We start from the raw sequence: 72,089 nt of genomic DNA on the forward strand, positions 1-72,089 counted from the left end.
GATCGGAACATTCATGTCACGTGAAATAAGTTGCAAAGGACAACTATGCTATGTAGCATTCCACATCAAAAATTCAGTCTTTATCACTTCCCTACTCGAGGACGAGCAGGAGTTAAGCTTGGGGATTCTTGATACGTCTCCAACGTATCTATAATTTTTGATGATTTCGTGCTATTATCTTGTCAAACTTTGGATGTTTTGCATGCTTTATATATATATTTTGGGACTAACTTATTAACTCAGTGCCAAGTGCCAGTTCCTGTTTTTTCCATGTTTTTGACCCCTTTCAGAGGAGGATTTTGAACGTAGTCCAAACGGAATGAAACTGCCAAAAAGATTTTTTCCGAAACAGAAAAAGATCGGGAAGCCGGAGAATCAGGGCAGGGGGCCTGCAGTGACCCCACAAGCCCTCATGTCGTGGCCAGGGGGGCGCCCCCTGGCTTGTGGGTCTCTGGGCCACCTCTTCCCTAGGTTTTGCGTCTATATATTCCCTAAAATCCCATAAAAAATTAGGAGATCATCGAAAGTACTTTTCCGCCGCCGCAAGCTTCTGTCTCCACAAGATCCCATCTGGGGCACGTTCTGGTGCCCTGCCGGAGGGGCATTCGGATACGGAGGGCTTCTTCATCAACACCATGACTTCTCCTATGATGCGTGAGTAGTTCACCATAGACCTACGGGTCCATAGCTAGTAACTAGATGGCTTCTTCTCTCTCTTGGATCTTCAATACAAAGTTCTCCATGATCTTCATGGAGATCTATCCGATGTAATCTTCTTTTGCGTTGTGTTCGTCGAGATCCAATGAATTGTGTATTTATGATCAGATTATCTATGAATCTTATTTGAGTTTCTTCTGATCTCTCTTATGCATGATTTTATATCCTTGTAATTCTCTTCGAGTTGTGGGTTTTGTTTGGCCAACTAGATCTATGATTCTTGCAATGGGAGAAGTGCTTGGTTTAGGGTTCATACCGTGCGGTGACCTCACCCAGTGACAGAAGGTGTAGCGAGGCACGGATCATGTTGTTGCCATCAAGGGTAAAAAGATGGGGTTTTCATCATTGGTTTGAGATTATCCCTCTACATCATGTCATCTTGCTTAAGGTGTTACTTTGTTCATCATGAACTCAATACATAGATGCATGCTGGATAGCGGTCGATGTGTGGAGTAATAGTAGTAGATGCAGAAAGTATCGGTGTACTTGTCTCGAACGTGATGCCTATATGTATGATCATTGCCTTAGATATCGTCATGACTTTGCGCGGTTCTATCAATTGCTCGACAATAATTTGTTCACCCACCATGATATTTGCTATTTTGAGAGAAGCCTCTAGTGAACATTATGGCCCCGGGGTCTACTCCACACCATATTTTCAGCCTTACACTTTTTCTTCGTTGCACTTTCCGCCTTCAAATCTCAGTTTGCAATCAATCTTGAAGGGATTGACAACCCCATTATAGCGTTGGGTGCAAGCTCTTTTGTGTTTGCGCAGGTACTCTATACTTGACGAGATTCTCCTACTGGATTGATACCTTGGTTCTCAAACTGAGGGAAATACTTACTGCTCCTGTGCTGCATCACCCTTTCCTCTTCAAGGGAAAAACCGACACAAGCAAGAGAAGTAGCAAGAAGAATTCCTGGTGTTGTCGGGGAAGGACTTTTGTTGCTGTAGCAGTGCACAGTCGGGGAGAACACAATTTTATCTTCAAATTTTAGTGAGGGATCACCTTATAATGCTACCGTCGTTCTAAGCAAAATAAGGTGCATAAAAGGATTAACACCACATGCATATCATAAGTGACATGATATGGCCATGAACTTGTGCTTCTTGATGTCCATCGCTAAAGAACCGACATGATCCCCATCGTCACCGGTGCCGCACCATGATCTCCATCATCGTGCCGCCATCGAGGTTGTCGCGCTATCTATGCTATTACTACTAAAGCTACAACCTAGCGATATAGTAAAAGCATCTGCAAGCACAAACGTTTGTTCAAAGACAACCCTATGGCTCCTGCCGGTTGCCCTAGCATCGACGTGCAAGTCGGTATTTAACTATTACAACATGATCACTCATACATCCAATATATCATATCATGTCTTTGGCCATATCACATCACATGCATACCTTGCAAAAACAAGTTAGACGTCCTCTAACTTGTTGTTGCATGTTTTACGTGGCTAATATGGGTATCTAGTATGATCGCATCTTACTTACGCAAAGCCACAATGGTGATATGCAAATTTCCATTTAACCTTCTCCAAGAACTGCCTTGGTCAAATCCGATTCAACTAAAGTTGAAGAAACAGACACCCGCCAGTCATCTTTATGCATCAAGTTGCATGTGAGTCGATGAAACCGGTCTCTCGTAAGCGTACGACTAAAGTTGGTCTGGGCCGCTTCAATCCAACAATGCCGTTGAATAAATAAAAGACTAAGGAGGGCAGAAAATTGAACGTCAACACCCACAAACTCTTTTGTGTTCTACTCGAGATATCATCTACGCATGAACCTAGCTCATGATGCCACTGTTGGGGAACGTTGCATGGGAAACAAAAAATTCCCGCGCACAAGCCATACCTATCCATGGTGATGATCATCTACGAGAAGGGAGAGTGAATATACATACCCTTGTAGATCGCTAAGCGGAAGCGTATATAACGCGGTTGATGTAGTGGAACATCTTAACGATCCAAATCGTAGCCCGTCCCGTGCTCTCATCACGATCTGTCCGGCGATCCCATCACGATCCATCCCGATCTAGTGCCGAACGGACGACACCTCCGCGGTTAGCACACATACAACTCAATGACGGTCTCCGACTTCTTGATCCAGCAAGAGGGGCGGAGAGGTAGATGAGTTCTCCAGCATGGCGGCATGGCGGTGGTGGTGGTGGAGCTATTCTAGCACGGCTTCGCCTAAGCACCACTGAAACTAGACTAGAGGAGAAAGATATCTAGAGAGAGAGGGCAACACGTGACTGTTTTTCCGTGTCTCACAAACCCTCAATACCTCTAGTATATATAGGAGGGAGGGAAGGGAGGAGCCAGCCTCAAACCCTCAAGGTTTGGCCAAAACTGGAGGTGGAGGAGTTCTACTCCAATCCTACTAGGAGTAGCATTCCTCCTTTCCACTTGGAGACCCTTTCCACCTTTTCCACCTTTGGGTTTTTTGCCTCTCAAACCTCACTGGCCTTAGTGGGAGCTTATGTCAGCCCACTAGGGTCTGATTTGTATCCTCCCACAGCCCATAAGGCCCCTCGGGTCGTGACACCCCTCTCGATGGTCCCCAGTACCCTCCCAGCACTCCCGGTACACTACCGATGAGCCCGGAACTTTTCCGGTGACCAAAACAAGACTTCATATATATCAACATTTACCTACGAACCATTCCGGAGCTCCTCGTGAGTCATGTGGGACTCCGAACAACTTTCGGTTACCAACACATATAACTCAACTATACCGAAACGTCACCGAACCTTAAGTGTGCAAACCGTGCGGGTTCGAGAACTATGCAGACATGGCCTGAGACACTCCCCGATCAATAGCCAATAGCGGGACCTGGATGTCCATATTGCCTCCTACATATTCTATGAAGATCTCTATCGGTCGAACCTCTTATGTCAAGGATTTAGTTAATCCCGTATGTTGTTCCCTTTGTCCTTCGACATGTTACTTGCGTGAGATTCGATCATCGGTATCTCCATTCCTAGTTCAATCTAATTACCGGAAAGTCTCTTTACTCGTTCCGTAATACAAGATCTCATAACTAACTCCTTAGTTACATTGCTTGCAAGGCCTGTTCTGATGTTGTATTACCGAGTGGGCCCCGAGATACCTCTCTGTCACACAAAGTGACAAATCCCGGTCTTGATCCATGCCAACCCAACAGACACCTTAGGAGATACCTGTAGAGCACCTTTATAGTCACCCAGTAACGTTGCGATGTTTGATACACACAAGGTATTCCTCCGGTGTCCAGGAGTTGCATGATCTCATGGTCATAGGACCAGATACATTAACATGCAGAAAACAGTAGCAATAAACTGACACGATCATATGCTACGTTTATAGTTTGGTTCTTGTCCATCACATCATTCTCCTAATGATGTGATCCCGTTATCAAGTGACAACACTTGCCTATGGCCACGAAACCTTGAGCATCTTTCATCAACGAGCTAGTCAACTAGAGGATCACTAGGGACAGTGTGTTGTCTATGTATCCACTGTTGGAAATATGCCCTAGAGGCAATAATAAATTAGTTATTATTACATTTCTTAGTTCATGATAATCGTTTATTATCCATGCTATAATTGTATTGATTGGAAACACAATACTTGTGTGGATACATAGACAAAACACTGTCCCTAGTAAGCCTCTACTTGACTAGCTCGTTGATCAAAGATGGTCAAGGTTTCCTCGCCATAGGCAAATGTTGTCACTTGATAACGGGATCACATCATTAGGAGAATCATGTGATGGACTTGACCCAAACTAATAGACGTAGCATGTTGATCGTGTCATTTTGTTGCTACTGTTTTCTGCGTGTCAAGTATTTATTCCTATGACCATGAGATCATATAACTTACTAACACCGGAGGAATACTTTGTGTGTATCAAACGTCGCAACGTAACTGGGTGACTATAAAGATGCTCTACAGGTATATCCGAAGGTGTTCGTTAAGTTAGTATGGATCGAGACTGGGATTTGTCACTCCGTGTGACGGAGAGGTATCTCGGGGCCCACTCGGTAATACAACATCACACACATGCCTTGCAAGCAATGTGACTTAGTGTAAGTTACGGGATCTTGTATTATGGAACGAGTAAAGAGACTTGCCGGTAAACGAGATTGAAATAGGTATGCGGATACTGACGATCGAATCTCGGGCAAGTAACATACCGAAGGACAAAGGGAATGACATACGGGATTATATGAATCCTTGGCACTGAGGTTCAAACGATAAGATCTTCGTAGAATATGTAGGATCCAATATGGGCATCCAGGTCCCGCTATTGGATATTGACCGAGGAGTCTCTCGGGTCATGTCTACATAGTTCTCGAACCCGCAGGGTCTGCACACTTAAGGTTCGACGTTGTTTTATGCGTATTTGAGTTATATGGTTGGTTACCGAATGTTGTTCGGAGTCCCAGATGAGATCACGGATGTCACGAGGGTTTCCGGAATGGTCCAGAAACGAAGATTGATATATAGGATGACCTCATTTGATTACCGGAAGGTTTTCGGAATTACCGGGAATGTACCGAGAATGACGAATGGGTTCCGAGAGTTCACCGGGGGGGCAACCCACCCCGGGGAAGCCCATAGGCCTTGAGGGTGGCGCACCAGCCCTTAGTGGGCTGGTGGGACAGCCCAAAAGGGGCCTATGCGCATTGGGAACAAAATTAAAGAGAAAAAAAAGAAGGAGGTGGGAAGAAAAGGAAGGACTCCCACCCACCAAACCAAGTCCAACTCGGTTTGGGGGGGGGAGACCTTCCCCCCTTTGGTTCGGCCGACCCCTTGGGAGTCCTTGGACCCCAAGGCAAGGCTCCCCCTTCCTCCTCCTATATATAGTGGGGTTTTAGGGCTGATTTGAGACAACTTTTGCCACGGCAGCCCGACCACATATCTCCACGGTTTTACCTCTAGATCGCGTTTCTACGGAGCTCGGGCGGAGCCCTGCTGAGACAAGATCATCACCAACCTCCGGAGCGCCGTCACGCTAAAGGAGAACTCTTCTACCTCTCCGTCTCTCTTGCTGGATCAAGAAGGCCGAGATCATCGTCGAGCTGTACGTGTGCTGAACGCGGAGGTGTTGTCCGTTCGGCACTAGATCGTGGGACTGATCAAGGGACGGTTCGCGGGGTGGATCGAGGGACGTGAGGACGTTCCACTACATCAATCGCGTTCACTAACGCTTCTGATGTACGGTCTACAAGGGTACGTAGATCACACATCCCCTCTCGTAGATGGACATCACCATGATAGGTCTTCGTGCGCGTAGGAAATTTTTTGTTTCCCATGCGACGTTCCCCAACAGTGGCATCATGAGCTAGGTTCATGCGTAGATGTCTTCTCGAGTAGAACACAAAAGTTTTTGTGGGCGGTGATGTGCATTTTGCTGCCCTCCTTAGTCTTTTCTTGATTCCGCGGTATTGTTGGATCGAAGCGGCTCGGACCGACATTACTCGTACGCTTACGAGAGACTGGTTTCATTGCTACGAGTAACTCTGTTGCTCAAAGATGACTGGCGGGTGTCAGTTTCTCCAACTTTAGTTGAATCAGATTTGACCGAGGAGGTCCTTGGATGAGGTTAAATAGCAACTCATATATCTTCGTTCTGGTGTTTGCGTCAGTAAGATGCGATCCTACTAGATACCCATGGTCACCACGTAAAACATGCAACAAAAAAATTAGAGGACGTCTAACTTGTTTTTGCAGGGTATGCTTGTGATGTGATATGGCCAACGATGTGATGTGATATATTGGATGTATGAGATGATCATGTTGTAATAGATAATGTCGACTTGCACGTCGATGGTACGACAACCGGCAGGAGCCATAGGGTTGTCTTTATAACTAACGTTTGGGCTTGCAGATGCGTTTACTATTTTGCTAGGATGTAGCTTTAGTAGTAATAGCATGAGTAGCACGACAACCCCGATGGCGACACGTTGATGGAGATCATGGTGTGGCGCCGGTGACAAGAAGATCGTGTCGGTGCTTTGGTGATGGAGATCAAGGAGCACATGATGATGGACATATCATGTCACTTATGAATTGCATGTGATGTTAATCCTTTTATGCACCTTATTTTGCTTAGAACGACGGTAGCATTATAAGGTGATCTCTCACTAAAATTTCAAGACGAAATTGTGTTCTCCCCGACTGTGCACCGTTGCTACAGTTCGTCGTTTCGAGACACCACGTGATGATCGGGTGTGATAGACTCAACGTTCACATACAATGGGTGCAAAACAGTTGCGCACACGGAACACTCGGGTTAAGCTTGACGAGCCTAGCATGTGCAGACATGGCCTCGGAACACATGAGACCGAAAGGTCGAGCATGAATCGTATGGTTGATATGATTAGCATTGAGATGCTTACCACTGAAACTATTCTCGACTCACGTGATGATCGGACTTGAGATAGTGGATTTGGATCATGTACCACTCAAATGACTAGAGAGATGTACTTTTTGAGTGGGAGTTCTTAAGTAATATGATTAATTGAACTAATTGTCATGAACATAGTCTAATGATCTTTGCGAATTACGATGTAGCTTGCGCTATAGCTCTACTGTTTTTATATGTTCCTAGAGAAAATTTAGTTGAAAATTAATAGTAGCAAACTTTGGAGACTAAGTCTGTAAAACCGAGGATTGTCCTCGTTGCTACGCAGAAGGCTTATGTCCTTAATGCACCACTCGGTGTGCTGCACCTCGAGCGTCGTCTGTGGATGCTGTGAACATCCGACATACACGTTTCTGATGACTACACGATAGTTCAGTGCAAAATACTTAATGGCTTAGAAGCAAGGCGCCGAAAACGTTTTAAAACGTCACGGAACATAGGTGATGCTCTAAAGAGATGAAATTGTGATTTCATGCTTGTGCCCTTGTTAAGAGGTACGAGACCTCCAACAAGATTCTTTGTCCACAAAGTAAAGGAGAAAAGCTCAATCGTTGAGCGTGTGCTCAGATTGTCTGAGTACGACAATCAGTTGAATCAAGTGGGAGTTAATCTTCTAGATGAGATAGTGATGGTTCTCCAAAATCACTGCCACCAAGCTGTGAGAGCTTCGTGATGAACTATAACATATCAAGGATAGATACAATGATCCTTGGACGATTGGCGATGTTTGACACTGCGAAAGTAGAAATCAAGAAGGAGCATCAATAGTTGATGGTTAGTAAAACCACTAAGTTTCAAGAAAGGCAAGGGCTAGAAGGGATACTTCGTGAAACAGCAAAACAGTTGCTGCACTAATGAAGAGACCCAAGATTAAACCCAAACCCGAGACTAAGTGCTTCTGTAATAAGGGGAACAATCACTGAGGCGGAGCAACCCTAGATACTTGGTAGATAAGAAGGCTGGCAAAAGTCGAAAGAAGTATATTTGATATACATGATGTTGATGTGTACTTTACTAGTACTCCTAGTAGCATGAGGGTATTGGATACCGGTTCGGTTGCTGAGTGATTAGTAACACGAAATGAAAGCTATGACATAAACGGAGACTGGCTAAAAGCGAGGTGACGATACGTGTTGGAAGTATTTCCAAGGTTGATATGATCAAACGTCGCATGCTCCCTCTACCATCGGGATTGGTGTTAAACCTAAATAATTGTTATTTGGTGCTTGCGTTAAGCATGAACATGATTGGATCGTGTTTATTGCAATACGATTATTCATTTAAAGAGAATAATGGTTACTCTATTTGCTTGAATAATCACCTTCAAATGGTTTATTGAATCTCGATCGTAGTGTTACACATGTTCATGATATTGGTGCCAAAAGATACGAGGTAATGATGATAGTACCACTTACTTGTGGCACTGCCGATTGAGCCATGTTGGTATAAATTGCATGACGAGGCTCCATGCTGATGGATCTTTATACTCACTTGATTTTGAATCACTAGTGACATGCAAATCATACCACATGAGCAAGGCCTTGTTTTTCATTGAGATGAAATAAGATAGTAACTTGTTGGAAGTGATACATTTTGATGTATGCAGTCCAATGGGTGCTGAGGCACGCAGTGGATATCATTATGTTCTTACTTCAATAACGATTTGAGTAGATACTAGAGTATTTACTTAATGAATCACAAGTCTGAAATATTGAAAAGTTCAATTCTGTTTCGGAGTGAAGTTCGTCGTAACAAGAGGATAAACTGTTCTACGATATGATCATAGAAATGAATGTCTGAGTTATGAGTTTTGGTACGCAGTTAAGACAATGTGGAAATTGTTTCGTAGTTCATGCTACTGGGAACATCATAGTGTGATGATGTGTCTGAACGTCATAGCCACGCACTATTTGGTATGGTGCATGCTATGATGTCTCTTATCGAATTACCACTATCATTTATGGGTTATGCATTAGAGACAACCGCATTCACTTTAAATAGGGCACCGCGTATTTCCGTTTAGGTGACACAGTATAGACTGAGGTTTAGAGAAATCTAAACTGTCGTTTCTTGAAAGTTTGGGGATTCGACACTTATGTGAAAAAGTTTCAGTCAGATAAGCTCGAACCCAAAGCGGATAAATGCATCTTCATAGGATATCCAAAACAGTTGGGTACATCTCTATCTCAGATCCGAAAGAAAAGTGTTTGTTTCTAGAAATGGATCCTTTCTCGAGGAAAGGTTTCTCTCGAAAGAATTGAGTGGGAGAGTGGTAGAACTTGATGAGGTTATTGAACCATCACTTCAACCAGTGTGTAGCAGGGCGCAGGAAGTTGTTCCTGTGGCGCCTACACCAATTGAAGTGGAAGCTGATGATGGTGATCATCGAGCATCGGATCAAGTTACTACAAGCCTCGTAGGTTGACAAGGTCGCGTTCTACTGCAGAGTGGTACGGTAACCCTGTCTTGGAGGTCATGTTGTTGAGAAACAATGAACTTACGAGTTATGAAGAAAGCAAGGGTGGGTCCGGATTCCGACAAATGGCTGGAAGCCATGAAATCCGAGAGAGGATCCATGTATGAAAACAAAGTGTAGACTTTGGAAGAACTATTTGATTGTCAGAGGACTATTGAGTAAAGATGGATCTTTAAAAGGAAGACAGACGATGATGGTGATAAGTCACTATTAAGAAAAGCTCGACTTGTCGCAAAGATGTTTCCGACAAGATCAAACAGTTGACTATGATGAGATTTTCTCACTCGTAGCGATGCTAAAAGTCTGTTCGAATTATGTTAGTAGTTGCAGCATTATTTATGAAATATTGCACGTAGGATGACAAAACATTGTTTCCTCAACGGTTTCCTTGAGCAAACATTGTATGTGATACAACCAGGAGGTTTTGTCGATCCTGAAGATACTAGCAAGTATGCAAGCTCCAGTAATCCTTCAATGGACTGGTGCAAGCATCTCAGAGTTGGAATATACACTTTGATGAGATGATCAAAGATTTTGGGTTTGTACAAGGTTTATGAAAAACTTGTATTTCCAAAGAAGTGAGTGGGAGCACTATAGAATTTCTGATAAGTATATGTGGTTGACATATTGTGGATCAGAAGTAATGTAGAATTTCTATAAAGCATACAAGGTTGTTTGAAAGGAGTTTTCAAAGGAATACCTGGATTGCGCTACTTGAACGTTGAGCATCAAAGATCTATGGAGATAGATCAAAAGCGCTTAATGAAAGTTTCAATAAGATGCATGCCTTGACAAGTTTTTGAAGGAGTTCAAAGTAGATCAGCAAAGAAGGAGTTCTTGGTTGCGTTGTAAGGTGTGAATTTGAGTAAGACTCAAAACCCTACCATGGCAGAATAAAGAGAATAGACGAAGGTCGTCTTCTATGCCTTAGCCGTAGAATCTAAAGTATGCCATACTGTGTACCGCACCTGATGTGTGCCTTGACTCAAAGTCTGTTGAGAGGTACAGAGAGTGATCCATGATTGAATCACTAGCAGTGGTCAAAATTTATCCTTAGTAACTAATGGACTAAGGAATTTTTCTCGATTATGGAGGTGGTTAAAGAGTTTGTCGTAAAGGGTTACGTCGATGCAAGCGTTGACACTAATCCGAATAACTATGAGTAGTGAAACGGATTCGTATAGTAGAGTAGATATTTGGAGCATTTCCGAATAGCACGTAGTAGCAGCATCTATAAGATGACATAAAGATTTGTAAAGAACACACGGATCTGAAAGTTTAAGAACCGTTGACTAAAACCTCTCTCACGAGCAAGACGTGATTAGACCCCATAACTATATGGGTGTTGGATTCGTTGGAATCACATGGTGATGTGAACTAGATTCTTGACTCTAGTGCAAGTGGGAGACTGTTGGAAATATGCCCTAGAGGCAATAATAAATTAGTTATTATTATATTTCTCAGTTCATGATAATCGTTTATTATCCATGCTATAATTGTATTGATTGGAAACACAATACTTGTGTGGATACATAGACAAAACACTGTCCCTAGTAAGCCTCTAGTTGACTAGCTCGTTGATCAAAGATGGTCAAGGTTTCCTGGCCATAGGCAAATGTTGTCACTTGATAACGGGATCACATCATTAGGAGAACCATGTGATGGACTAGACCCAAACTAATGGACGTAGCATGTTGATCATGTCATTTTGTTGCTACTGTTTTCTGCGTGTCAAGTATTTATTCCTATGACCATGAGATCATATAACTTACTAACACCGGAGGAATACTTTGAGTGTATCAAACGTCGCAACCTAACTGGGTGACTATAAAGATGCTCTACAGGTATCTTCGAAGGTGTTCGTTAAGTTAGTATGGATCGAGACTGGGATTTGTCACTCCGTGTGACGGAGAGGTATCTCGGGGCCCACTCGGTAATACAACATCACACACAAGCCTTGCAAGCAATGTGACTTAGTGTAAGTTACGGGATCTTGTATTACGGAACGAGTAAAGAGACTTGCCGGTAAAAGAGATTGAAATAGGTATGTGGATACTGACGATCGAATCCCGGGCAAGTAACATACCGAAGGACAAAGGGAATGACATACGGGATTATATGAATCCTTGGCACTGAGGTTCAAACGATAAGATCTTCGTAGAATATGTAGGATCCAATATGGGCATCCAGGTCCCGCTATTGGATATTGACCGAGGAGTCTCTCAGGTCATGTCTACATAGTTCTGAACCCGCAGGGTCTGCACACTTAAGGTACGACGTTGTTTTATGCGTATTTGAGTTATATGGTTGGTTACCGAATGTTGTTCGGAGTCCCAGATGAGATCACGGATGTCACGAGGGTTTCCGGAATGGTCCGGAAATGAAGATTGATATATAGGATGACCTCATTTGATTACCGGAAGGTTTTCGGAATTACCGGGAATGTACCGGGAATGACGAATGGGTTCCGGGAGTTCACCGGGGGGGGGGGGGCAACCCACCCCGGGGAAGCCCATAGGCCTTGAGGGTGGCGCACCAGCCCTTAGTGGGCTGGTGGGACAGCCCAAAAGGGGCCTATGCGCATTGGGAATAAAATCAAAGAGAAAGAAAAAAAAGGAGGTGGGAAGGAAAGGAAGGACTCCCACCCACCAAACCAAGTCCAACTCGGTTTGGGGGGGAGACCTTCCCCCCTTTGGTTCGGCCGACCCCTTGGGAGTCCTTGGACCCCAAGGCAAGGCTCCCCCTTCCTCCTCCTATATATAGTGGGGTTTTAGGGCTGATTTGAGACAACTTTTGCCACGGCAGCCCGACCACATATCTCCACGGTTTTACCTCTAGATCACGTTTCTGCGGAGCTCGGGCGGAGCCCTGCTGAGACAAGATCATCACCAACCTCCGGAGCGCCGTCACGCTGCCGGAGAACTCTTCTACCTCTCCGTCTCTCTTGCTGGATCAAGAAGGCCGAGATCATCGTCGAGCTGTACGTGTGCTGAACGCGGAGGTGCCGTCCGTTCGGCACTAGATCGTGGGAATGATCGCGGGACGGTTCGCAGGGCGGATCAAGGGACGTAGGACGTTCCACTACATCAACCGCGTTCACTAACACTTCTGTTGTACGGTCTACAAGGGTACGTAGATCACACATCCCCTCTCGTAGATGGACATCACCATGATAGGTCTTCGTGTGCGTAGGAAATTTTTTGTTTCCCATGCGACGTTCCCCAACATCCACACATGTATTTGAGTTTCCAATCAATAAAATTCTAGCATGGATAATAAACGATCATCATGAACAAGGAAATATAATAATAACCAATTTATTATTGCCTCTAGGGCATATTTCCAACAACTGATAGGAGCCGTGTATCTCGTTCTCAGGACACAACCATATATGCGAACCATACGGTGGTCTGATAGACATCTCCCGAGTTGCCCCAGATTGGCCCCGCATGGTGCCCTATTTTGAACCAACACTCATGAGGAGGACTGGCCCGGGGTTAACTAATTATCCATGGGGTGATCAAACCCTATGCGGTTCATTAGTTATTTAGGCAAATATAGTACCAAAGTTGGGCCCCGCGAGACCAGCTTTAATCTAATACAAATTATCAAGGTGGTCCCCATAACAACCCCGAGCGTGTTAGGAGCGCTCAATTATGTAATATAACATCGATAGCCGAAACTAGGGCGGCAAAGATGGAACAAAACAAGAGTCTAGAAAGGCTGAGCCTTCCACCTTTTACCAAGTATATGGGTGCATTAAATTAATAGCATTGATGTGGTGATATAACAAGGAACCCATGTTGTCACATGGAAGCAACTGCACCTACAACTAGCAACACTATCAAATGGTTAAGCAAGCAGTAACATAGCCAATCAGTGGTTTGCTAGGTTGTAGAAAGGTTGAATGTTTTCATGGCAATGTTGAGAGGCTCACATTTAACAGGTGGTAGCCAGCGAGATATAACAAAAGAAACGAGACGACTAGCATGACATTGTAGTAATGGTATCTAGGGAAATGTTCATCTTGCCTGTGATCCCGCTTGGAAGAAGATCAACTCCGTGAAGCAGACGAACCGACATAGTCAAACGAATCCTCACACTCCGAAGCGGTTCGGGACACTATCGAGAAGAAACAACCCAGGACAACAATGAACACACGATAACACCACACATATTCAAGACATGATGCGCAATACATATGATGCATGTCCGGTTTATTTATGCAAGGCACGACACGACAATTCACAACAATCAAAATACTACACATTAAGTGAAGCTCCATATGCAACGAGTCGCATATTGACGAAACTCCACATTTGAATTACTTAGTTCACTCCTGTTTAGGTACACGTCAATAATTTTTTTGAACATAGAAGGAGGTGAAGCATAATTAAACTACCTATCTAGACATTTTAAATGAGGTCGGAAACAACTTAGAGCATCTCCAAAATGACCCCATATGTTAAATTAGAAATCTGTCCAGATCTGAACTAACATGTTCTAATATTTGTTAAATAGCAGAATAAAGAGGTTCACATTATTCTATGCGTCATTTTAGTCGAGTTACATATAGAGATAATTTCAAATGGAGCTACGGTTAAAAAGATATGATCACTGCAACATATGATGCCATGAATGCAATATGTATGAAAATGACACCACAAGCATTCCAAACCAAGAAGGCAGAAACATATTATGAACCTACACGATATTCTAAGCAAGATTCATATATGACACGTTTAAAACGGAGCAACGGTTCAACAATTACAAGCAATACAAGAAATAGTTATAATCTGCCAAAAACAGCAACATGGCATTTTATACACAAAAACAACAAGCTACATGATTCTAAAATGCTCAAACAAAACATGTGGCAGTAGTGGTCAAGATGCACAACAACACGCTACTAAATACAACTAGCATGCAAGCATGGATCACTAGGAAAAGAACTCACAAAATGGCTAGTTGCACACAGTTTCACACTTAGTGAAAATACAGTTTCGACAGTGCAATTTTTGACCAGATGGCATATTGGCAGCAGTAAAATTATATGCTACAGGGCATAGAATGACATGAAACTGAACAACATGCTATAGAATCTTAAGCACTACAAATAACTCCATTTAAACAACCCCAAAGGGGTTGTAGATCACTAGCAAATGTCATGGCAAGACAACAACAAAATATTACAGATTCGAGACTTAGAAATATTTCAGCATTTCAAATCAACACTATTTTCTAGCATGTTGGCAACACGAAAACAACACCTAAACTTGGATTTATATAACAACTAAAATTACGAGGGGCTAGCATGCATGCCCAAGGGCATATATCAAGTTCAAAACTAATTCATATCATGCACGGAATACATCACACAAAATAAACAAAAGGGCAACATGACAAAATGGCATGCATGCTAACTCGCTCAAAAGTCAAAACTAAATGCACATACAAATTCTATCAATTTTTCTACCCCGAAAACATATATAATATGTGGTGTTCTAAATAAAACCAATGCCACCATATATATGCAAGAATATGCCATAAACCCAACATAGCAAACTATTTATGCCACCCACATGTAAACAACAAGATGGTTATTTTTACCATGCATGGAAATGCGTTGCAAACCACATGAACATTTTTCATACTAGGTTTGACCAATTCGGATGCACGCTTAAATAGCTACGGGGATAAAATGTCTTAACATAAAAACACGCAACCCTATGCAAACAGCAGGTTAAACCGATTTAATTATGCACGAAATTTGGTTATTGTGAATCTACATGAAATTCCGGTCATGTTACATATATAACTTTAATGCATGCGATGCATAGTCTAAAAGTTAGGGGCACTTTAAGTTATGCAATTTTTCTGGAATATAAATTCACAAGTTAAATAAAATAGCCACGGGCTGAATCTACAACAGTCGGGATACACAGTGGTGTGCAATATAGCTAAATCGCGTCGAGGCGGGGAATAGAGGCTTGGGTGCTCACGAGAGGCCACTTGGGCCGGCTCGGTGGGGCGAGGTGGAGGAGAGGCGGCTCGGCCAGCGAGCGTAGTCAACGGCCCACGCGGGTGCTGGGCGGCTGGTCGCTGGGCCTGGACCACGACGCAAGGAGGCAGATGGGCTGGCGACCTGGGCCTGCGGAGGCCGATGCGGGGCGTCGGGGCTGCCTTCCTCCCGATCCCGATCGGATCAAGGGAAGTGGCTCGGCGCTGGCGGCGACTGGTGCTTTGCTCGGATCGGGCCCCGGGCGGGCCAGATCTGGGTCCGGCGGGCCCTGGTGGGTGGAGGTGGGAGAGAGGCATAGGGTTAGGTTTGCACGGATTTCAAGGAGAGGCATAGGGTTTCTATCTTTACATAGAAGATGGGCTAGGTTATGGGGATTTGCACTGTTTTTGGGCCGTCGGATATCAGTCGGATGGTCTGAAACGGAGGGGCAGGCTAGTTGCATGGTGTTGGGCTATGCACAATAGGTTGGGTTGAGAAGGGAGGGAGGTTTGTGGACCGGCATAATGTTTTTAAACACCAAAAAAGTCCGACGATAAACCGATGACGGTGCCGCTACGGTCGACCGTTCGGGTATCAAACGATCTTCGATTGCGACGAAATTTGGCACGCGGCCTACCTACATTAAAATAAGACCGCACACCAAGTTTCAACACAATCCGAGAATATTTTATACATATTTTTAAAAAAACCAATATTTTAACAATGTCGCGAGCGCGTGCATGTGTGGTTGGTCTCGAAACGGTCAACGACAAAACGGAGAGAACCAACAGCTAAGAAATGGATGCAAGTTTTGAAAACTAGCGGCAACTAGATGTTGATGCAATGCACATGATGCGCATGATGTGATGATGACTGCGACAAACAGATAATCACATGAAAACAATGGACTAGAAGGGGAATCTCGTGGAGCGTCGGTCTCTCGCTGTTACACCAGACAAAAACGAAATATCAGAGAAGAAATACAAGGCTATAGTAATTAAGCATGGATATATTTTCCTAGATCTGATCATAAACTCACAATTCATCGGATCCGAGCAAACACACCGCTATAGAAAGAGTTACATCATATGGATCTCCAAGAGACCATTGTATTGAGAAACAAAATGAGAGAGAAAGCCATGTAGCTACTGCTACGGACCCGTAGGTCTGATATGAACTACTAACGCATCATGGTAGGAACACGAATGAAGATGGTGAACCCCTCCATGATTGTGTTCTTCTCTCAAAAAGGCTCCAGATTGGTTTTCGTGGCTTTGGAACTTGCGACGACTGAAATGATTTTTCATCGATTCCTCTAGCCTTTCTGGAATATTGGGGTATTTATAGAGCTCACAGGCGGTGGAGAATCTTCCCGAGGGCCCCACTAGACATCAGGCCGAGCGAGGGGCCTCTGGCGCGCCGTGGTGTCTAGTGGGCCCTCTAGGCCTTGGCTGCTACTCAATCTCGGCCTCCCCCAAGTTTCCTTCTGGTCCAAAAATATTCGGTGTAAAGTTTCATGGCAATTGGACCTCATCTGATATGGATTCTCCATGAAGGAAAAAAACAGCAAAAAACAACAACTGGCACTAGGCACTATGTCAATAGGTTAGTCCCAAAAAATGATACTCCCTCTGTCTAAAAATACTTGCGATAGGAATGAATGTATCTAGATGTATTTTAGTTATAGATACATCCACTTTTATCCATTTTTGGGACAAGTAATTCCGGACGGAGGGAGTACAAAATTGCTATAAAATGATTATAAATCATCCAAGAATGATAACATAACAACATAGAATAATAAAAAAATTATAGATACGTTGGAGACGTATCAAATACTAGGGATCAAGCTTTATCAAAATAACTCGATTACACGATCAATCTCATCCAATCACACCGCAACCCAACAAGCCTACAAAGGAATTACTCTCCATGTGGTGAGCATCATGATGGTGTTGATGGAGAAGGGTTGGTGATGATGGCGGCAATGAATCCCCCTCTCGAGAGCACCAAACGGACTCCAGATAATCTCCCCCTATGAAGAACAAGAGGTGGTGGCGGCTCCGCCTCATAAAACGCGATGAAAACTTATCTCCTATTTTTTTCTCCTGAATTAGGAATTTATAGTACTGGAATTGTAAATGAGTCTTCATTCAATACAATTATAGCATGGATAATAAACTATTATCTTGATACAGGAATTATAATAATAATTATATTTATTATTGCCTCTAGGGCATAATTCCAACAGCCACGAGGCAACACAAAGGGTGGGCCCACCCTGTTGGCTTGGCACCAACAGGTGCCCCCCTCTAGTGGGTCTTAGCTCCATCATTATTGTTATTCCTGAAAAAAAACCACAAAAAATTTCGCCCAATTTCGATAACTTTTATTTCTACAAAAAAATGTTGGCAGTTCTCTAAAGACAGCGTTAGTATGGATTAGTTTCATTCAAATCGTGCAAATTAGAGTCCAAAATAAGAGCAAACGTGTTTGGAAAAGTAGATACGTTTGGGACGTATCAACTCCCCCAAGCTTAACTCATTACTCGTCATCAAGCAATTCAGTTGATAAATTGAAAGTGATAATGAATTTTTTGACAAACTCTTTTGTTCTCGTTGTCATATATATGCTTAGCTAGTGTTCATGTTTTTAGCATAAATCATAAATATGATGTTGGGGAACATCGCACGGGAAACAAAAATTTTCCTACGCGCACGAAGACCTATCATGGTGATGTCCATCTACGAGAGGGGATTTCCGATCTACGTACCCTTGTAGATCACACAGCAGAAGCGTAAAGAAACGAGGTTGATGTAGTGGAACGTCCTCACGTCCCTCGATCCGCCCCACGAACCGTCCCACGATCCGTCCCACGATCCGCTCCGATCTAGTGCCGAACGGACGGCACCTCTGCGTTCAGCACACGTACCGCTCGACGATGATCTCGGCCTTCATGATCCAGCAAGAGAGACGGAGAGGTAGATGAGTTCTCCGACAGTGTGACGGCGCTCCGGAGGTTGGTGGTGATCTAATCTCAGCAGGGCTCCGCCCGAGCTCCGCAGAAACGCGATCTACAAGTAAAACCGTGGAGGTATGTGGTCGGGTTGCCGTGGCAAAAGTTGTCTCAAATCAGCCCTAATTGCTCCACTATATATAGGAGGGAGGGAGGGGAGGAGGCAGCCTCAAAACCTAAAGGTTTGGCCGAAATTGGTGGTGGAGGAGTCCCACTCCAATCCTACTTGGAGTAGGATTCCACCTTCCCACTTGGAAACTCTTTCCACCTTGTCTTTTTTCCTTCTCAAACCTTATGGGCCTTAGTGGGAACTTATTCCAGCCCACTAGGGGCTGGTTTATCTCTTACCATAGCCCATGAGCTCCCTTGGGGCGTGACACCCCTCCTGATGGTCCCCGGCACCCCTCCCGACACTCCCAGTACACTACCGATGAGCCCGAAACTTTTCCGGTAATGCACGAAAACCTTCCGGTAACCAAATGAGGTCATCCTATATATCAATCTTCATTTATGGACCATTCCGGAAACCCTCGTGACGTCCGTGATCTCATCCGGGACTCCGAACAATATTCGGTAACCAACCATATAACTCAAATACGCATAAAACAACGTCGAACCTTAAGTGTGCAGACCCTGCGGGTTCGAGAACTATGTAGACATGACCCGAGTGACTCCTCGGTCAATATCCAATAGCGGGACCTGGATGCCCATATTGGATCCTACATATTCTACGAAGATCTTATCGTTTGAACCTCAGTGCCAAGGATTCATATAATCCCGTATGTCATTCCCTTTGTCCTTCGGTATGTTACTTGCCCGAGATTCGATCGTCAGTATCCGTATACCTATTTCAATCTCGTTTATCGGCAAGTCTCTTTACTCGTTCCGTAATACAAGATGCCGCAACTTACACTAAGTTATATTGCTTGCAAGGCTTGTGTGTGATGTTGTATTACCGAGTGGGCCCCAAGATACCTCTCCGTCACACGGAGTGACAAATCCCAGTCTCGATCCATATTAACTCAACGAACACCTTCGTAGATACCTGTAGAGCATCTTTATAGTCACCCAGTTACGTTTTGACATTTGATACACACAAAGCATTCCTCCGGTGTCAGTGAGTTATATGATCTCATGGTCATAGGAACAAATACTTGACACGTAGAAAACAGTAGCAACAAAATGACACGATCAACATGCTACATCTATTAGTTTGGGTCTAGTCCATCACATGATTCTCCTAATGATGTGATCCCGTTATCAAGTGACAACACTTGCCTATGGTCAGGAAACCTTGACCATCTTTGATCAACAAGCTAGTCAACTAGAGGCTTACTAGGGACAGTGTTTTGTCTATGTATCCACACAAGTATTGTGTTTCCAATCAATACAATTATAGCATGGATAATAAACGATTATCATGAACAAAGAAATATAATAATAACTAATTTATAATTGCCTCTAGGGCATATTTCCAATAGTCTCCCACTTGCACTAGAGTCAATAGTCTAGTTCACATCACCATGTGATTCCAACGAATCCAACACCCATATAGTTATGGTGTCTAATCACGTCTTGCTCGTGAGAGAGGTTTTAGTCAACGGTTCTTAAACTTTCAGATCCGTGTGTTCTTTACAAATCTTTATGTCATCTTATAGATGCTGCTACTATGTGCTATTCGGAAATACTCCAAATATCTACTCTACTATACGAATCCATTTCACTACTCACAGTTATTCGGATTAGTGTCAAAGCTTGCATCGACGTAACCCTTTACGACGAACTCTTTAACCACCTCCATAATCGAGAAAAATTCCTTAGTCCATCAGTTACTAAGGATAAATTTTGATCGCTGCTAGTGATTCAATCATGGATCACTCTCTGTACCTCTCAACAGACTTTGAGTCAAGGCACACATCAGGTGCGGTACCCAGCATGGCATACTTCAGATTCTACGGCCAAGGCATAGAAGACGACCTTCGTCTATTCTCTTTATTCTGCCGGGGTCGGGTTTTGAGTCTTACTCTAATTCACACCTTACAACACAACCAAGAACTCCTTCTTTGTTGATCTATTTTGAACTCCTTCAAAGATTTGTCAAGGCATGCATCTTGTTGAAACTTCTATCAAGCGTTTCGATCTATCTCCATAGATCTTGATGCTCAACGTTCAAGTAGCTCAATCCAGGAATTCCTTTGAAAAAATCCTTTCAAACAACCTTGTATGCTTTACAGAAATTCTACATTACTTCTGATCCACAATATGTCAACCACATATACTTATCAGAAATTCTATAGTGCTCCCACTCACTTCTTTGGAAATACAAGTTTCTCATAAACCTTGTACAAACCCAAAATCTTTGATCATCTCATCAAAGTGTATATTCCAACTCCGAGATGCTTGCACCAGTCCAATGAAGGATCACTAGAGCTCGCATACTTGTTAGTATCTTTAGGATCGACAAAACCTCCTGGTTGTATCACATACAATGTTTGCTCAAGGAAACCGTCGAGGAAACAATGTTTTGTCTTCCTATGTGCAATATTTCACAAATAATGCAGCAACTACTAACATAATTCCAACAGACTTTTAGCATCCTATGAGTGAGAAAGTCTCATCATAGTCAACTATTTGATCTTGTTGGAAACATCTTTGCGACAAGTCGAGCTTTTCTTAATAGTGACTTATCACCATCATCGTTTGTCTTCCTTTGCAAAGATCCATCTTTACTCAATAGTCTTACTACCATCAAGTAGTTCCTCCAAAGTCTACACTTTGTTTTATATATGGATCCTCTCTCGGATTTCATGGTCTCAAGCCATTTGTCGGAATCCGGGCCCACCATTGCTTCCTCCATAACTCGTAGGTTCACTCTTGCTCAACAACATGACCTCCAAGATAGGGTTACCGTACCACTCTGCAGTAATACGCAACCTTATCAACCTACGAGGTTTGTAGTAACTTGATCTGATGCTCGATGATCACCATCATCAGCTTTCACTTCAATTGGTGTAGGCGCCACAGGAACAACTTCCTGCGCCCTGCTACACACTGGTTGAAGTGTTGGTTCAATAACCTCATCAAGTTCTACCACCCTCCCACTCAATTCTTGCGAGAGAAACCTTTCCTTGACAAAGGATCCGTTTTTAGAAACAAACACTTTGCTTTCAGATCTGAGATAGGAGATGTACCCAACTGTTTTGGATATCCTATGAAGATGCATTTATCATCTTTGGGTTCGAGCTTATCAGACTGAAACTTTTCCATAAGTGTCGAAGCCCCAAACTTTCAAGAAACGACAGTTTAGATTTCTCTAAAACTCAGTCTATACTGTGTCATCTCAACGGAAATACGCGGTGCCCTATTTAAAGTGAATGCGGTTGTCTCTAATGCATAACCCATAAACGATAGTGGTAATTCGATAAGAGACATCATAGCATGCACCATACCAAATAGTGCGTGGCTATGACGTTCAGACACATCATCACACTATGATGTTCCAGGTGGCATGAACTGCGAAACAATTTCCACATTGTCTTAACTGCGTACCAAAACTCGTAACTCAGATATTCATTTCTATGATCATATCGTAGACAGTTTATCCTCTTGTTACGACGAACTTCACTCCTGAAACAGAATTGAACCTTTCAATATTTCTGACTTGTGATTCATTAAGTAAATACTCTTGTATCTGCTCAAATCGTCATTGAAGTAAGAACATAATGATATCCATTGCGTGCCTCACACTTATTGGACTGCATACATCAAAATGTATCACTTCCAACAAGTTACTATCTTGTTTCATCGCAATGAAAACAAGGCCTTGCTCATGTGGTATGATTTGCATGTCACTAGTGATTCAAAATCAAGTGAGTATAAAGATCCATCAGCATGGAGCCTCTTCATGCAATTTATACCAACATGACTCAAGCGGCAGTGCCACAAGTAAGTGGTACTATCATCATTACCTCGTATCTTTTGGCACCAATATCATGAACATGTGTAACACTACGATCGAGATTCAATAAACCATAGAAGGTGATTATTCAAGCAAATAGAGTAACCATTATTCTCTTTAAATGAATAATCGTATTGCAATAAACACGATCCAATCATGTTCATGCTTAACGCAAGCACCAAATAACAATTATTTAGGTTTTACACCAATCCCGATGGTAGAGGGAGTGTGCGATGTTTGATCATATCAACCTTGGAAACACTTCCAACACGTATCGTCACCTTGCCTTTAGCTAGTCTCCGTTTATGCCGTAGCATTCATTTCGTGTTACTAATCACTTAGCAACCGAACCGGTATCCAATACCCTCGTGCTACTAGGAGTACTAGTAAAGTACACATCAACATCATGTATATCAAATATACTTCTTTTGACTTTTGCCAGCCTTCTTATCTACCAAGTATCTAGAGTTGCTCCGCCTCAGTGACCGTTCCCCTCATAGCAGAAGCACTTAGTCCCGGGCTTGGGTTTAATCTGGGGTCTCTTCCTTAGTGCAGCAACTGCTTTGCCATTTCGCGAAGTATCCTTTCTAGCCCTTGCCTTTCTCGAAACTTAGTGGTTTTACTAACCATCAACTATTGACGCTCCTTTTTGATTTCTACTTTCGCAGTGTCAAGCATCGCGAATCGCTCAAGGATCATTGTATCTATCCTTGATATGTTATAGTTCATCATGAAGCTCTCACAGCTTGGCGACAGTGACTTTGGAGAACCATCACTATCTTATCTGGAAGATCAACTCCCACTTGATTCAAGAGATTGTCGTACTCAGATAATCTGAGCACACGCTCAATGATTGAGCTTTTCTCCTCTACTTCGTGGACAAATAATCTTGTCGGAGGTCTCATACCTCTTAACAAGGGCACAAGCATGAAATGACAATTTCATCTCTTTAGAACATCTCTTATGTTCTGTAACGTTTCAAAACGTCTTAGGCGCCTTGCTTCTAAGCCATTAAGTATTTTGTACTGAACTATCGTGTAGTCATCAGAAACGTGTATGTCAGATGTTCACAACATCTACAGACGATGCTCGAGGTGCAGCACACCGAGTGGTGCATTAAGGACATAAGCCTTCTGCGCAGCAACGAGGACAATCCTCGGCTATACAGACTCAGTCTGCAAAGTTTGCTACTATCAACTTTCAACTAAATTTTCTCTAGGAACATATAAAAACAGTAGAGCTATAGCGCAAGCTACATCGTAATTCGCAAAGACCATTAGACTATATTCATGACAATTAGTTCAATTAATCATATTACTTAAGAACTCCCACTCAAAAAGTACATCTCTCTAGTCATTTGAGTGGTACATGATCCAAATCCACTATCTCAAGTCCGATCATCACGTGAGTCGAGAATAGTTTCAGTGGTAAGCATCTCTATGCTAATCATATCAACTATACGATTCATGCTCGACCTTTCGGTCTCTTGTGTTCCGAGGCCATGTCTGCACATTCTAGGCTCGTCAAGCTTAACCCGAGTGTTCCGCGTGTGCAACTGTTTTGCACCCGTTGTATGTGAACGTTGAGTCTATCACACCCGATCATCACGTGGTGTCTCGAAACGAAGAACTGTCGCAACGGTGCACAGTCGGGGAGAACACAATTTCGTCTTGAAATTTTAGTGAGAGATCACCTCATAATGCTACCGTAGTTCTAAGCAAGATAAGGTGCATAAAGTATTAACATCACATGCAATTCATAAGTGACATGATATGGCCATCATCATGTGCTTCTTGATCTCCATCACCAAAGCACCGGCACGATCTTCTTATCACCGGCGTCACACCATGATCTCCATCAACGTGTCGCCATCAGGGTTGTCGTGCTACTCATGCTATTACTACTAAAGCTACGTCCTAGCAATATAGTAAACGCATCTGCAAGCACAAACGTTAGTTTAAAGACAACCCTATGGCTCCGGCCGGTTGCCGTACCATCGACATGCAAGTCGATATTAACTACTACATCATGATCATCTCATACATCCAATATATCACATCACATCATTGGCCATATCACATCACAAGCATACCCTGCAAAAACAAGTTAGACGTCCTCTAATTGTTGTTGCATGTTTTACGTGGCGACCATGGGTATCTAGTAGGATCGCATCTTACTTACGCAAACACCACAACGGAGATATATGAATTGCTATTTAACCTCATCCAAGGACCTCCTCGGTCAAATCCGATTCAACTAAAGTTGGAGAAACCGACACTCGCCGGTCATCCTTGAGCAACGGAGTTACTCGTAGCGATGAAACCAGTCTCCCGTAAGCGTACGAGTAATGTCTGTCCGAGCCGCTTCGATCCAACAATACCGCGGAATCAAGAAAAGACTAAGGAGGGCAGCAAAACGCACACCACCGCCCACAAAAACTTTTGTGTTTTACTCGAGAAGACATCTACGCATGAACCTAGCTCATGATGCCACTGTTCGGGAACATCGCATGGGAAACAAAAAATTTCCTACGCGCACGAAGACCTATCATGGTGATGTCCATCTACGAGAGGGGATTTCCGATCTACGTACCCTTGTAGATCACACAGCATAAGCGTTAAGAAATGCGGTTGATGTAGTGGAACGTCCTCACGTCCCTCGATCCGCCCCGCGAACCGTCCCACGAACCGTCCCGCGATCCGTCCCACGATCCGCTCCGATATAGTGCCGAACGGACGGCACCTCCGCGTTCAGCACACGTACAGCTCCACGATGATCTCGGCCTTCTTGATCCAGCAAGAGAGACGGAGAGGTAGATGAGTTCTCCAACAGCGTGACGGCGCTCCGGAGGTTGGTGGTGATCTAATCTCAGCAGGGCTCCGCCCGAGCTCCGCAGAAACGCGATCTACAGGAAAAACCGTGGAGGTATGTGTTCGGGCTGCCGTGGCAAAAGTTGTCTCAAATCAGCCCTAATTGCTCCACTATATATAGGAGGGAGGGAGGGGAGGAGGCAGCCTCAAAACCTAAAGGTTTGGCCGAAATTGGAGGTGGAGGAGTCCTACTCCAATCCTACTTGGAGTAGGATTCCACCTTCCCACTTGGAAACTCTTTCCACCTTGTGTTTTTTCCTTCTCAAACCTTATGGGCCTTAGTGGGAACTTATTCCAGCCCACTAGGGGCTGGTTTATCTCTTCCCATAGCCCATGAGACCCCTTGGGGCGTGACACCCCTCCTGATAGTCCCCGGCACCCCTCCCGGCACTCCCAGTACACTACCGATGAGCCCGAAACTTTTCCGGTAATGCACGAAAACCTTCCGGTAACCAAATGAGGTCATCCTATATATCAATCTTCGTTTCCGGACCATTCCGGAAACACTCGTGACGTTCGTGATCTCATCCGGGACTCCAAACAACATTCGGTAACCAACCATATAACTCAAATACGCATAAAACAACGCCGAACCTTAAGTGTGCAGACCCTGCGGGTTCGAGAACTATGTAGACATGACCCGAGTGACTCCTCGGTCAATATCCAATAGAGGGACCTGGATGCCCATATTGGATCCTACATATTCTACGAAGATCTTATCATTTGAACCTCAGTGCCAAGGATTCATATAATCCCGTATGTCATTCCCTTTGTCCTTCGGTATGTTACTTGCCCGAGATTCGATCGTCAGTATCCGTATACCTATTTCAATCTCGTTTACCGGCAAGTCTCTTTACTCGTTCCATTATACAAGATCCTGCAACTTACACTAAGTTACATTGCTTGCAAGGCTTGTGTGTGATGTTGTATTACCGAGTGGGCCCCAAGATACCTCTCCGTCACACGGAGTGACAAATCCCAGTCTCGATCCATATTAACTCAACGAACACCTTCGGAGATACCTGTAGAGCATCTTTATAGTCACCCAGTTACGTTGTGACGTTTGATACACACAAAGCATTCCTCCGGTGTCAGTGAGTTATATGATCTCATGGTCATAGGAACAAATACTTGACACGCAGAAAACAGTAGCAACAAAATGACACGATCAACATGCTACGTCTATTAGTTTGGGTCTAGTCCATCACATGATTCTCCTAATGATGTGATCCTGTTATCAAGTGACAACACTCGCCTATGGTGAGGAAACCTTGACCATCTTTGATCAACGAGCTAGTCAACTAGAGGCTTACTAGGGACAGCGTTTTGTCTATGTATCCACACAAGTATTGTGTTTCCAATCAATACAATTATAGCATGGATAATAAACGATTATCATGAACAAAGAAATATTATAATAACTAATTTATTATTGCCTCTAGGGCATATTTCCAACATATGATATCCATGATAACAATCGAACATCATATTCACTCGTAGCAACAACATAACCAACTAGCGATCAATAATAAAATATCTCACATGCCAACAATTTTTCAAAATAACCATGATATAATATGATGATATGGTATCTCGCTAGACCTTTCTGAGACCACAAAACACAAATGCATAGCACTTTTGTGATTCAAGAAACGACTAAACATTGTAATTCCGAGTAGAAAAGATCGAGTCATGCTCACATCTAACATTAACTAGACCGAATGCATATGAATGACAATAGAGATCAGAGGTCTGGTGCTTTTGGTAAGAAGATGATGACTCAAATAAAAGAAAATAGCATGAAAGTAAATAACATAAAAGTAAATAGAAAGGCCCTTCTAAGAGGGAAGCATTGATTTGCAGATGTGCGAGAGCTCAAGATTTAAAACTGAGGTGAAACTGTAATTTTGGGTGGTGTGCTTTTCATGTGAACAACACAGTATCTTCCATGCTAAACACATTATTGGCGACTCCCAAGTGGAGATGTAAAGTTTACTCCCATCCACGATACATTCACAATCATGGCTAACCGTATCCCGGGGGCCCTCCAACATTTCAACTCTTATGGGAGTTCTGTTTAATTTATTTTCATTATGCAGAACTGGGCATCCTTTTTACCATCCTCTCTCATGCAACGAAAGGCGAATAAACAACCATCTTGAGAATACCCCGCTTAGCATGGAAGATACCAACCACTCCATTGCTCCATGTGCGATACGAGCACACAAAATAGATGTTTATTTGAATGTATAGAGGTGGCACATGCAAATTTACTTGGAACGATAGGGTAATACTGCATATAGGTGGGTATGGTGGACTCATTTGGCACAACTTTGAATTAGGAATTTGTATGCACAAGTAGTATTCCCGCTTAGTGCAGGTGAAGGCTAGCACTAGGTTGAGAAGCGACGAGCTAGAGAGCGAAAACAGTCATGATCATGCATTGAGAATAGTTAACATTGAACATTAGCATGAGTAGGATATAAACACTCTGAATTTAAATATCATGAAGGCCGCATTGGTTTTGAATGAACTACATGTTTACACATGGGCCAAGTCAAGCCGCTCGAATTACTCAGGGGGAATATCATAATACCACATCACATCACAACCATTTTAATGCATGTTGACACATAAGATAAATCATTATCCACTACTAACAATTTAAGCATGGGAGCAAGTATAATCTCTAATTGTCATCATAAACATGTTTAATCATAATATGTCGAATCAAGATCGAACAAACTAAACATGTTTACAAAAATGGAAAACAAGAAGAGTTCATACCATCATTATTAATAAATTCATCCATATTTCAGGTAGCATAGCTTTAAAGTCTAAATATGTTGAGGTAAGTCATAAATTCATGAAGCCACATGGCTTTAAAGTCTAAATATCTCTCAGGTAGCATAGGGTCATTGGGTTGAGGTAAGACCCTCAATCTTGCTACTGCGTGGGAGGCATAAATTCCTTCATACAAATCACCATTACCCGCGTTAAGATGCAGCCTACGGGCAACAATTTCCCCAAGGCTATACTATATATCGCCAGTTACCGCAATGTGAATGATGCTCAACCGAGGAGAGCACAACGCACTACAGTCTTGTTTGCCCATAATACATTTCCCATTAAACAATGCAAAGTAGCGGACACAGGAAAATTTAATAACTTTTATTCTAGCATGTGTAACTCATCTATCTTGTCCAACACAAAGACTCTCAAGGAACATATTATAATCATATTTTTGTGGTTTGTCAAGTGAGGCCCAATATGGAAGTTCGCATGCATCACACAATTCTTCTAGAGACATACTATAAGAGTTATCATAAAGATGAAACAACACTCTAGAAATATGGGGGTGATATTGAAACCTTTGCATGAATGAACGAATAATATCAAAGTTGAGCGCACTTATGTGCGAGGATGTCGGTGAGGTCGGTATTATTAATGTATTGATCAAATTCTTCTTTGATACCACCACCGTCATGAACTCATTGCATGGCCACTGACAAGATTTAGCATTGGCTATGACTACTAAACCTATCCTTGGTTCAACATAAGCTTGTCGTACTGAGCTCTCGCTTGATGACTCACCGGAAGACCATCCCCTTGAGGAACTCCTCCTAAAGAGGTTCATTTTCCTAAGAACAAATATCTGAAATTTTTTGGACCATAAAATTATGTTAATAAAACTTTGTAATATTGATAGCAACTACTCATATAGATGCCTAGAGGCCATATCAAGCATTCATACTACTTGGAACTCAAAGAATTCAACATACAAGCTCATTTTCACCAAGAGTAGCTAATTATGAAAAATATAATCTACTAAAGGAAAAACTAATTTGAGCAATGAGAGATTCACATACCAAGGAGCAATCCCTCAAAACAGTTTCGAAAATGGAGTTCCAAGCAAAGAGATCGAAAATCTTAGGTTTGTGATCCAGAACACGAGAAAGAGAGCAACCATGATTTTTTGTAGATAAATTCATGACGCCACATGGCTTTAAAGTCTAAATATCTCTCAGGTAGCATAGGGTCATTGGGTTGAGGTAAGACCCTCAATCTTGCTACTGCGTGGGAGGCATAAATTCCTTCATACAAATCACCATTACCCGCGTTAAGATGCAGCCTACGGGCAACAATTTCCCCAAGGTTATACTATATATCGCCAGTTACCGCAATGTGAATGATGCTCAACCGAGGAGAGCACAACGCACTACAGTCTTGTTTGCCCATAATACATTTCCCATTAAACAATGCAAAGTAGCGGACACAGGAAAATTTAATAACTTTTATTCTAGCATGTGTAACTCATCTATCTTGTCCAACACAAAGACTCTCAAGGAACATATTATAATCATATTTTTGTGGTTTGTCAAGTGAGGCCCAATATGGAAGTTCGCATGCATCACACAATTCTTCTAGAGACATACTATAAGAGTTATCATAAAGATGAAACAACACTCTAGAAATATGGGGGTGATATTGAAACCTTTGCATGAATGAACGAATAATATCAAAGTTGAGCGCACTTATGTGCGAGGATGTCGGTGAGGTCGGTATTATTAATGTATTGATCAAATTCTTCTTTGATACCATCACCGTCATGAACTCATTGCATGGCCACTGACATGATTTAGCATTGGCTATGACTACTAAACCTATCCTTGGTTCAACATAAGCTTGTCGTACTGAGCTCTCGCTTGACGACTCACCGGAAGACCATCCCCTTGAGGAACTCCTCCTAAAGAGGTTCATTTTCCTAAGAACAAATATCTGAAATTTTTTGGACCATAAAATTATGTTAATAAAACTTTGTAATATTGATAGCAACTACTCATATAGATGCCTAGAGGCCATATCAAGCATTCATACTACTTGGAACTCAAAGAATTCAACATACAAGCTCATTTTCACCAAGAGTAGCTAATTATGAAAAATATAATCTACTAAAGGAAAAACTAATTTGAGCAATGAGAGATTCACATACCAAGGAGCAATCCCTCAAAACAGTTTCGAAAATGGAGTTCCAAGCAAAGAGATCGAAAATCTTAGGTTTGTGATCCAGAACACGAGAAAGAGAGCAACCATGATTTTTTGTAGAGGTAGGAGAAACAGTGGGTTTAATGGACAAGTGAGGAAGAGCATGTGGTGCCGCCAAGCCATTAGGGCACGTCTAGGGGGATGGGTGTGCCATGTTGGCTTGGCACCAACAGGTGCACCCCCGAGGGGTGTTTTCAATACTAGAATTTTTTAAATATTCCCGAAAAATTCATGTAAATATTTTGTGATATTCTCAGCACTTTTATTTTTGGTCTATTTTTAATTGCACGGATAATTCAGAAAATATGATAATCATGGCATTTTATTTTATTTAACTAAGATTAGTAGAGAATAAACTAATGATATAGAAAGTTGCGCTTACTAAATTCATCGATAACATGTCTCTCGAAAATGATCAATTAATAAGGTTGATCAAGTCTTAATAACAACCGTTTCCGATTGACATAAAACCGGAGAACTTTTGTATAATACCAAGTTACCTCAATGATGATTTGCATCTCCCCAATAATAAGAATATCATATTTCTTCTTGGTAATAGGAAGAGGAAATTTAAACGCTACAATAGTAATTGTAGTAACTTGCTCAATTATATTAATACTATGCACCGAAGTTTGTTTCTTTGGAAAGTCCACAGTATGTTGTTTACCATTGACATGAAAAGTAACCTTGCTTTTGATGCAATCAATAACAGCCCCTTCAATATTTAAAAAGGGTCTACCAAGGATAATTGACATGTTTTCCTCCTCGGGCATCTCAAAAATAACAAAGTTTGTTAAGATAGTAACATTTGCAACCACAACAGGGGCATCCTCTTGAAATTCCAATAGGTGTAGTAGTGGATTTATCAGCCATTTGCAAAGATATTTCAGTAGGTCTAAGCTTATTCAAATCAAGTGTTTTATATAAATAGATAGGCATAACACTAACACGTGCTCCTAGATCACAAAAAGCAGTTTTAAGATAACTTCATTTAATGGAGCAAGGTGTTATGGGTATACCCAAATCTCCGCACTTCTTAGGCACTCCACCATTAAAATAAAATTAGCAAGCATAGTAGCAATTTCAGTTTCAGGTATCTTTCTTTTGTTGGTAATAATGTCCTTCATATACTTCACATATGGAGGCATCTTCAGAATATCTGTCAAACATGTATGCAAAAATACTGGTCCAATCATTTCACCAAAGCATTCAAATCTTCCTCGTCCTTACTCTTGGAAGGCTTACAAGGGAATGGCATAGGTTTCTGAAAACCATGGCTCTCTTTCTTTACCATGTTTCCTAGCAACAAAGTCTTTTTTCTCATAACGTTTATTTCTAGGATGTGGGTTATCAAGATCTTCAATAGTTTCTATTTCCACATCATTTTCAGATTCTTTATTACTACCTGGTTGAGTGTGACGCCCTCGATTTGATCGTACACTAATCATACACGCAAATGCGTATGACCAAGCTCAAGGACTTACGAAAGATATCACAACACAACTCTAGACACAAAATAAAACATATAAGCTTCCAATTACAAACCAGGGGCCTCGAGGGCTAGAATACAGAAGCTCGATAAATACACGAGTCAGCGGAAGCAACAAATATCTGAGTACATACATTAAACATGGGATGCCTTAGAGAAGGCTAGCACAAAAGATACAATGATCGAACGAAGCGAGGCCTCCTGCCTGGGAGCCTCCTAACTAATCCTGGTCTTCAGCGGCCTCCACGTAGCAGTCAACACCGTCGGGGTAGCAGTCGTCGTCGGCGGGATACTCCATCTCCTGGGCTCCATCATCTGGTCGCAACAACGGATCACGGGGAAAAAAGGGGAGCAAAACAACGGTGAGTACTCATCCAAAGTACTCGCAAGACTGACATCAAAACTATGCTAAGTATGCAACAATATCAAAGGAAGGGGTTTATATGTGGACTGACTACAACAATGCGAGAAAGAGAGAGAAGGCCTAGTGCTATCAAAGACTAGCATCTTCAAGGGTCTTGCACCAGTAGACAAGAGTAGAACAGGTAACACAACTAAAAGTCATATTGTTGCAGGAATATTAATATGAGGTCATGCCCCGAGATTCTCCCTCGACTCCCTGCGAGGAAGTAATCCCGGAGCAACTATTCCAGTTAAGTAACAGTTGTAGTTGTATAACATCAGTGCACAACTCCAAGTCGTCATGTAACCGTCGACACGGCTATCCGAATATTTAATTTTCATCCCTGTAGGGGTGCAACAAGTTTCCCGTCACGCTCGATAACACTCTGGCCGGACACACTTTTCTGGATCATGCCCGGCCTCGGAATATCGACACGTCGCAGCCCCACCTAGACTCAACAGAGAGGCCAGTCCGCCGGTCTAAATCCTAAGCATAAAGGGTTCCTGGGCCCACTTGCCCTCTGCGCTCCTGCATGATGCATGGGCGGCCGATGTCAGTCCTAGGACCCCTTAATACAAGCGCGATGCATCTCGGGACCACTCGGGCGCGCGCCGCTCGATTGCTGACGTCTAAAAAGCTTGGACTGATACCACGACGTCGAGTACCCATAACTTCTCCCGCGTAGCCGGTTAGTGCGAAAAGGTCTCCCACCAATCCAGATCAAATATCCAAATCCATTAACATTTTAATTAACTCATCGACACATCCACGTGGGAATCCACCCGCCTAACATTATTCGTCAAAGATCCAGTAACATGGTCGGGTAACTGTGTTGTTGTAACATCAGCGGGATTCGAGGTATCAGCCTCGTTGGATCCCGAACGATGTAACCGTCAAGGTGGACTTAGAGGAATCACCCTCGAGGGTCACACACTTGACGGGTTGCACGACAGAGTCGTCGCCGGGAGTGCTGAAGGAGGAATCACCCTCGATAACCATGACCGAGTAACTGCCCTACAAAGATATCATCATGAATACTTCGCGAGGTGTCACCCTAGGTACCCGATAGTAGCTCTGTAGTGTCGTTCAACTAAGGGGGGTGTGAGTGATGTGTCGGATCTTGGCTCGTCGATCAGGGATTAAGACTTGATAATAAAGCGGGGCAACTGGACTAAGGGGTCAAAGGGGATGATTGCTCCACCTATACTAAGCAGTTTAAAGGTGCAGTACTCGAAGTAGCAGTTCGTCAAAATTAGGCTATGCATCAGATATAGGAGCTAACTACAACAATAGCAAAATTCTAATGCAAGCATGAGGAAGAAAGAAATGGGCGATATATGAATGATCAAGGGGGTTTGCTTGCCTGGTTGCTGTGCAGACAAAACGGATCCTCGACCGGGAAGTAGTCGATCACCGGATCATCATCGGTCTCGGGGTTTACCGGAAAGGAAATAATGAAAGGGAAACACAATAAATAAGAGAGCAAGCAAACACACCAAAGCATGACAAGGTAATACACCATGCTAGGGGTGTCCTAACGCAGTACTAAACGTTACAGACGAAGCGGGAAAATATCTCACGATATTTCCCGGGTCTCTCGCTACTACCGGTCAAACGGAAACGGTGGAAAAGTTTTCACGTTTGCTATGCTAGGGACGCGTGACACACGAGCGGATAGTGTATCCGGTTTCGTCTCGTTCTGCTGATCAACTTTCATGTTGAAAATATTTTCATTGAAGCTACGAGTTATTTTATATATATTTTTAAGTTTTATTAATTATTTAGTAATTAGCAGATTAATATATATTAGATAATTAAATGTGACATCGGTGGTGATGTCAGCATGACATCAAAAGTCAACAGGGTTTGACTGGTCAAATATGACCAATGGACCCGTTATCATAGGCACAATTATTATTAGGGTTAACTAAATGTTAATTCGACTAAATAAGGGGACGAGACCCACGTGTCATAATGTTTAATTTATTTGACTTAACATATTATCTAATAATTTACTTAATAATATATCTAATCTTTTAAATATTAAATTATCTAATTAATTAATCCACTAGTTAATTATTTATCTAATTAAACAATATATTTAAATAATTACCTATTTTACTTATTATTATTAATATTTTCTTTTAAACATATATATATATATATTTCTAACATTTATTTCCTTTTTTTTCTTTATTTATTAATTCGAATTTCGAACAGAGACACAACTTTTTACACCGGACTAGATCTAGCCACCGAGGCTGACTGGTGGGCCTAGTAAACTGCTGACTCAACCGTTGACTGGTCAACGGGTCCCATAGGACCCCACATGTCATTACTGCATAAGATTAAGTATACAATCAACAAACCTAACAACCTAATTAGAGCATCCCGGTCTACTAGCTAGAGGCACAAGTCGTGCCTTGTGCCTTGGGTATGCACGGAACGCAATGATCAACGACACAAGCAACAATGACGCGACGCGACGGTGGGTGTGGTCGGCAAGAGCAAGGCGGAGCAGCAGCAGCGAGCAGCAACAAGCAACAAGGGAGCAACAGACAGCAGCAGTAGCAACACCGGAGGGCGGGCGCGGGCGGCTGCAGTGCGCACGCACGGAGCGAGCCCCGAGCGCTGCCACGAGCGAATGCGGACAGCTGCTAATCGGCGACAGATCGATGGCGAACAGCGTGGACGTGCGTGGCTCACCATGAGGATGCCAGTGGCGAGCTCGGGGAGGACGGAAGCCGGAGGTGGTGGGGGTGGCCAGGGGCGACAGAGTGGGGCTGGCGCGGGGACGAGGTGGGGAGGGACCGGCGGTCGGTGTTGGAGCCGGCGAGGTCGACGTCGTGGTGGCCGGAGGGAGGCACCAGGGGTGGTGCCGATGCGCTGGGTGGAGGAGGGGGCCTTGGCGTGGTGGCTCCGGTCGCGAGGTGGTGCAGGGCGACGTGGGGGCGAGGCTGGTGCTAGGGAAACGAGAGAGGGGGGCTTGGCGAGGGAGAGAGGTGGTCCGGGGTGGCGGGGCCGGTGTGGCGCTGGGAAGGTTCGATGGGGAGAGGTGGCAACGAGAGAACGAGCCAGTGGCTCGTGGGGTGTGATGAACGAGGGGATGGAGGGGGGATCCGTTCGTGGGGTTGGCTCGTGGGGGAGCAGGGAGGTGTGATTGCTATTTGGGATCTGGCGCTGGAGTTGTTGAACGAGGGGAGCTGGCGGCGCTGGTGGGAGGAAGTGGCGAGGGGCATTAGGGTTGGGGGCGGGGTGGGCCGGCCGGCTGGGCCAGTTGGCCTAGTTGGGCCGGGGCCCTTTCTTTTCTTTCCTTTTCTTTTTAATTATTTTCAGTTTTAGTTTTATTTTATTCTAGTACAATCAAAAAAAGATAACGATTCCTAAATGACAATTTCCTATGTAATATTTGATAAACATCAAACATTTTTATTTTTATAATTGAAAACTTTTATCGCTTGACTTTATTTTAAAATTTAAATTTGAACGGGTTTGAACTATCGCGAGATTGACAATAGAAATCATGATGACGTGGCATCATTAGTATAGCATTACTGTAGCTTGATTACAGGGTTACTGTAGCACAAATCTGGGGATGTCACAACTCTCTCATACTAACAAGAATTCTCGTTCTGAGAATTAAGAGGTAGTAGGAAAGAGCTCGTGGTATTCATCACGAAGATGATCCTCGCGTTCCCAAGTGGCTTCATCTTCAGAATGATTTGACCACTTCACTTTAAGGAACTTGGTGACTTTGCGACGAGTCTAACGTTCAGCTTGATCAAGAATGCGGACTGGATGCTCTTTATAAGAGAGGTCTTGTTGCAACTCAAGCATATCATGATCCACTGCTTGAATAGGATCCTTGAAGCAGGGCGGAGCTGAGACACATGGAAGACATCTTGAACCTGAGAAAGGTTCGCCGACAGTCCAAATTGATAAGCTACTTTTCCATGTCTTTCGAGAACGGTGAAAGGACCAATATAGCGAGGAGCTAACTTGCCCTTGATCCAAAAACGGTGTGCACCTCTCATTGGTGTGATGCAAAGATAAGCCTTTTCGCCAGGTTGATAGACCATACCTTTATAATGATGGTCATACTGACTCTTCTGACGAGACTGAGCAGCCTTCAGATTCTCATGAATAATGCGGACTTGATCTTCGGCATGTTGTATAATATCTGGACTGAAGAGTTATCGTTCCATTGAGAGGTTGCTCGGGAATTTCATACAAAGCCAAGTGCAAAGGATACTTTGGAGTCAAGGATGCACAGGAGAGTCAGGTTTCAATCATGTGGAACTTTGGGTTATGGGTCCACCATGTGGGCCGAGAGTAGGCAGAGGGGTGACATATTATACGGTCTTGGTAGCAAGACATGTCAGAGGATAGCCTATCAGTTATATTGGCAACAACATCGGTATCAAAGGCGGGGGACGAATAGAACCATTTTCCTGCTCTTTGAAACGAGGCGGACCAACAGGCAAGGCTCTCGTCCACCGACAGCTACCAGAATGTTATCCACAATAGTAACAGTGTTTTATTGACAGATTTGTATACCGAGGTTTCTACCTAAGCAGGGAACTACCACTACTCAGACAAGGTAGATCACAATAAAGGTTAAATAGACCAACAGAAAGGAAAAATGTGTTCACACACAAGTATTAGAGTATTCCTTTCCCAAGGCGTACAGAGCATGGTATGCCCTGAAGGGATAGTAAGTAGATAATTATTTGGATAAAAGGGGAGGGGAATCATGATGATTACCCATGCAACACTGTTTGGATAATAGATGAGGAACAATTTAGCATTGTGCTTTCAATGTTCATGTTGACATTTGAAGTATCACCTCCGTGCTTCGAGGTAGCATTGACATGGTCATCAGATAAAGGTCGGACTTTGGGTACACAAAGGATTCATCAAAATTAACTTATAAAATAAGTCATACCATTTTCTCGTGGTAAAATGGCTAACCTAACCTATAGAAAAAATTATAACAATAGGTCCTTCGGCCTAGTGTGCTAGACAAGACATCACCGTATCAGGTATAAAGACCAAAGTTATAATTATTGGGAAATGTTCCAACTGTCATATTTGCCCAAGATTCAGATATGATTGGTGTCAGGATACCTCAGGCTCAGGATGCGTGAGAAGAAAAGGGGACCACCAAAAACAGACGAGATGATGATGCAAGATTCTCGAGATATGAACTAGGGAAGAAAGTATTGGATCATGAGTTGGATTGTAAGACATATGAACACAATGTCAAGACATTCGTGCCCACATATAATTCTTACGTCAAAATGCAACTCAGTTCTGATTTGAGGACCCACGTTGAGGATATCGAGGTCCTTGTGTAAGCCTCGATTAGCTCTTATGAAGGAACTTCTTTTCCTTGATCAAATCAGTCAGTGGCTTGGAGTGCTAAGAGAAATTACATGAAGTGAAGATAGCAAATCTTCAAAACATATAACACTCTACACATGCGTGAATGACTTGGGATGATCCTAGAGGGAGAAAAACAAAACTTTCACATATTCATGGTGGCAAGAATGCACGTGAACCTTGGGGAAAACATTTCTGCTATCTAACACATTCTTCATGAGCCAGGCACAAGGATAATGCTTTCAAGAGCTTCATCGTGGGACATGAAGAAGTTGGGGTGTGGTCGATGGGCTCAACAACAATCCCACAAGATTTCGATGGGGATGAATTTCCAAAAATTACAAGATCAAGGAGATAGCATTTGTCAAGTCAAATGGTATAATGTCGTATGCTCGAGGGGACAACAACAATTAAACATTGGTCAAAGGGTGCACTCGAAAATACTGAATGTGTAGCACGACCATTGCTATAACGATGAGTCGATATCCGACACATCAAGAATGAAACTATGAATCATTAATCTTCAAAACGATCGGGTTGTCAGAAGTATTGGAATCACACACCCGAGTTCACTTGTCGGTAATCCGGTTTGAAACAACACGGGACAGAAATGGATCGTGATGACGAGAGGTATCACTTATATCAAGAATTACTTAAGAGGTGCAACAATGCTCACAATATTCTTGACATAACAAATGGTAATACTCCAAGGTAGAACATAACATAAGCTGAACTAGCAAGGAACTCAAAGGACAACACAAAACATCAACATGTTTGTGTTGGAGGGAAGGTAATAAGGTTGACGATGATTTCACAATTCATCGAGGGGCAGGGATGGTATTTCTCAACATGCATTCGATTGATACCCTGGAAGAGCTCAGAATGCTGATGATGATCACGACACATTTTTCGAGAAGTTTCATGAAGATGTAATCGTTCAACGACGACATCGAGCAAAGGAATGGGGAAGCGAAAGTTTGTCGGAACCATAGATAAGACTGCTAGCTCCGAATTGAAATTGCCTTTCCGGACAACCAACATGATGTTGAAAACTCGATGTAAGCTTAACGCACAATTGGAGATGTGTTCCACGGATGAAAGACATAGATAGCATGGTCAAGCTTTATCATGATGATGATGATGTAGCTTAATAGCTTGGAGTGACAAGATCAAGTAAAAACTTGTAAACAAGGAAGATTACTAAGAGTTGTCGAATCGCAATGCATACTCAATTCAGTTATCAATGTACTTGCGTTTCCATCGACTCAAAACACGAGGAAGACTGGGATCAGTGTAATGTCATAGTTGATGATGAGCTCATAAGGAGTTATATAGCTCCATGATATTTTTGCGATACCAGGGACAGTACTCAGAGGTACATCAGAGTAGAGGTTAGACTAATGTATTGATGTGTGGAAGACAAGCACTTAAACTTGTCTACATATGAGATTAAAGGAGAACAATCATGGCCGAAACCATGGTTGCAAAATACCAAACCACAGATACCATACCAAATCATATAATGAATGATTATTGGTACGAGAAGCTTCTATGATAGGATGAACGTTGTCTCCATGGGCATGAACACGAGTTCAAGGTCGATTCCCACTTCATCAATGCATCACCTGCCATTTACTCCTCATCTTTGATAAGGTTGTAGCTTGGAAAGATTATCTGGCAAAACACCAGATGAGCAAGACTCGTGAAAACTCTTCGGGTCATATTGATTTAGGAAGGCATAGGTTCAACCCATTGGGGCATCTTAGGAACATATACCACAACTTCAAGAATAATTAACACATGCTTGAAGAGCATGGCTCACAAAGGCATATGATACAACTCATCACAAGGAAAAGACACAATTTACCAATGGCATTATGTATCAGGGGAACAATATCGCAAGATTTTTTTTGAATGTAAAGGATGTCGTCGGATAACAATCCAACAATGGGTCTGGCAGTCCACAAGGGACCTGATGTGAGTATCGGTACTCAGTCAAAGGGAGATAGAATGTAAGGCATCGGATTATAGAACGTCTGAAAAAATTGATACTTAATTACGAAAGGAATTGGGATTTCCAAGTTGGTGTATCATAATCAAATGCTCCGATCAAATACGAGTAAGTTGAATGGAATTAGGTGGACAACCAACCAAAGTCGATTTGTCGAGAACCAGCTCTGTCTGGAAGGACGTGTGAGCCGGAAAGATAATTTATAAGTATCAACACATGGTTGTGTGCTTTCACACAAAGGTAGAATCAATAAGATCACAGGAAAATCACAAAGGATTTTAATGAATGCGGCTAGACATACGGATTTAACTATAATGCAAGCAGGTCAGAAAGGTCAAGAGCAATAGGCTACTGGGGATTCTGAAAGATCGAATAGCAATTCAAAGAACTTTTGAAACCCATGACAAGTGATGATAGACGAATCCCCGATAAGATAATTCGTTGCATCTCAGAAAACACGAGCAATTGGAAAAGAAAGTATAACGACATTGTATGTCGTCATCCATAGGGGTTGACGGAGGAAGGGAAATCACATAAGCGATGAGCACCAGCTTCTGAGAGAACATCGAAGAGTATGTTCGGAGTCTTGTGAGGAATCAAGCCATCGTCTCGAATTGCGGGGTTCTTCGGGAGGAAGTATTTACGAGAACCCATAGTTAGAGTTAGTAAATTCTTTAAACTGAAAGAGAAGAGGGAGTAGAATCCAAAGTATAGGAAAGGAGTAAAAGATACTAATACCACCCAATTGAGATGTGGGACCGTAAGCCACGTCATCAAAGTTAGTAAGTTTTTCAAACACTAGACTCAACTTCGGCCAAGCAGTTGGAAAGGGGGCGACCTACATGCAGTTGGTTATGATACCAACTTGTGACACCCTCGATTCGATCGTACGCTAATCATACACGCAAATGTGTATGACAAAGCTCAGGGACTCATAGGAAGATATCACAACACAACTCTAGACACAAAATAAAACATACAAGCTTGCTATTACAAGCCAGGGGCCTCGAGGGCTAGAATACAGAAGCTCGATAAATACACGAGTCAGCGGAAGCAACAAATATCTGAGTACATACATTAAACATGGGGTGCCTTAGATAAGGCTAGCACAAAAGATACAACGATCGAACGAGGAAAGGCCTCCTGCCTCGGAGCCTCCTAACTACTCCTCGTCTTCAACGGCCTCCATGTAGCAGTCAACACCGTAGGGGTAGCAGTCATCGTCGGCGGGATACTCCATGAAAGGATCGATATGGTTGGCTAGAGGGGGGGGGTGAATAGACAACGACCACTTTTTAATTAATCTTAGCAAGTTAAGGTAAACACCATACGGGTTCACAAATAATACGACAATGAGGTGAACCCTATAGAAGCTAACAACGAGAGCTATTAAGGCAAGTAAGATATAGTCACAAGCATAAGCAAATACAAAGTAAAGGATAGAGATAACCACAAGTGGAACCGATGGAGACGAGGATGTGTTACCGAAGTTCCTTCCCTTTGACAGAAAGTACGTGTCCGTTGGAGCGGTGTGGAGGCACAATGCTCCCCAAAAAGCCACTAAGGCCACCGTATTCTCCTCACGCCCTCGCACGATGCAAGGTACCGTGATTCCACTATAGGTGCCCTTGAAGGCGGCGACCGAACCTTTACAAACAAGGTTGGGGAAACTCCACACAAAGCTTGGAGGCTCCCAACTAAACCACGAAGCTTCACCAGAATGGAATATGGCTTCGAGGTGACCTCAACCGTCTAGGATGCTCAAACACCCAAGAGTAACAAGATCCGCAAGGGATTGGCGGGGGAATCAACTTTTCTCTTGGTGGAAGTGTGGATCTAGGCCTTCTCAACCAATCCCTAAAGAATCAACAAGTTTGATTGGCTAGGGAGAGAGATCGGGCACTTTTGAGCTTGGGGCGCAACAATGGAGCTTAGAGAGGTAAGAGATAGGGTTCCTCAGCTAGAAGAACCCTTTATATAGTGGGGCGGAAAATCAGACCGTTTTCCCACTCTCTGCCCGAGCTCTAGCGGTACTACCGCTGGCACTCCAGCGGTACTACCGCTGAACAGGGGCGGTACTACCGCTGGATGCAGCGGTACTACCGCTGGGACTCCAGCGGTACTACCGCTGACACCAGCGGTACTACCGCTGGCCCCCTTGGTAGTGCAAAAACACTACTACCGCCAAGAAAGTCTTCGCAAAAAGGTCCGTCCACGAACTACCGCTAGGCAGGTGGAACAAGGCTCCTGGAGCGGTACTACTGCTCGCCAGGGGCGGTACTACCGCCAGCTAGCGGTACTACCGCTGGCTGCAGCGGTACTACCGCTAGCAGTCCAGCGGTACTACCGCTAGAACCAGCGGTACTACCGCTGGGGACCATTTTGCAAAGATGCGAGAAACAAAGTGGCGGGGGCCGCTCCCAAGATGAAGGGAAGGGAGAATGTGAAGTGTGCGCGTGCAAAGATAGATTCCACCCAAACCTTTCCACTACGGATCCCCTCTTAATAGTACGGCTTTCCTATGACTCAAATAAAGAGAATCGAAGAGAGCACCGTGCTTCCGTTCCATGAATGAGGAGACGTGTCGTCTGTGCCGTTGACGTGTGTTATCTGAAACCTTAAAACACACGGTTAGTCCTGTACGGTACTGTCATCAATCGCCAAAATTACTTAGGCATAAACTATGCCCCAACAATCTCCCCCTTTTTGGTGGATTGATGACAATACCGGATTTGCACAGAGAATAATATGAGAACAAAAAGATAGAGATATATGACAATACGGGGCATATGACTCACAGCATATCATGGAAATAAATCTCACATAAGTTCATGTCTCACAAATGATAGCAAACTAGAAGCAAACCAAGTTCGAAGCAAACCACACGAAATAAAGCAAAGCAACGCAAAGTTCGAATATGAAAGCAAATTCAGCTCCTAGACTCTCTCCCCCTTTGGCACAAGACACCAAAAAGGGGCACACCTAATGCCACAGGTAGCTACTCCTCATCCTCAGCATCGCCAGACTCATCGGTCCCCTCCTGATCGGCCTGCTCCCTCTTCCGCCTCATCGCCAGACCACTGGTATCCTTGAGCCTGCATCCAAGTGGCCTCTGGAGTGATGTCGTCCTCTGATCCGCTGGATATGTCCACATCAAGAGTCCTCAGAACACGCTTATGCCTCTGTCGGCTCTCCTTCTGAGCCACGTGCGTCTGGTATTGACCCTGAGCCTGCATACAGAAAAGAGTCTTCATATTGTCCTGAAGTTTGATGACCCAAGATGGCATGGCAGAAGAGTGGGACTGAGAGGTGGTTCCTCTGTCAGCAGCAGTCTCTGTATCAGTATCCATGTGCTGAGAGGAAGTAGATGGGTTGGCCCATTTGTCCTTGACGCGAAGCCTGATTGGGTCGTGCACAATGTAGTCAGACTGAGCGTAGAGCAGCTCCTCCGGAAAAGCCTCTTGCCACTTATGGCGAATGTATGCGAATAGATAAGGCCCGTAGATGGGAACCTTACGCATGATGATGCAGTTCCAGAGCTCCGTGAACATCACATCAGAAATATCCAGCTGAGCAGACTCCTGAGACATAGCCTCCTCACAAAGCAGCAGCATCGCAGCCAAGGAGCCATGAACCTCGTCGAAGTTACCAATGCGTGGGAAGAGGGTGTTGCGAAGGATCCGATGCATGATGTCCAGGTGCTTGGGAAGCACCCCCTTCCTCAGATAGAGTTTCTGCAGTCTGTCCTTTGCGGGGGGCCTATTGGCGGGGGCTGCAGCATGAGGACGCATCCCAAGAGGAGTGTCAGCACCCTGGAAGTCAATGTGGAGGAATTGCATGAACTAACGCCAGGTACCGGTCATCTTCTTTGACCCAGTCATCCACACCATGGAGCGCTGTGCATCAGGAGAGAAGTGGACCGTGACATAGAACTAAGCAACAACAGTGGGATCAAATTCTGTCTTGTAAGTGATGATGTCCTTGATGCCCAGTTTGTCAACCAGAGAGAGGGCATCACCAAAATAGTCCATGTTCCGCTGAAGATGTGCCAGGTCAATCCACTGAATAGAGACATAGTTTTTCTTGAAATGCACGACAACATCATGGTAGATCCTGCACTGGTCCCTTTCCCAGACATGGTCAACATCCTTGATCACAGCCCTCTCGTTGAGATAGTGGTTCTGAGTGCGAAACTGCAGAAAGTCCTTGGGGGACATTGTTCGGACATTGACCCTCTTATCCTTGTGTGCGACCTTCTTGAAGGACTGCTTCTTTGGTTGCAGACCTGAGGTGGCAGACCCCTCGGGCGCCTCTTGGTTGCGATACTGTTTTGACTGCGTGTCCCGTGGGGGGTTCGAACGGCGAGAAGAGCTACCTGTGACACAAAACACACAGCGAAAAGAGGCGACAAGAAGAGTCAAGGCAATGAATCTTGAAAACGCAGAAAAAGTAAACACTCATTGCTAAGCACAAAACACAAAAAAATACACAGTGAATGCTCCTGGAGGTAGTACCGCCACCCCTGGCGGTAGTACCGCTGGGGGTCATAGCGGTAGTACCGCTGGGGTCCTAGCGGTAGTACCGCTACCCCGGGCGGTAGTACCGCTGGGGTTTGACTTTCAGATCTGACAGATAAAAAATCGTGACGAGGGCATGGGCTGTATATGAACACTAAGAACTCCACCCCAACCCTACTTTGTATGAGGAACACTAGTAACACCGAAATAAGTACATGCCTAGGCAAGAGAGAGCAAGTTTTAGATCTAATCCAAACATAGTTCAAGTGCTAGATCTAAAACGAGTAAATCCTAGGGCATGGCAACATAATCAACAACAATCCATAGGACCTATACTCCCCTCAAATATCTCCTTCATGCCATCCAAGAACTAGCCATAAGATCAAAGATATGGATCCAATCCCCAATGCTCCTATCCCTAGAACAAGAACATCAACCAAATAGAAGAAGGGAGGAGCTTTACCGGGATTCATGGCTCTTGGAGGAGGAAGGAGAGGTGGAGCAACCCTTCCAAACCAACGGGGAGAAGGAGCTCCACAAAACGAGATCCAAACAGGGAGTTTTCGGGCTAGGGGAGGGAGGAGCCGCGAGGAAGAAGAAACAGGCTGAGAAAACGGGCTCCCCCTCCTTTATATAGCCCAAGGGGTACGGGCCAGCGGTAGTACCGCTGAGGACCTAGCGGTAGTACCGCTACCTGGCGGTAGTACCGCCACATGCAGCGGTAGTACCGCTGGGGTCCTGGTGGTAGTACCGCTCCCCCTGGCGGTAGTACCACTCCCCCTTGAGGCAGCCCTAAAAATTTCCTAGCCGGTCGTGTTAGATGGGAATCCTGGCGGTAGTACCGCTACCCCTCGCGGTAGTACCGCTGGGGTCCTGGCGGTAGTACCGCTACCCCTAGCGGTAGTACCGCTGGGGTCCTGGCGGTGGTACCGCTACCCTGGCGGTAGTACCACTGTAAATGTCGCAACGCGGCTAAGGAAAAGAGATGACCTTGGGCACATGACAAGTGAGTAAAAACAGATAGCATCCAGGAAAATGTACTGACTTGTCATTGTATATCCTTTCTTCTATACGCAAGAAAGGATGGAGGGGCGGTGGCCGAGGCCACCTATGTTTGAGACAATGGTATGACACCGCGAAGAATTATCCTTGGGTTCATGACCAATGCTCGTCTTTGAAGCACAAGTGCCATTTGACAATGGCTAAAGTGAAAGACTAGATTGATTTATGCATAATGGGGGAGGGAAAGTTCATTGAGAGAACAACACTCCCCCTATGTCCATGCCTACATGTAGACCAAGATGGAATGCAAAGTGAGGTGCAATATGCCTAGTTTCAATCCACATTACTTGAATCAATGATATTTAGCTCATGCCTTAACTCCCGGAACCTTGCTTCATCTAGAGGCTTAGTGAAAATATCTGCAAGTTGCTCTTCAGTGTGGATGAAGTGAACCTCAATATCACCTAGCTTGATATGTTCACGAATGAAGTGATGACGAATATCAATATGTTTGGTTTTGCTATGTTGCACTGGGTTGAGGGAAATCTTGATAGCGCTTTGATTGTCACATAGAAGAGGCACTTTGTCACAAGTGACACCATAATCCTTTAAAGTCTGCCTCATCCATAGCAATTGTGCACAACAACTTGCAGCTGCCACATACTCAGCTTCGGTGGATGATAAGGAGACGCAATTCTGCTTCTTTGAAGACCAACTTACCAAAGAGCGACCAAGGAATTGGCATCCTCCAGACGTTGACTTCCTCTCCACACAATCTCCTGCCCAATCTGAGTCAGAATAGCCAACTAGATTGAAGTTTGCTCCTTTGGGATACCAGAGGCCAAAGTTTGGGGTATGAGCCAAATATCGAAAGATTCGCTTAACAGCCATGTAATGACTTTCTTTTGGTGCAGATTGAAACCGTGCACATATCCCTACACTCAACATAATATCCGGTCTAGATGCACAAAGGTAAAGGAGGGATCCAATCATGGAGCGGTATACCTTTTGATCCACTACTTTACCATTGGGATCACTATCAAGCTTGCATCTTGTTGGCATGGGGAACTTGACCGGTTTGACATCTTCGAGCTCGAACCGTTTGAGGATGTCTTGAGTGTACTTGGCTTGTTTGATGAATGTCCCTTCTAGACCTTGTCTAATCTCGAACCCGAGGAAGAACTTCAACTCTCCCATCATGGACATCTCAAACTTCTCAGTCATTAGTGCAGCAAATTCTTCATTGAATGAAATGTTAGGAGAGCCAAAGATAATATCACCAACATATAGTTGGCATATGAACAAATCCCCTTTAACCCTCTTAGTAAAAAGAGTGGGATCTATCTTCCCAATTTCAAACCCACGATCTTGTAACAACTCAGTAAGATACTCATACCACGCGCGTGGGGCTTGTTTAAGGCCATAGAGTGCCTTATTAAGTTTGTACACATGATTGGGGAGCTTGGGATGTTCGAATCCCGGGGGTTGTTTGACATAGACCAACTCATTCAAAGGACCATTAAGAAATGCACTTTTCACATCCATTTACTGTAATTTGAAGTTATGATGAGAAGCAAATGCAAGCAACATGCGAATAGATTCTAGACGAGCAAGAGGGGCAAAGGTTTCACCGTAGTCGATACCCTCGACTTGGGAGTAGCCTTGAGCCACCAATCTTGCCTTGTTTCGAATCACAATTCCATTGGCATCTTGCTTGTTCTTGAATATCCATTTGGTCCTGATGACATTATGTTCCTCCGTTGGCCGAGGCACTAAATCCCAAACTTGATTGCGCTCGAAGTTGTTAAGTTCTTCGTGCATGGCCATAAGCCAATCCTCATCATCGGGCGCTTCCTGTACCTGTTGAGGTTCACAATACGAGACAAACGCGTGATGCTCACAATAATTCCAAAGCTGTTGACGGGTGGATACTCCCCTTTTTAAACTGCCAAGTACATTCTTCATAAGATGTGACTTGACTCTCAGCTTGTTCGCATTCTTGGCTGCTCGACGCTCCAAGAGTTCTTCATTAGATAACGGGGGAGCATCGACTTGTTTCTTTTGCTTGCCCTTGCGTCTTGAGCCGGTTGTTGGAGCTCCAGACGGGAATTGTGAGACAGTCTCCTGATCATCTTGTCCTTCGACTTGAGCAGGTTCACTAGTTTGTTCTTGTATTAGTGGTTGCTCTTGCTCTTGATCTTGTGCTTCTACTTGATCTAAATCTCGGGGTTGCACTTGATCTTGATCATGAGCCGGTTCGGAGTCTTGGGGTAGTGCTTGAATATCATGGAACACATCACCATTGTTGGGCAATTGATCTTGACCTTGAGCTTGTTCAATTTGCTGAGAGTCTTCTCTTTGTTCATCGGAAGCGTGTGGGGCTTGTGGGGGTGATGGCTCCACTTGAGTAGAGCATTGTCCTTCTCCTTCGGCCACAAGGGGTTCCTCAATGGGGAGTATTTGACCAATCCCCATTCTTCTTATGGCTTCGGGAGGAATTTCATCACCTATATCACAAAGACCACTTTGCTCCACTTGGGAGCCATTATTTTCATCAAACTCTATGTTACACGTCTCCTCAATTAGTCCGGTGGACTTGTTGAGGACACGATAAGCATGAGAGTTTGTAGCATAACCAACAAAGATACCCTCATGTGCTCTAGAATCAAATTTAGCTAACCGTGCTCCTTTTTTTGAGAATGAAACACTTACAACCGAATACCCGGAAGTACTTGAGATTGGGTTTGTTTCCAGTTAGAATCTCATACGGAGTCTCGTTCAAGCCTTTGCGGATGTAGAGCCGATTGGATGCATGACATGCTGTGTTGATGGTCTCTGCGCAGAAGTTATATGGAGATTTGAATTCTGCCATCATTGTCCTTGCAGCGTCTATCAAGGTCCGGTTCTTCCTTTCTGCCATGCCGTTTTGCTGAGGGGTATATGGTGCAGAATATTGGTGCTTTATTCCCTCATCACCTAGAAACTCATCTAAGGTGTAGTTCTTGAACTCGGTGCCGTTATCACTCCTAATCATCAAGATCTTTGCTTCATGTTGACGTTGTGCTTCATTAGCAAAGTTGATGACTATTTGTTGAGTTTCACTCTTCCTTTTAAAGAAATATACCCAGGTATATCTTGAGTAGTCGTCAACAATCACTAAGCACTATTTTCTGCCTCCAAGACTATCAAATGATCGAGGACCAAACAGATCCATATGGAGAAGTTCCAATGGCCTCTTAGTGTAGATAAGAGTCGTTGGACGATGAGCAGTTTCATGAATCTTTCCTTCAATGCAAGCACTGCAAACACGATCTTTAGCAAAGCTCACATTTGTTAGTCCACGAACATGGTCCCCTATCAGAAGACTTTGCAAAGATCTCATATTGACATGAGCTAAACGGCGATGCCAAAGCGAGCCCACGTCAACTTTAGCCATTAAACATGTCGCAGTCTTAGTGGGTCGCTTTGAGAAGTTCACCACATAAAGACCATTTTCGACATGTCCAACATAGGCTACTTTAAGAGTCTTGCTCCTTAGGAGGACCACATTGTTAATATTAAAGAATGTGGAAAAACCCATAATTGCAAGTTGACGAACCGAAAGTAAATTGTAGGCAAGTGACTCAACAAGCATGACCTTCTCAATAGATAAATCTTGAGAGGCGACCACCTTAGAAAATCCCAATACCTTTGAAGAGGATGCATCGGCGAATTGGACATGGGTGGGCATAGATGGAGAAGGATGCACATCCACCACTAAGTCCTTGCTTCCGGTCATATGATTTGTTGCTCCACTATCGAGCAACCATGACACCCCACCGGAAGCAAACTCCTGTAATAGATCAAGGCTTGGTTTTAGGTACCCATTTTTTAACGGGTCCTTTCATGTTAGAGACAAGGGTCTTAGGAACCCAGATAGCCCATTCAATATCTTCATCGTAGGAACCAAAAAATCTGGCATAAACATGCCCATCACTAGCACAACATAAAACATAAGAAGAATTGAGTTTGTCGGCTGTGTTAGTAGGAACGGTTTTGCCCTTCTTGGGGTTCCCATAGTCCACCTTGTTCCTGTTCACCTTCTAAGTCCCCTCACCCTCTTTGACAAAGATGTCCATGAGGGTGAGAGATCGTTTGTTCTTCTTCTTCCTTTTACCTTTTGACTTGGAGGTAAGTCCAAGTCCTTCCTTTCGTACAACACCCTTTTGAGTGCTCAAGAGATCGTTCAGACTCTTCTCACCTTGTATGCATGCCACAAGGCCCTTCTCAAGTTTCTCCTTTAACTTGGCATTTTCCTCCACAAGATGAACATGCTCACAACAGGGGTTAGTTGCACAAGTATTATCAATTAACACAAAGGGAGGACAAGTAGAGATCTCCTTGGTAAGCTTTGCTTGGAGTTGATCATGAGACTCTTTCAGAGAGAAATGAGCACCTTTCAAGGCTTTGTGGGCCTTGTCAAGTATGTCAAACTCCTCTTTGAGTTTGTCATGGCCAACCCCAAGAGCATACTTTTCAGATTTAAGCATGCGAGTAAGAACAACATCATGATCTAGTTTCTTTTGCATTTTAGCGCAATCGTCGTTATATGACTCCTCAAGAGCCAAACGAAGAGTGCGCTCTTCTTCTAGGGCACTAGATAGTTCGGCAATTTCATCGGCATAGTCACGACTATGTCCCTGAAGCTCGGAGATGGTCTCCTCATGAGACTCAATGAGGTCAGTGGCCTCACCCAGTTGTTCCAAGAGAGCAACAAAGTGCTTCTTGGGTTCTCCCTTAATAGTGCATAGAAACTTATCAACAACATGATCATTAAGTTCCCCAACATCACTATCTTCAACACAATTTAACAATGAAGGAGCAGAAGCAATGTTGGTCTTAATGATGGGAGTTACCTGATTGATACCTTTTGCCATGAGGCACTTGGTGATGTGGTTCTCGTTGGGGGAGTTGAAGAGAGACACCTTCTGGGAAGAGGTAGTGGCAATAGCAACAGTTGCCGTTGCCACTGTATCATCATCATCACCATCATCATCGGAAGGATACTCTTCCAGGGCCACCATCCCTTTTGGGTGAGGTTTCTTCACAAAGTTGTTCTTGATTGGAAATGATTTAGTTTTGTCTTTGCGAATGAGCTTGCCTCCGTTGTCTTCCCTTTTCTCATAGGGACATTCTGCCACGAAGTGACTCACGTTGCCATAGTTATAACATGTCCTTACTCGTTGTTTGGGTTTGAATCCACTCGAGTTGTTCTTGGTGAAGGTGGGTCTTGGGTTCCTTTTATTGCCCCAGAATTGCCTTGATGCAAGAGCCATGTGCTCATGATAGGCATACTTTGTGTCTTCAGGGCAACTCTCCTCTTCCTCATCTTCTTCTTCTTCTTCAAGCATTGCTCTTGCTTTCAACGCAAAGTTGGGTGAAGTTGTCTTTGATCGAACACGAGCAAGTGCATTGTCGGCTGTTTCGTTCATGATTGACATTGCAATGAACTCATCCAACACTTCACTGGAAGACAAGGAGTGGAAGTCTGGCCGCTGACAAATGACAGATGACATGGCTTTGTTGAAAGGCATGATGGCTTTGAGAAACTTGCGCTTGATCCATGTATCATCCACATCCTTACTCCCATGATCCTTTAGTGCCACAGCAATAGCAGTCACCCTCCAATAGAGATCACGAGGGTCCTCGTCTTCCTTCATCACAAACTCATCGGCCTTATCAAGTATCACTTCATAGTTGGATCATTGAATACTTGAGCTTCCCTTGTACAGCACCATAATATGCTCCCAACAATCCTTGGCCAATGTGAAGGGACGTAAGTGGGGAAGATCTTCAGGTGGCACAGCAGACTGGAGAATAAACAACGCAGAGTGATTATATTGATTGTCTGCATCTTCTCTTGGAGTGAGGTTGCTTGGGTCATGGGGATAATATCCTTGCTCGATAATTCTCCACAAGTTTGTTGAGCTGTGATTCAAATGAGACTTAATAGAAAATACCCAGTTAGCAAAGTCACCTTTCACAAGCTTAGGAGGAGGACCAACAGGATTAAGACGAGGTGCGGGAACGGGTCCTCCATAGACCATTGGGGGTGGAACTGAGGCATATGTTCCAGTCCCATACTTTTCGTGAGGTGAAGCAGGTCGCATACCTTTAGCCGCTTCCTTAGAGGAGTTGGCCTCCGAATCGGAGATGGTGGGTTTAACCACTAAAGCCGGTTCGGGTGAACTTTTAAGACCCTCAATTAACTCTTTAAGCATGGTTTTGACTTCGCTCGTCAAGGACGTCTTGAGCGCTGCCATAGCCGTATTCAAGTCGTCCCTTGTGACCGAAGTCAAGTCCATGTCCTCGGGTTGCCCATGGTTAACTTCCTCTCCGCCTTCCATACTCTTCGGGTGGTTAAACCCTTAATAAAGAGACGTGGCTCTGATACCAATTGAAAGGATCGATATGGTTGGCTAGAGGGGGGGGTGAATAGACACCGACCACTTTTTAATAAATCTTAGCAAGTTAAGGTAAATACCATACGGGTTCACAAATAATACGACAATGAGGTGAACCCTATAGAAGCTAACAACGAGAGCTAATAAGGCAAGTAAGATATAGTCACAAGCATAAGCAAATACAAAGTAAAGGATAGAGATAACCACAAGTGGAACCGATGGAGACGAGGATCTGTTACCGAAGTTCCTTCCCTTTGACAGGAAGTACGTCTCCGTTGGAGCGGTGTGGAGGCACAATGCTCCCCAAAAAGCCACTAAGGCCACCGTATTCTCCTCATGCCCTCGCACGATGCAAGGTACCGTGATTCCACTATAGGTGCCCTTGAAGGCGGCGACCGAAACTTTACAAACAAGGTTTGGGCAACTCCACACAAAGCTTGGAGGCTCCCAACTAAACCACGAAGCTTCACCACAATGGAATATGGCTTCGAGGTGACCTCAACCGTCTAGGATGCTCAAACACCCAAGAGTAACAAGATCCGCAAGGGATTGGTGGGGGAATCGACTTTTCTTTTGGTGGAAGTGTGGATCTAGGCCTTCTCAACCAATCCCTAAAGAATCAACAAGTTTGATTGGCTAGGGAGATAGATCGGGCACTTTTGAGCTTGGGGCGCAACAATGGAGCTTAGAGAGGTAAGAGATAGGGTTCCTCAGCTAGAAGAACCTTTTATATAGTGGGGGGGGGGGAATCAGACCGTTTTCCCACTCTGTGCCCGAGCTCCAGCGGTACTACCGCTGGCTATAGCGGTACTACCGCTGGCACTCCAGTGGTACTACCGCTGAACAGGGGCGGTACTACCGCCGCCTGGCGGTACTACCGCTGGATGCAGCGGTACTACCGCTGGGACTCCAGCGGTACTACCGCTGACACCAGCAGTACTACCGCTGGCCTCTTGGTAGTGCAAAAACACTACTACCGACAAGAAAGTCTTCGCAAAAAGGTCCGTCCACGAACTACCGCTAGGCAGGTGGAACAAAGCTCCTGGAGCGGTACTACCGCTGGCCAGGGGCGGTAGTACCGCCAGCTAGCGGTACTACCGCTGGCTGCAGCGGTACTACCACTAGCAGTCCACCGGTACTACGCTAGAACCAGCGGTACTACCGCTGGGACCATTTTGCAAAGATGCGAGAAACAAAGTGGCGGGGGCCGCTCCAAAGATGAAGGAAAGGGAGAATGTGAAGTGTGCGCGTGCCAAGATAGATTCCACCCAAACCTTTCCACTACGGATCCCCTCTTAATAGTACGGCTTTCCTATGACTCAAATAAAGAGAATCGTAGAGAGCGCCCTGCTTCCGTTCCATGAATGAGGAGACGTGTCGTCTTGTGCCGTTGACGTGTGTTATCTGAAACCTTAACACACACGGTTAGTCCTGTACGGTACTGTCATCAATCACCAAAATTACTTAGGCATAAACTATGCCCCAACACTCCATCTCCTGGGCTCCATCATCTGGTCGCAACAACGGTTCATGGGAAAAAAGGGGAGCAAAGCAACGATGAGTACTCATCCAAAGTACTCGCAAGACTGACATCAGAACTATGCTAAGTATGCAACAATATCAAAGGAAGGGGTTTATATGTGGACTGACTACAGAAATGCGAGAAAGAGAGAGAAGGAATAGTCCTATCGAAGACTAGCATCTTCAAGGGTCTTGCAGCAATAGACAAGAGTAGAACAGGTAACACAATTAAAAGTCATATTGTTGCAGCAATATTAATATGAGGCCACGCCCTGAGATTCTCCCTCGACTCCCTGCGAGGAAGCAATCCCCGAGAAACTATTCCAGTTAAGTAACAATTGTAGTTGTATAAGATGAGGGCACAACTCCAAGTCATCCTGTAACTGTGGACACGACTATCCGAATAGTTAATTTTCATCCCTGCAGGTTCCACCAAGTTTCCCGTCACGCTCGATAATACTCTTGCCGGACACACTTTTCTGGGTCATGCCTAGCCTAGGAATATCGACACGTCGCAACCCCACCTAGACTCAACAGAGAGGCCAGCCCGCCGATCTAAATCCTAAGCACAAAGGGTTCATGGGCCCACTTGCCCTCTGCGCTCCCGCACGATGCCTGGGCGACAGATCTCAGTCCTAGAACCCCTTAATACAAGCGCGATGCATCTCGGGACCACTCGGGCGCACGCCGCTCCATTGGTGATGTCCGAAAAGCTTCGGCTGATACCACGACGTCGAGTACCCATAACTTCTCCCGCGTAGCCGGTTAATGCGAAAAGGTCTCCGACCAACCCAGATCATATACCCAAATCCATTAACATTTTAATTAACTCATCGACACATCCACGCGGGAATCCACCCGCCTAACATTATTCATCAAAGATCCCAGTAACATGGTCAGGTAACTGTGTGGTTGTAACATTGGGGGGATCCGAGGTATCACCCTCGTTGGATACCGAACGATGTAACCATCAAGGTGGACTTAGAGGAATCACCCTCGAGGGTCACACCCTTGAGGGGTTGCACGACAGAGTCATCGTCGGGAGTGGTGAAGGAGGAATCACCCTCGATAACCAGGACCGACTAGCTGCCCTACAGAGATATCATCATGAATACTTCGCGAGTTGTCACCCTCGGTACCCGATAGTATCTCTGTAGCGTCGTTCAACTAAGTGGGTTGTGAGTGCTGTGTCAGATCTTGGCTCGTCGATCAGGGATCAAGACTTGACAATAAAGCGTGGCAACTGGACTAAGGGGTCAGAGGGGATGACTGCTCCACCTATGCTAACAGCTTAAAGGTGCAGTACTGAAAGTAGGAATTCATCAAAATTAGGCTATGCAACATATATAGGAGCTAACTACAACAATAGCAAAATTCTAATGCAAGCATGAGGGAGAAAGAAATGGGCGATATAGGAATGATCAAGGGGGTTTTGCTTGCCTGGTTGTTCTGCCGACAAAACGGATCCTCGACCGGGAAGTAGTCGATCACCGGATCATTGGTCTCGGGGTCTACCGGAAAGGAAATAACGAAGGGGAAACACAATAAATAAGAGAGCAAGCAAACACACCACAAAGCATGACAAGGTAATACACCGTGATAAGGGTGACCTAACACAGTACTAAACATTACACACGAAGCGGGAAAATATCTCACGATATATCCGGGGTCTCTCGCTACTACGGGTCAGACGAAAATGGTGGAAAAGTTTTCACGTTTGTTATGCTAGGGACGCGTGACACACGAGCAAATAGTATATCCGATTTCGTCTCATTCTACTCATCAACTTTCATGTTCAAAATATTTTCATCGGAGCTACGAATTATTTTATATTAATTTTTAAAGTTTTATTAATTATTTAGGAATTAACAGATTAAATTATATTAGATAATTAAATGTGACATCGGTGGTGATGTCAGCATGACATCAACAGTCAACAGGGTTTGACTGGTCAAATATGGCGAGTGGGCCCCCGTTGTCATAGGCACATTTATTATTTGGGTTAATTAAATGTTAATCCGATTAAATAATGGGACGGAACCCACGTGTCATACTTTTTAATTTATTTGAGTTAACAAATTATCTAATAATTTACTTAATTAATATATGTAATCTTTTAAACATTATATTATCTAATTAATTACTCCAATAGTTAATTAATTATCTAATTAAACATTACATTTAAATAATTACTTATTTACTTATTATTATTAATATTTTATTTTAAACATATATATATAGATATTTCTAACATTTATTTCCTTTCTTTTCTTTATTTATTAATTCGAATTTCGAACACACACACAACTTTTTACACCGGACTTGATCTAGCCACCGAGGCTCACTAGTGGGCCTAGTAAACTGCTGACTCAACCGTTGACTCGTCAACGGGTCCCGTGGGACCCCACATGTCATTACTGCATCAGACTAAGTATACAATTGATGACCCACAAGTATAAGGGATCTATCGTAGTCCTTTCGATAAGTAAGAGTGTCAAACCCAACAAAGAGCAGAAGGATCTCACAAGTGGTTTTCAGCAAGGTAATCTCTGCAAGCACTGAAATTATCGGAAACAAGTAGTTGTGTAAAAAGATGATTCATAGCAAGTAGCAAGTAAAAAAAAGTAACAACGGTGCAGAAAAGTGGCCCAATCCCTTTCGTAGCAAGGGACAACCCTGGACAAACTCTTATAGGAGTTAAAGCGCTCCCGAGGACACATGGGAATTTCTGTCAAGCTAGTTTTCATCATGTTCATATGATTCGCGTTCGCTACTTTCATAGTTTGATATGTGGGTGGACCGGTGCTTGAGTACTGCCCTTACTTGGACAAGCATCCCACTTATGATTAACCCCTTTCGCAAGCATCCGCAACTACGAAAGAAGAATTAAGACAAAGTCTAACCATAGCATTAAACTAGTGGATCCAAATCAGCCCCTTACGAAGCAACACATAAACTAGGGTTTAAGCTTTTGTCACTCTAGCAATCCATCATATACTTACTACTTCCCAAAGCCTTCCTCTAGGCCCAAATAATGGTGAAGTGTTATGTAGTCGACGTTCACATAACACCACTAGAGGAAAAACAACATACAACACATCAAAATATCGAACAAATACCAAATTCACATAACTACTTATAGCATGACTTATCCCATGTCCTCAGGAACAAAAGTGACTACTCACAAAGCATAATAATATTCATGACGAGAGAGGTTTTGAATAGCATCATGGATCTGAACATATAATCTTTCACCAAGTAATCCAACTAGCATGAACTTCAAGGAGTAATTAACACTACTAGCAACCTTACAAGTACCAATCGGAGTCGCGAGACGGAGATTGGTTACAAGAGATGAACTAGGGTTTGGAGATGAGATGGTGCTGATGAAGATGTTGATGGTGATGAGTCCCCTCCGATCAGAGGAGTGTTGGTGATGACGATGGCGACGATTTTCCCCTCCGGGAGGGAAGTTTCCCCAGCAAGTTAACCCTGCCGGAGCTCTAGATTGGTTGTTCTCAAGTTACGCCTCGTGGCGGCGGTGATTCCTCCCAAAAGCCTCCTCCTGATTTTTTCTGGAATGAAACCCTCCTTATAGAAAAAGAGGGGGGCCAAAGGGCCAGCAGGTAGCCCACGAGCCCCCTAGGCGTGGCCACGGGGGTAGGCCGCGCCTAGCAGGCTTGTGGCCTCCTCCTGGCTCCCCTCTGGTACTTCTTCAGCCCAGTATTTTTTATAAATTCCAAAATAAATCCTCGTTGATTTTCACGGTTTTTGGAGTTGCGTAGAATAGGTATCTCAAACTTGCTCCTTTTTCAGGCCAGAATTCCAGCTGCCGGCATTTTCCCTCTTCATGTAAACCTTGCAAAATAAGAGAGAAAAGGCATAAGTATTGTACCGTGAAGTGTAATAACTGCCCATAAAGCGATAAATATCAACATGAAAGCATGATGCAAAATGGACGTATCAACTCCCCCAAGCTTAGACCTCGCTTGTCCTCAAGCGAAAACCAAGATCAATAAATATGTCCATATGTTTAGAGAGAGAGGTGTCGACAAAGCAAGATACGGACATGCAGGCATCATGATCATAGTGAGAACAACAATACCATCATATAATCTCTCATGCTAAAGTGATAATTCCTTCACAAGGTAAAGTAAGGATCAAGAAGCTTAATGAGAATTAACAACCGATAGCATTTAGTCATTGAAGCAATTCCAATTTATCATAACATCAGAAAGAGTCAAATAAGAGCTTGTAAAGCAAATCCACATACTCAATCATCCTTTTGTCTTTTACAATTTCTACAACTCACGTGGTACTCATGAGATCAAAGTTTCAGTCGAACACACAGAAAGATAGGGGCTTATAGTTTCGCCTCCCAACTGCTTACCTCAAGGGTAATGTCAACAATAATAATTCATGAATACTTACTTCCAAGTTGACATATGAATATAGATCTTTCCCTAGCATATGACGTTAGCCAAGATAAAGGCGAAATATAGAATTGGTGTAGATCACCATGACTCTTTCAAGGGCAAAAATTAAAGGTACAAGATAGGCCCTTCGCAGAGGGAAGCAAAGGTTGTCATGCGCTTTTGAGGTTTGGATGTGCGACCTCTTAGTGTGAAGGAACGTCACTTTATATTGCCTCCTGTGATAAAGAACTTTATTATGCAGTCTATCGCTTTTATGTCTTCCTCATCACAGGTTGGTACAAAGCTTATTTTCCATACACTAATAGATCGTACAAATTTACGGAGCAATTTTTATTGCTTGCACCGATGACAACTTACTTGAGGGATCTTATTCAATCCATAGGTAGGCATAGTGGACTTTCATGTCAAAACTGGGGTTGAAGGTTTGTGGATGCACAAGTAGTATCTCTACTTGGTGCGGGAGTTTTGGCTGATATTGGGTGGAAGCAATCGTCACATGCTAAGGGATCTCTAGTCATATAATCGTTGTTCGGAACCAAGCAAACATAATTCATTATGTTGTCTTCCTTGTCCAACATCTACTTCTAAGCATGTAATAGTTTAGTGAGTGTTCAGAATCATAGATGGTGTCCAAGATGATATATTTATATGTGAACCTATCCTTCTTTATCACTTCCTATTAATTGCAACAATGACTAAGGTCTACGTTTGTCCACCGTCAACAAGTTTCAATCAACTTTCTTTTTATATGTGAAGCCATCACTTCCCATAAGATCTTTACATGATCTTTCATGCTTTTGTTCTTTTATCATTCTGTTGATCATGGCATGAAGCAAGGCCCTTAACTAAGACACTCTTTATTATAAGGCTCACGAGCTCGAATACATCGGGGCTGACACAAAGCAACACTCAAGCCTAAAAGACTAAGAACTTATTCTACTAGAGAAAGATAAAACCAAAAAGGATCGAACTAAGAAAAGGTAAAGGCAAAAGATGTGATGGTGATACGATACCGGGGCAACTCCCCCAAGCTTGGCATAAGCCAAGGGGATTGCCCATACCCATGCTTAGTTGTCTTCCTTCGGAGGTGATGGTGGTGGAGTTGTTGCAACATGGGTTTGATCCTCCGTCTTCCAAGGCATAGGTGCTCCATCATGGAAAGATAACCGAGTCTCCGGAATCATCAAATCTGCAGCCAACCGTATTGATTTACATCTATACTCATACTCACAGTTTTGGTTCTGCACGTCATAGATCTGGGCTTGGAGGTGATCAATTCTGTCATAGAGCCTCGAGAGGTGCTTCCCGATGTCATTGGCATCGAGCTTGTGCTTGTTGGTGAACTCCGTGATCATCATGTTGTTGGCGTTGAGTCCACGCTCCACCATCCCTTGGCACTTGAAGACTTGTTGCTCCATTGCTTAGAGCCTCGCCTCCATGCTTCTGGTCTTCTTGGGCCCCTCAAGATCACGGATGTGAAGCATCCGCTCACGCATCTCGATAGATTGAGGGTGTTGCAGCACTCCCGCGAGGTAGGGATTGATGACCTTCTCGAAGATCCCGCCCTTCAGAGCTTTTGGGGACGCCATAGCGATCTAGATCTGCAGCAGAAACAGGCTCGAAACGAAAACACAGGAAATTTGCGTGATACGAGGGTTAGACCTTTAGGGAGAATATATAATGATTTTTTTCTGAGCAGAAGGAGTACTCCGCAAGAAAACGGAGTCTCGGAGGCACACGAGGTGGTCACAAGCCCCCCAGGCGCGACTAGGGGGGTGGCCTGCGCCTGGCAGGCTTGTCGCCTCCTCGTGCGTTTCCAGACTACTTCAAAATTTTCTATTTTTTCAAAAATTCCAAAACGGAGAAAAGTTCCTACTGGAGAAGTTTTGGAGTCTGTTTACTTACCGAATCACATACCTCTTTGTTTTTGGAGTCTGAAACAGGCTGATAAATATCCCTTATGTACTCCTCCGGAGTTATGGCATTGATAATATTACTTTCAACATTTATGGGAGTACCTGAGATATAATGCTTGATTCTTTGCCCATTTACCACTCCCGGAAAATTACCTTCCGTGTTGTTGATCTTGATGGCACCGGAACGATATACTTCCTCAACAATGTAAGGACCTTCCCATTTAGAGAGAAGCTTGCCTGCAAAAAATCTTAAACGAGAATTATATAGCAAGACATAATCACCTACATTAAACTCACGCTTTTGTATCCTTTTATCATGCCACCTCTTAACCTTTTCTTTGAACAACCTGGCATTCTCATATGCCTAAGTTCTCCATTCATCAGGTGAGCTAATATCAAATAACCTCTTCTCACAAGCAAGTTTGAAATCAAAGTTGAGCTCTTTGATTGCCCAATAAGCCTTATGCTCTAGCTCAAGAGGTAAATGACAAGCTTTACCATAAACCATTTTGTACGGAGACATGCCCATGGGATTCTTATAAGCAGTTCTATAAGCCCACAGTGCATCATCGAGCTTCTTAGACCAATTCTTTCTAGACCTATAGATAGTCTTTTGCAGAATTAGTTTAATCTCTCTATTGCTTAGCTCTACTTGACTGCTGGACTGAGGATGATAGGGAGACGCAATTCTATGATTGACATCATACTTAGCAAGCGTATTACGGAAAGCACCATGAATGAAATGTGAACCACCATCAGTCATTAGATATCTAGGGACTCCAAATCTAGGGAAAATAACTTCTTTAAGCATCCTGATAGAAGTGTTGTGATCAACACTACTAGTTGGGATAGCTTCTACCCACTTAGTAACGTAATCAACAACAACTAAGAAATGAGTATACCCGTTGGATTTTGGAAAAAGTCCCATATAATGAAAGCCCCAAACATCAAATGGTTCAATGACAAGTGAATAATTCATAGGCATTTACTGACGTTTACTGATATTACCTATTCTTTGACATTAGTCATAAGACAAGACAAACTTACGGGCATCCTTGAAGAGAGTGGGCCAATAGAAACTTGATTGCAATACCTTGTGTGCAGTTCTATCACCCTCATGGTGTCCTCTGTAAGCCTCAAAGTGACACTTCTCTAGGATATGTCCCTGTTCATAATCAGGTACACAACGTCTAATAACACCATCTACTCCTTCCTTATAAAGGTGAGGATCATCCCAAAAGTAATGTCTCAAATAAAAGAAGAATTTCTTCTTTTGTTGGTATGTGAAACTAGGTGGTATATACTTGGAAACGATATAATTTGCATAATCAGCATACCACGGTGCACTACGTGAAGTATTGATGACATTCAGTTGCTCAACAGGAAAGCTATCATCAATAGGTTGTGGGTCATCAAGAACATTCTCCAACCTAGACAAGTTATCTGCTATGGGGTTCTCAGCACCCTTCCTATCGACAACATGCAAATCAAATTCTTGTAGTAAGAGAACCCATCTGATAAGTCTAGGTTTAGCGTCTTTCTTTTCCATGAGGTACTTAATAGCAGCGTGATCAGTGTGAATAGTGACTTTGGAATCAACAATGTAAGACCTGAACTTTTCACATGCAAACACAACTGCTAAAAATTCCTTTTCCGTAGTAGCATAGTTTCTTTGAGCACTGTCTAGAGTTTTACTAGCATAGTGAATAACATTCAACTTCTTATCAACTCTTTGTCCTAGGACAACGCCAACAGCATAATCACTAGCATCACACATGATTTCAAAAGGTAAGTTCCAATCTGGTGGTTGAACAATAGGTGCAGTTATCAAGGCCTTCTTAAGTATTTCGAAGGCTTCCTCACAATCATCGTAAAAAAAGGAATATCCTTTTGCAAGAGATTGGTAAGAGGCCTAGAAATCTTAGAGAAGTCTTTAATGAACGTTCTACAGTAACGAGCATGACCAAGGAAACTTCTTATACCTTTGATATTTGTGGGGCATGGCATTTTATCGATTGCATCAACCTTAGCCTTATCGACTTCAATACCTCTTTCAGAAATTTTATGTCCTAAGACGATGCCTTCGTTAACCATAAAGTGGCACTTCTCCCAATTCAAGACAAGGTTGGTGTCTTTACATCTCTGCAAGACACGATCAAGGTTGTTGAGGCAATCATCAAAAGAAGACCCGTAAACGGAGAAGTCATCCATGAAAACCTCAACAATCTTTTCCCAAAAGTCAGAGAATATAGCCATCATACATCTTTGAAAGGTCCAAAAGGCATACGTCTGTAAGCAAAGGTACCGAAATGGCAGGTGAAAGTGGTTTTCTCCTGATCGGATTGTGCAACTGGTATTTGGGAGAAACCAGAATAACCATCTAGAAAGCAGGAGTGTGTATGTTTAGACAGTCTTTCTAGCATTTGGTCGATAAAAGGCAAAGGGTAATGATCTTTCCTAGTGGCTTTATTCAATTTCCTAAAATCAATCACCATCCTATAGCCATTAATAATCCTCTATGGGATCAATTCATCCTTATCATTAGGGACAACGGTAATACCTCCCTTCTTAGGGTCGCAATGCACCAGACTCACCCAATCACCATGAGCAACAGGATAGATAATACCTGCTTCTAGGAGCTTTAGTATTTCTTTTCTTACTAACTTTTTCATCTTAGGATTTAATCTCCGTTGATGATCGGCAACTGGTTTGGAATCAGGATCGGTTTTAATCTTGTGCTAGCATAGAGTGGGACTAATGCCCTTAAGATCATCAAGAGTATATCCAATACCAGCACGGTGCTTCCTCGGAGTTTTTAGTAACTTCTCTTCTTCATGCTTTGAGAGGCTAGCACTAATTATAACATGATATATCTCTTTTTCATCAAGATAAGCATACTTAAGTGTATCAGGCAACTGTTTAAGCTTTGGTGGGGGTGGATCTCCAAGCAATTCAACATGCAAATTATTCTTAAGGATAGGATATTGTTCAAAGATAACTCTATCTATCTCATCCCTTTCATCCATATGCATATCATTTTCATGCTCAAGCAAGTATTGATCTAAAGGATCAGTAGGAGGCACGGCAATAGAAGCTAGGGCAATAATTTCATCCTTACTAGGCAACTCTTTTTCATGAGGTTGTCTACCAAACTTGGAGAAATTGAACTCATGTGACACGCCTTCAAAGCCAACGGTGACAGTTTGCTTCTCACAGTCAATATGAGCACTGACAGTATTGAGGAAAGGTCTGCCAAATATGATGGGACAAAAGCTATCTTGTGTGGTAGCAAGAACGAGGAAATCAGCAGGATACTTCATTTTACCACACAGGACTTCAACATCTCTAACAATTCCCAAAGGGAAGATAGTATCTCTATTGGCAAGCTGAATAGTGACATCAATGGGTTCTATCTCGACAGGTGCAATCTCGTCTTTGATTTCACCGTATAAGGATCGAGGTATTGCACTAACACTAGCACCCACATCACGTAGACCATGATAACAATGATCTCCTATCTTAACAAAAACAACCGGCGTGCCAACAACAGGCCTATGTTTGTCTCTAGCATGTGGTTTAGCAATTCTAGCAGCATCTTCATAGAAGTGAATATCATGGCCATCAACATTGTCGGACAGGAGATCTTTGATAATAGCAATGCTAGGTTCAACTCTAACTTTCTCAGGGGGTGTTGGTGTTTTAATGTAGCCTCTACGTATCACAGTTGAAGCTTTAGAATGATCCTTTATCCTAACAGGGAAAGGTGGTTTCTTAATATAAGCACTGGGAACAATAGGATCATTATAGGCAATGACTTTCTCCTCAACTGGATTAGGTTTAACTACATTGACTTCTAAGGGAGGATGATATTTAAACCACTTCTCTTTGGGGAGATCAATATGAGCAGCAAATGATTCACACAATGAAGCTACCATCTCAGAGTCAAGTCCATACTTAGAGCTAAAATCACAAAAAGTATTTGTTTCAATAAAGGATTTAACACAATCAAACTTGAAATTCATACCTGACTCCTTACCTTCATCAAGCTACCAATCTTCAAAGTTGCGTTTAATTCTTTCCAATAAATTCCATCTGAAGTCAATATCTCTCTTCATAAAAGAAAAAGTACAAGAAGTGTCAAGCATGGAGCGATCATCATGAGAAAGCCGAGCATAGAAGTTCTGAATGATAATTTCTCTTGAGAGCTCATAGTTGGGGATGAATATAACATTGATTTAAGCCTCCCCCAAGCTTGAGCGATGCTTTCTCTGTCACGAGGCCAAAAATTATAAATATAATTCCGATCACGATGTACTAGATGCATAGGATAAAACTTTTGGTGAAATTCCAATTTCAACCGGTTGTAGTTCCATGATCTGGTATCATCACATAGCCTATACCATGTCAATGCTTTATCCCTCAAAGATAAGGGAAATACCTTCTTCTTGACCTCATCCTCTGGCAAACCTGCAAGCTTAAATAAACCACAAACTTCATCTACATAGATTAGATGCAAGTCTGGATGTGATGTTCTATCTCATGTAAAAGGATTAGCCAGCAGTTTCTCAACCATACCCGAAGGAAATTCATAGCAAATATTTTCAGTAGGTGCAACAAGTGTAGGAGCAACTCCTTGTGCTTCTGTTCGAGGTGAAGATACCCCGAACAAACTCCTCAAAGGATTAGTTTCCATAGTGACAAGTGACAATAAATTTCAGCACACTATATAAATGTTTCCTTACAAAATTCCACTTACCAAAGGCGTTTCACTCCCTGGCAATGGTGCTAGAAAAGAGTCTTGATGACCCACAAGTATAGCAGATCTATCGTAGTACTTTCGATAAGTAAGAGTGTCGAACCCAACGAGGAGCAGAAGGATTTGATAAGTGGTTTTCAGCAAGGTAATCTCTGCAAGCACTGAAATTATCGGTAACAAGTAGTTGTGTGAAAAGATGATTCGTAGCAAGTAGCAAGTAAAAAAAGTAACAACGATGCAGCAAAGTGGACCAATCCCTTTTGTGGCAAGGGACAAGCCTGGACAACCTCTTATAGGAGCTAAAGCGCTCCCGAGGACACATGGGAATTTCTGTCAAGCTAGTTTTCATCATGTTCATATGATCCGCGTTCGCTACTTTGATAGTTTGATATGTGGGTGGACCGACGCTTGAGTACTGCCCTTACTTGGACAAGCATCCCAATTATGATTAACCCTTCTCGCAAGCATCCGCAACTACGAAAGAAGAATTAAGACGAAGTCTAACCATAACATTAAACTAGTGGATCCAAATCAGCCCCTTATGAAGCAACACCTAAACTAGGGTTTAAGATTCTATCACTCTAGCAACCCATCATCTACTTACTACTTCCCAATGCCTTCCTCTAGACCCAAATAATGGTGAAGTGTTATGTAGTCGACGTTCACATAACAACACTAGAGGAAAAACAACATGCAACACATCAAAATATCGAACGAGTACCAAATTCACATAACTACTTATAGCATGACTTATCCCATGTCCTCGGGAACAAAAGTGACTACTCACAAAGCATAATAATATTCAGGACCAGAGAGGTTTTGAATAGCATCAAGGAGCTGAACATATAATCTTCCACCAAGTAATCCAACTAGCATCAACTACAAAGAGTAATTAACACTACTAGCATCCTTACAAGTACCAATCGGAGTCGCGAGACGGAGATTGGTCACAAGAGATGAACTAGGGTTTGGAGATGAGATGGTGCTGCTGAACATGTTGATGGTGATGAGTCCCCTCCGATGAGAGGAGTGTTGGTGATGACGATGGCGACAATTTCCCCCTCCGGGAGGGAAGTTTCCCCGGCAGGACGACCCTGCCGGAGCTCTAGATTGCTTCTGCTCAAGTTCCGCCTCGTGGCGGCGGCGATTCCTCCCGAAAGCCTCCTCCTGTTTTTTTATGGAACGAAACCCTCCTTATAGAAAAAGAGGGGGGGCCAGAGGGCCAGCAGGGAGCCCACAAGCCCCCTAGGCGCGACTAGGGGGTAGGCCGCGACTAGCAGGCTTGTGGCCTCCTGCTGGCTCCCCTCTGGTACTTCTTCGAGCCAGTATTTTTTATAAATTCCAAAATAAATCCTCGTTGATTTTCACGACTTTTGGAGTTGCGCAGAATAGGTATCTCAAACTTGCTCCTTTTTCAGGCCAGAATTCCAGCTGCCGGCATTCTCCCTTATCATGTAAACCTTGCAAAATAAGAGAGAAAAGGCATAAGTATTGTACCGTGAAGTGTAATAACAGCCCATAAAGCGATAAATATCAACAAGAAAGCATGATGCAAAATGGACGTATCAACAATCAACTAACCTAACAACCTAATTAGAGCATCCCAGTCCACTAGCTAGAGGCACAAGTCATGCCTTGTGCCTTGGGTATGCACGACAATGCCCAATGCAATGAGCAACGACACATGCAGCAATGACGCGATGGTGGGTGTGGTCGGCAAGAGCAAGGCACAACAGCAAGCATCAATGGAGCAGCAAACAACAACAGTAGCAACACCGGAGGGCGGGCGCGGGTGGCTACAGCGCGCACGCGCGGAGCGAGCCCTGAGCGCTGCCACGGGCGAGCACGGACGACGGCAAATCGGCAACAGATCGATGGCGGGCAGCGTGAACGTGCGTGGCTCACCAAGAGGATGTCGGTGGCAAGCTCGGGGAGGACGGAAGCCGGAGGTGGTGGTGGTGGCTAGGGGTGATGGAGTGGGGCTGGCGCGGGGACGAGGTGCGGAGGGACCGACGGTCGGTGTTGGAGCCGGCGAGGTCGACGTTGTCGTGGCCTGAGGGAGGCACCGGGGGTGGCGCCGATATGCTGGGTGGGGGAGGGGGCCCTAGCGCGGTGGCTCCAGTTGTGAGGTGGTGCCGGGCGATGTGGGGGCGAGGGTGGTGCTAGGGAAACGAGGGAGGGGTACTCGGTGAGGGAGAGAGGTGGTCGGGGGTGGCGGCGTCGGTGTGGTGCTGGGAAGGTTCGATGGGGAGAGGTAGCAACGAGAGAACGAGCCAGTGGCTCGTGGGGTGGGATGAACAAGGGGATGGAGTGGGGGGTCCATTCGTGGGGTTGGCTCGTGGGGGAGCAGGGAGGTGCATTGGCTGGTGGGGATCTGGCGGTGGGGTTGATAAACGAGGGGAGCTAGCGGCGCTGGTGGGAGGAAGTGGGGAGGGGCATTAGGGTTGGGGGCGGGGTGGGCCGGCCGGCTGGGCTAGTTGGCCCAGTTGGGCCGGGACCTTTTCTTTTCTTTTAATTATTTCAGTTTTAGTTTTATTTTATTCTAGTGCAATGAATACCAAAAAAATATAACGATTCCTAAATGACAATTTTCTAAGTAATATTTGATTAACATCGAACATTTTTATTTTTATAATTGAAAACTTTTATCGCTTGACTTTATTTTAAAATTTGAATTTGAACGGGTTTGAACTATCGCGAAATTAACAATAGCAATCACGGTGACGTGGCATCATTAGTATAAGATTACTGTAGGTTGATTACACGGTTAGTGTAGCACAAATCCGGGGATTTCACATTGAGCATCTACATGAACATCATTTTCATACTTTCCATTATCACTAGGTGAATCTTCACTATGAAAGCACAACTTCTCCCTAGGTGGTTTTGGGAATTAATAACAACATATATTTCGTTGGACTAATGACTCTACCAAGTATATTTGAGGAAAAGTTCAATGAATGGATTGTCTAAGGTTTCTGAGGAGATCCCCTAGATGTAAGGAACATCTATTAGCAACAAGATCTGTTTGCATTTTGCATTTTGTGAGAAATCACATTTGAGTCCATATGAAAGCCAATACTATTAAAAGGGGAAAATGTGTCTATGATGATCTGGTTGCTCAAGTGCTTGGAGTTAGCCACCAAAAATACCCATGAAATTCTCCCACAAATATTATGTACAAACCCTAAAGTTCAATTCGGTACCACATATATTTTCCATTCGGCCCCACCGAGTTTCACCCTAGACAAATCCAAAGCCAAACCCTAGCATCTTGGTGCAACCAAGTCTCTTTTCAATGTAACCGAAAACACTGCCACACTTTCTGATGTACATTTGATCAAAATCATAATTAACAGTTTTATCAAATTGGCACCACCGAGTTTTCTTAACTGCCTCGGCCAACCCAAATCGAACCCACCGAGATTTATATATCGGTCTCATCGAAACACCAAAAGTTGCCACAGTTTGCACTAGTCGGTGTAACTGAGTTTTTGCTTCGGTTTCACCGAGTTGGGCAATAATATTGTAACAGTTGGATTTTTGGAGATGCCTATATATACCCCTCCAACCGCCTCTTATTCATAGAGGAAGCACTCAGAACAAACCAACACTTGCCACATCGATTTTCTAAGACAGAACCACCTACTCATGTGTTCAGATCAAGATATCCCACTCCAAGCATATGAATCTTGATTTCTAGCCTCCCGAAGTTGCTTTCCACCCAATCAACCTCTTCAACCAAGCCAAATCTTTGACAGTGATTGAGTGTTGAGGAGACTATCTTTTGAGGCACAAGAGCAAGGAGTTCATCATACATACCATATCTATTACCTTTTGGAGAGTGGTGTCTCCTAGATTAGTTACGTGTCACTTGGGAGCCTCCGACTTTGTGTGGAGTTGAACCAAGAAGTTTGTAAGGGAAAGGAGATCGCCTACTTCTTGAAGATCTACCCCAAGTGAGGATAGTCCTTTGTGGATGTAAGCCATGATGGAATAGACAAGGCTGCTTCTCAATAGACCCTTCGTGGGTGGAGCCCTTCATGGACTCTCGCGGTCGTTACCCTTAGTGGGTTGAAGTCTCCATCAACGTGGACGTACGATAGCACCAGCTATTGGAACCATGCAAAAAATCTCCGTGTCATATTTGTGTTTGATCTTCCTATCCCTACCTTCTACTTTCATGTGCATGTATTTACTTTTTGTAGTTATACTCTTAAACTTGCATGTGTAGGGTGTGCTCGACTTGGTATAATTGCTAAAACTTGTAAACTACTAAAATTGGGAAAAGGCTAAGTTTTTATTTGGTCAAGTAGTATAATCACCCCCTCTAGACATACTTTGTATCCTACAAGTGTATCCGATATCTGGTATTCATTGCATTGCTTTTATAACCTAGGACAGCATGGCGTCTAGTGAGGGAAATTATCATCATAGAGGTCCATATTTTGATGGTACAAACTTTGCTAGTTGGAAGCATAAAATGAAAATGCATATTCTTTGTCATAAATCCACTGTTTGGGTTGTTGTTCGTGTTGGATTGCAAAGTGAATTCTCTGATGATGGAAAGGAACCAGATCATGAAGCGATCACGGAAAAATTGAAGATGTTGCAATACAACGCTCAAGCATGCGGCATTCTATTCAAATGCCTATGCCCCGAAGAGTTCGACAAGATTAGTCGTCTTGAGAATGCAAATGAAATTTGGGATACTTTGGTTGATATGCACGAAGGTGCCGAATCCGCCAGGGAAACTAAGTTGGATGTGTTACAAAATCAACTTGGGAAGTACAAGATGAACGATGGTGAAGGAGTCGCGGAAATTTACTCTAGGCTTGCTCTCATCACAAATGAGATTGCCGGCTTAGGAAGTGAAGAGATGACCAACAAATTCATCGTCAATAAGATCCTTAGAGCCTTGGATGGAAAGTACGACACCGTGTGCACATTGATCCAGATGATGCCAAACTACAAAGATCTCAAGCCTACGAAATTCATTCGAAGGATTTTTGCTCATGAGATGTCACTCAGGACAAAAAGAGATTCATAAGAAGTCAAGTGGTGCATACAAAGCTTCAAGTGAAACTCTTGCTACCTAAAGCTACAACCATGTTACCAATGGAGAGATAAGCCTCATGGTCAAGAATTTCGACAAGTTCTACAAGAATAGAGGCAAAGAGAGAAGCTCCAACTCAAAATATGAAGAGAAGCATTCATCTATTCATGACCGAAATTTTGACAATTGTGGAAGGCCCACACACTACTTCAATGAGTGCATGCCCCCACAAAAGAAGAGAAGAGTCACCTAGAAGAAGAAGCTCAAGAGATGAGTAACCTTGTAGAGACAAAAGGAGTAGATAAGTCCACTATGAACAAAGACCCTCCCGGAGAAGCAAGGACTCAGAGAAGAAGGACAAGTACAGCAAGAGCTACACAAGAAGAAGACATCAAGCTTATGTTGGTTAATGCGTTTCTGGCTCCAAATCCGACAACATATCCGAGAGAAGCTACCACTCCAACTATGACTACAATCAAGATGAAGGTGTTGCTAGACTACCACCTGTATCCTCCAATTCCTATGACATATTTGATTCACCAAATGAAGGAAGTGGAAGTTGCTTCATGTCTAAAGGCCCCAAGGTATCACACCCCAAATACTTTGACTTTAATAGTGATGAGTATGACTTACTTGGAGATGATGACTTGCTCTTTGATAAAACTCATGATGTTAGTAAAAATGATCTTGATAATAATAATACTAGTCAAGATAAGTCATGTTATGATGATAATAAGGAGATTGAGCATCTAACTAAAGAAATAAACACTCGTAAGTTAGCTCATGAATGTAGTCTAGAAGATCATAGAGAGCTTGTAAAAACTCATGAAAAGTTACACTTCGAGAAGCTAAATTTAGAGCAAGAGCATGAGTTTCTTAAAGCCATCAATGACGATCTTCGAAAGAAGAGTTCTTCTTACCAAAGCAAACAGTTAATCTGGTCTAATTTTGTTCCACAAGTTAAAACCTAAGCAAACTAGTAACAAAGGCAAGAAAGGTTCTTCATCTAGTAACAACAACACTAATGCTAAATCCAATGATGATGTTCCTAGTAGTTCTATTGATTCCACTAATGATTCTCTTATCCAAGTTACACTTGAGAAAGAAAATGATTTATTGAAAGGAATTATAGAAAAATGTGTCTACAAGAGTGTCGGTGCACTAAAGACTAGGGTCCCTAGTGCCCTAGACTTGTGCACGGCAGCGAAGAGCCCGTGCCGCAGGGCATGGCAGGACCCAGTCAAGATGCAACCTCCAGTCAGCATGCAACCCCCAAGATTATCAAGACCTCGACAAGCCTGCTTTGCCGGGGAGATGACCAAAGCCGCGCCCATTTGGTGGGCGTGATGAACTCACCAAGTACAAGACCCCGGCAATCTCCCTTGCCGGGCTTCCCAGCAAGCTCCCTTGCCATGACGAAGACTCAAGGCACCGGCAAGTTCCTTGCCAGGATGATGGGCCTGGCCACTGGTGGGCAACCGCCCTTGCCACAATGCCACCGCCCCCAAGTGCCAGCGCATTCCACATGTGCCAACGCAGCGTCCAGGTGTCGAAACACCTGGATACGTGTCTTCACCAGCACATCGCTGACAAGGACAAGACGTGCATTAAATGCTCCTAACATCGGTAGATGGATAAGCACCGCCCTAGGTTCAGTGTAACTCCTCGTAAACCTACCACCGAGCACTCTAGACGACCCCTTTGCCTATAAAAGGAGGACCTTAGCTCATTTCAAGGGGGTTCAGCTTTTTGGACATCAATCCATAAGACGACCATCAACGGTCACTGTAACAATCGACAACAAAACGCTTAATACAACCAGACAAGCAAGACGTAGGGTTTTACGCGTAAGCGGACCGAACCTGGGTAAAAAGGCTTGTCGGGTGTTGATTATTAGCTATGCTCTTCACGTCACCTCTTCCCACCCTATGATCACAAAGGTTTCATGTTGATTCCCATAGGTGTCGACCTCGTATCACCGACATCTCTGGCGCCCCAGGTACGAATATGAGCAAACTCAGCACCAGATTCTTGGAAGTTTGGGCGCTGCACTGCAGTTCCCTCAGAAACGGGGTACCGCGGCGGACGCTCTGTTATGCTACAACTTCCCAAGGCCCGCGTGAGCGTGTTGCTGCGCGAGCGCGAGGCACGGAGGCGGAGGCTCCAAAGGCGGCGCCATCAGGCCGATGCGTCGCTCGGGGCCAACGCGCAGCTGTCGAGTGCGTACCTGGGAGCTTCATAGAGGCCTTGGTGCATACTCCAGCGGACGCACCTCTATGGAGTGATGCATAGTCGTTGAGGATGCGCCAAACAGTCCCGAAGCCCCGCCGCGCACTCCAGCGCAAGTGTTGTGCCCCTGAGAGCGTCTTATCATCGCCCAAGATGCGCTCGGGGGGCTCCGCAAGCACAACCTAGCAAGATAAAAGTAAAGGGGTTACACCCTGGCCAACTTTTTCTCCAAACGACGGTCGCGGACTGTCGGCAAGAAGTCTTTGTCGGGGAAAAAGCTGCCGGGAGCGGTAATTTCCTGCCTGCCGGGGACCCCAACGCCCCGGCAAAAGATTCAGGCGCCATGCAACGACGGCGTGAGCAGATAAGTTTTAAGTTTAAGATTCAGATCTGAAGTAGATAGATTCTCTCTTTTCCCTT

Source organism: Hordeum vulgare, chromosome 1H, assembly GCF_904849725.1.
Source record: "Hordeum vulgare subsp. vulgare chromosome 1H, MorexV3_pseudomolecules_assembly, whole genome shotgun sequence".
Taxonomy (NCBI): domain Eukaryota; kingdom Viridiplantae; phylum Streptophyta; class Magnoliopsida; order Poales; family Poaceae; genus Hordeum; species Hordeum vulgare.